At 43.1% G+C, this 71,813-nt stretch overlaps 2 protein-coding genes across 3 annotated transcripts; one reads left to right on the top strand and one right to left on the bottom strand.

Moving 5' to 3' along the window:
• Positions 1–31,905: 31,905 nt before the first annotated feature.
• CRH (corticotropin releasing hormone) lies at positions 31,906–33,772 on the top strand. The gene is made up of 2 exons (XM_038128221.1): positions 31,906–32,215; positions 32,736–33,772. Exon 2 carries the CDS (start codon positions 32,751–32,753, stop codon positions 33,288–33,290), a length of 540 nt encoding a protein of 179 aa, XP_037984149.1. The 5' UTR covers positions 31,906–32,215; positions 32,736–32,750; the 3' UTR covers positions 33,291–33,772.
• TRIM55 (tripartite motif containing 55) lies at positions 33,715–71,493 on the bottom strand. Of its 2 annotated transcripts, XM_038128220.1 has the most exons (11): positions 71,161–71,493; positions 70,584–70,756; positions 62,120–62,285; positions 59,961–60,056; positions 55,858–56,091; positions 54,717–54,739; positions 54,496–54,620; positions 53,451–53,674; positions 51,309–51,596; positions 48,913–49,003; positions 33,715–35,959 (listed from the first exon to the last, which is right to left on the bottom strand). In XM_038128220.1, the coding sequence occupies exons 1-11, from the start codon at positions 71,347–71,349 to the stop codon at positions 35,949–35,951; spliced, it is 1,620 nt and encodes a 539-aa protein (XP_037984148.1). In that variant the 5' UTR covers positions 71,350–71,493; the 3' UTR covers positions 33,715–35,948. The 2 variants fall into 2 exon arrangements, with proteins under 2 accessions (XP_037984148.1, XP_037984147.1); XM_038128219.1 differs by lacking the exon at positions 48,913–49,003 and having other exon boundaries at positions 71,161–71,491.
• Between the last annotated feature and the right edge of the window lie 320 nt (positions 71,494–71,813).

Genomic DNA, 71,813 nt, shown 5'->3' with positions numbered 1-71,813 from the left:
CTCCTTATAGGAGGAGGGAGGGAGTCCTAGAGGATTTGTTAACTTCAGGGTATGCTGAGTCACTGGCTTGATTTCTGTGGATGTAAGTGAGAACAAAGTCTTCCCAGTATCTTAAAAGGCAGATCGGCGCTGAATGTGCCCAAGGAATCTGGGAACCTTTGCGTTTGGGTTGGGAGAAAACCAGCAAAGATTTGCACAGATTGCAACAGATAGGTAAGTTCTTCACCCCTCTAACCCTAGATGGGAAAGCAAAAACCGTTAGACCACTGGAAGATGTTACAGTTATATTTAAAGTAAAGGTCACTGATTTAATTTATTTCTGTTGGGGACCGAGAGCCCACCCTTTCAGAAGTAGGTACTGTAAAAGTCAGCTTGAGCCTTTCAGGTATAGATCTGGTGCATCATTCTGAGAAAGGTCAGAGCAAGCAACAGTTCCTCTTCTTGAAAGGTATCAAGAAAGAAATAGGCTTCTATTAAAACTTGTTCTGCAAAGTTTTGCCTAGAATTTGAGCAGAGTATGTTCAGATGTAAACAGGAAGCTTTCCTCGTGGGAAAATTCTCAGTCTTTCAGGTGTTCTTAGGTATGGTGAGCCAGTCTGTTAGACAGGAGCAGTCTAATGATAAACCAAAGCTAAACCATTTTAAAATGAGAACCTAGTAGTATTACTTACTGAAGTTTCATGTATTTTTCCACCAGTAAAGAATGTGAAATGTTTTCAAAATTTTTAAAATATCAGATGGAGCCATGAAAATTAAGAATTAACGGTGCAAGATATTGTCAATTTGATGCAGCTGGGAGAGCTTTTTACTCCTGCTGTAAACTAAATAAGAATTTATTAGTGCAATTCATTAAGTATGGAGTACTTTATATGTCAGTGGTTACTCTATTTAAAGTAATAATTCCTCTACTGCCATTTTGCAACATTAAAAGCAATGAGTAATATTAAAACGATAATCTGGAAATGTGCTGACAATTTGGTATAAGCACATTAAAAAATTATGAGAATGTGATTCAGAGCTACAAAAATCAGTTCAAGACAAGTGTATCTGTCAACCTATAAGATCTTTTTTATATTCAGATTAAGAAATTTTGTACACAACATGCAGAACCAAGTATTGTGAACTGTTTCTTGTTAATTAGATTTCTATGTAAAATATAAATGATATTCAAGGGCAGATTTAGAATCTTTCAGAGACATAATTTATAGTTGTACACCAGTAGGTTTTGAGTGCATCAGACTTCATTTGCTGGGTAACTGTGGAGTCTATTGCAAATCCAAGAATAATTTCAGGAATAGGGTGAAAGATTCCCAACTAACTTATCTTTTACAGATATTTACATCAGACAGAATATTTATATCTGTATCTATAAATATAAATAGAAAATTCTGGCCCAATAGTCTCCTGTTTTTGTTCACCATTAAGGAGTAAAACCATGTGCTATCACTGGAGTGTCGAGACAGAGAATCCAGCATTTTTTCTGTTTGCTTTTCAAACTAATAGTTTTGGCAATATGGACCATAAAGACTCTATGATTTGCTGATGATCAGATTATGTCAAAATTCACGAAGAACTAGACTGGTTATGACTTTTAACTGGAAGATGAGAAAGAAATCCATCCAAGCATGTTTGTCTGCTAGGTGTCAATCTCTTGTCTCAGCGGAGTTGATTTTAGTAAAGCTGAACTTCCCTTTTGTCATATCCGCCTTTTTGCTTCAGACTAATACACTCTCTGAACGAATGTCCAGAGGTGCTATCAGAGCTTGCCCAAAGGCAGCTGTTCTGGCACAAGATTTATTCTGGTGAGAACTCATCCACCTGAGAAAACTGTAGCTCTTGAGCCATCGTGGTAGAGTTACAGTGACAAGATGATCTCGGCATGGTTGCAGGTGGGCTGATGGAGACTGGTGCAGGTAACTGGACAGGTTGTCCTGAATCTGGAACAGAAGTAGGTGGCACTTGGACCAGATATCTTGAGCAAGGCCAGCTTGAATCTGGTCATTTACATTACTCAATGGGTGTGCCAGGAATTGCTAATGGCCTCTTCTGGCTCCCCAGGTTTTTGGTACCTTGTTTCATCACTTACAGCTTGTCTGCGGGATTATGTTAATCCACTCAATTTACCTGGCAGTTAGTGGGCACAGGTTCTGAAAGAGCTTTGAGATACCCAAATTCTACAGAATTTCTTTGGAGGTTGGGCGTCTGCCTCCCACAGGCTCTTTTGAATATCACTTCCATAACTCATCAGTCAGATATAAGGGTGAAGGGAGCGGAGCCCAGAATTGGCTAAGCATTGCGGTAATAACTTAAGTAACTTCAAGTGAGGTAAATACTAAATATAAATTTCCGTTTGACACAGAATCCACTGACAGCATCATAATCTCAGATCCTTCCATCATGCAGGATCATAAGCACTCATTGGCATGAGGCACCTATCTGTCACATTTATAGTTAGAAGCAGTGGAGGCAGCTGACATCTGACAGGGATGAGGCAGACTTGACAGGCACCCCCATCTTGGCTTGCTGCTCCTCTCCCTTTCATTCCTGTCTTTCAGAGGCTGGTATGGCACCTCCTCCCAAAGGCACAGGCTCTGCTTGCCTGGATCTCACTGCTATGGGAGGGAAACGTGCCTTTATGGGGTTATTTCACAGCCTTGCTGCTATTCCCATAGCAGCCATCAAGGCACGGGTCTTTGAAATGGGCAAGTAAGTTCTGCCCACATTCTGTTTACTCATGGTCAGGGACTTCTCTATTTTCCCTTTAAGAACTCAGCAGAAGGCGATTTTTCTGAGCACAGGCTTGGGAATGGAGATTGCTTCAGTCTTGAGCATTTACCAGCTCAAGAATGCCATAATCCTTCCAGACCAAGCTTGGTGCCAGATCTCTGCTATGAGGACTGTGCAGTCTCTGAGCTTGTTAGCACTAAAAAAATCAGTCCTACATTATTGTAGGAGAAGAATAGCTGAATAATGACTAAAGAAGTGTTTTAGAGTCTGTTTCTTGTTTCCTTCCTTGAAGAGGATAATATTTGCCTGCCCTTTTCCTGGCAAAGCTCACCTCTTTCCTCACACTTGTTTACTGCTCAAAGTATCACCTTGGTGGAGGTCATGGTCCATCCACACCCACTCTCATGATTCACACAATTCTCATCAGCAAACAGAGAAAAGAATCAGTCCAGAAGCTGGTGGTGTCCTGTTCCCTGAACACAATTAATAGCATTATAAGAGTTTCTGACTTTGCTCAACATACATATAAAATTGTCTGTGAAATATCTTCAACAAACCAAGGGAGCACAGTGAATGCAGTCAGTGGTGGGTGGATGAATGAATGTTCAGATCAACATTCATTATTTCTAAGATGTCCTCTAATTTTTTTGCTAAAATTTGCTGTGAAAATAACTAGGAATTTCTAAGAGTTCATCTCACTCTATTAGACTGATGTCTAAAGCTGAGAATTGTCATTAGACTGATGTCTAAAGCTGAGAATTGTCAATAAATTTTGTCTTTGATACCTAACAGGCAACTGTCTTATTTATTCCCTGAGTTATGCCATAACCATGACACTTTTATGGTCTTCCCATTGCTGAAACAAGGAAACAGATTCCTCTTATTTTCTTACAGCAGCATAAATCTAAATTTACACTACCGTTGAAACCAGTGGCAGAATTTGGCCTGTCAACATTTTATGAGTTTTAAAACCAGAAAGGAATAGAAGAGAAGTCTCTTGCCTCCAACTTTAGTAGAGGAACTTTATCTATCAGGCAGCTTCTGTAGCCTACCTGCAGATGATTGATGTTAGCTTAATAATGATGATCGATTAGATCATCAGTGTCATCCTTAGAAAGAATGTACTTTAGCTAATGACATCAGTTGACTAATAGATTCCTGTGTAAATGTCAAGGGGCCAGAGAAAGACACTCTGCTAAGTACTTACATTATACCTATTGAAAAAAATCACTTTGACTCTACCTTACAAAGGACTTTTGTGCCATAGTTATAAGTGCCTTGTATTTCCTCTACTACCCACAGGCAAATGCTGCTCTAAGTTACAACAGTGCAAAGCTGAGGGTTACTCCATTTGTCTTCAAGGTTTGGATCAGTCTTTCTAGACACCATAAATCACTAAGCTGTCACCTGATTGTTTCTTTCCCTGCTGTCGTTACAGAGAGCACATATCCAGCCCTGAAAGCAGAGGTGTGGAAGCTGGCTCCTTTGTCCACTGTTACCTCAGAAAAAAAAAAAAAAAAAAAAAAAAAAAAAAAAAAAAAAAAAAAAAAAAAAAAAGTGGCTTAAGCTTTTCTCTTTCAGTCTGCTTGCCTTTGGATAAATTCAAATTCTGTTCTTCAAATAATGTACACTTCCTGTGAGCATTTAACGACTATCTTCCATCACTGTTGCTGTAAACAAACTGCTTTTCTCCTTCGCCTCAAGCACTAGATTCCAGATGGATTTTACATTAATGCCATGCACAAGTTAATGACTCCAGTCAGCTATATTACGCAATGAAATTTCCAAACATAACTTCCAATTGATTTTAAAATTAGCATTCAAGGAAATACTTGCTTAATGCAGATTTAGAATAGGTAAATATGAACGGTAATGTCATTCAATTACTACCTAATTTATGGATTCCTTAAAGAGAGGTACAATTATGACAAGATATGGCTAACTTTCAGCTAATACCAGGAGGTGGTTGAATGAAGGGCACACTATTCTACATGCAGATGTGTAATTGCATAGTAGAAAAAAAATTTGTACTTTGAGCTTGAAACAAAATCTACAGAACTGCGAGCAAACCACTTTATTTTGATGGTAAGCCTAAAAACTTTCTTATGTTGAAATTTAGTTAGCAGACAGATTTATTCCTTTTCAGAAAATCACTGCCACTGTAAAAGTAAGGTGCAAATCTGATAGAGGCAGCATTACAAATACATATGTAGATTTCATTGTTCCCAAACATGTATGCATTAAATTTAGTTGCCCACCCGGCAACAGTTGTATTTTTATAACTGGAATTTGAATGTGCTTAAGTGAATGTATTATTTTCACAGCTCTGGCTCACTTGAGTCAAAAAAACCTCATCAGAAGTTGACTACAGATGCTTCCTGAGAAAAACAAACAAACCGAAATTACTGAGCCAGGATATTTGCTTACAGATCATCACAAATTTAATTGCTGCTGACATTCAGTTCTCTTGACCATGCTCCTTCTGGAGCAGGCTGATCCAAGAGGAATCTTGCAGGCAGTGGCAAGGAAAAAGTGAATTAGCAGTGCTGATTCCCCAGGGAGTCAGAGAAGAGCCTTTACCCGAAGCATAATCTTTGACTGCCACTGAGCTCCCAAGGAGGAAGAGCAGGGTGAGAGCTTTGTGGAGGAGAGACAATCTTCCTTGTTTATCACTGACCAGGGCAGGAGAGGGAGGAATCCAGGGAAATAAATATGCAGGACAATATTTCATTGTGCCAACAAAAATCAGGAGGATGAAACACAGAAGACTCCGTGAGAATTCACAGCATTTAATTTTACTTAAATAACCTTTTAATAACTTAAGTTAATAAGGTTATTCAATGTGGGATCACCTGAAAGACTTTTATTGGACTGGACCCTGATGGGCAATGCACAATCTGCTACCTTCTGAATTTACTCCAAGGTTTTTCAGCTGGCATCTTCAGCCCTCAGTCATCCTCCATCACAATGTGTGAGCATTACAGATTGATGCTAACTTTTCTTTTCTTGCATCAAACTATCTTGCACTGCTGAGAAGGCAAAGACAAAGGCAATGCAGGGCCTAATGCAGCCATGACCTTCCTGGATGCCAAGGAGGATTTTTTTGTGAAGGTTGTGCTCTGCACGGTGCTATGTAACACGGAGAGACCTGAGAAAGTTTTGAATGAGCTAGAAAAGGTTATTCCCTCTCCCAGAAAAGCTTAGGTACAGCAGTATGACAGAGTAAAAAAGGCAGTGAGAAATTTGTCCTGGGTGTGACTCTGCCAGTAGAAGATGCATTGCCCCAGGTTTTCAGTGCTACCCACTCTTGGAGGCTATGGCTCTGATCTGCTTACCCAACTGCCTTGTGCAAGTGCTCCCACTTCATTGAAAATGAGCAAAATAAATCCAAATCTGATGTTTAAATTTGTTTTTTATTGACTTGGCTAACAGCAGCAGCTCTGTGAGCAGGAATAGAGAAGCCATTCCTGTGACCTTCCAATCTCTGTAAACTCGACAGTCATAGGAAATGGTGAGCTGTACCCACAGGAATGGGCTGCAAGGAGCTTTGTGTCTCTGGCTCCAGCATCCCCACATATACAGACACGCTGTGCTTTCTGTTGGAGAAGGGCTGCAGCTCTCTAAAAGATACTGGAAGAGTTCAGAGTCTTCTTTGTAAGAGAATGACGCATGGTTCATGTGCGTCTGGGTTCAGCAGACATTGAGCTGAACCAAAATCCAGCTAGCTGTGAATCAAAGGTGCTGAGATTCTCCACTACACCAAACTGCTAGAAAAACCAGCTGTGTACTTGATGCTGCTCAGGCTCTGCTGTGACCCAATAGAGTTCAAAGAGGAGATAAAATACTGCCATGAAGGTAACAACTCAACAAGTGACGTGAGTGTGAAATTCAACCAGCTATCATTATGAAAGTGATTGCAATATGGCTTAAAAGACCTGGCAAAGAGCGGCTCTCTTTGCAATTTCAGGATAAGGAGATGGATTCATTGGCTCATTGCATGTTTAACAGTTTGTTCAATTTCACCTTTATCTTGTCTAGGAAATAAAAACATACTGAGAATGTCTTTTTGCATGAAGAAAAATAACTTGAAAAGATAATTTCTATTGCTGTCTATCTAACAATCTGTTAATTTAAGTCTTCAAAAGAAAATCGTCCATTGCAACCACCAATCTAGACCTACAGAACATATAAAGAAGAATTTGGCATTTTTAGAAGGTTTATTTTATTATTATTTTTAATCATTTTATTTCCCAAGAGGAAAAATTAACTCTTAACGGTGGATTTTGCAGAAGCTTTATTTTCTGATTTCCTGTTCAATGCCTCATGCTGTGACTCACAGTGTGCAGTTGCATAGGTCACATCAGACTCCTTTCTTAAAGGAAAACATGATGTCACATGTGCAGCCCAGTGGGATGTGTCAGAGCATATGAGGGGTAGTGCCTGAAATGTGACAAAAATAGTTCTCAAATTCACTTAAAATCTAGGGACAAACACCAAAGTGCTAGACAAAGCTGTCACATGATGTTAATAGTACTAATTCTTATGCTTTTCTATAGCACCTTTAATCCTGAAATGGGACCAACTCTGAATATAATGATTTTCTGGTTTAGGCATGGTATAATAGGATTTTTTTTTTCCTGAGGAAATAATGAGTGAAATTGAATCTCTGCTAATGACCTATGTAGATTTAGTCTAAAACATAAAAACTTGTGAGCTTATGAGACTCTTCAGTTTATGGTTTTCATTTCACTTGATGTGGTACTGTCGTGCCAGGCTTTGCTTCAGCAATAACATGAAAAGGAAGGAACCACCTATGAATCTCTCTCCTTGAAGATGTTCAAAAGTTGCTTGGACACATTACTGGGCAACTGACTCTAAGTGGCCCTCCTAAACAGGGGGGTTGGACCAAATGCCTTCCAGAGGTCCCTTCCAGCCTCGACCATTCTCTGCTTCTGTGAAATCAGCAGCAGTACATTGATCCACAGCTACAAACATATCCTGAATCTACAGCTACAGACACAATTTTTTTTAGGTTTAGGCTCTCTTTGATGACCACCAGCCCTGTACAATTCTCAGGTCAGTTATTAAATAGCTATTGCCATGGCTTCCCAAGCACTTTGAGCAATGTGTTTGTCTCCTTGCAGGCTGATTTTCTACAGAGTTGCACCAGCAACAAAAAAAATATTTGGGTTAAAACAGACTGACAATAATCGTATTTAAATTATTCTCCCTCTGAAACTATGAGCACATGTATATACATGCATTTCATGAATTAATAAAAAATTTGCTTTTATTTTCCTAAGGATAAACACATAGTTCTCCATAATATGCTTTCTGCAAGTTGTCGCTGTCATCATTTCAATGAGAGTTTATGGTTAATATTTAATCTCAAAGTTTCTAACAAAAGAAAGGAATCCATGATGCAGTGGTTTTCAGAGCAGCCATGACTTGGTGAAGAGAAGGAGAAATCTTGACTCCATGTTTCAGAAGGCTGGTTTATTATATTATTATATTTATTATATATAAAAAAAAAACACACTAAAGCTATACTACAAAAACAGAGAGAAAAAAACGCATCAGAAGGCAAGACAGGAATAGAAAGGAATGAATAATAAAGTTCTGTAACTCTCAGAGAGTCCGAGAGCTGCTGCCCCCTTGATTGGTCACCAAGTAAAAACATCCCACATTGACCAATCAAGAAAGCACTTGCTGCATTCCACAGTAGCAGATAACAAATTGTTTACACTTGAAGCTGAGGCCCTCTCAGCTTCTCAGGAGAAGAAAATCCTAGCAAAGGGATTTTCATAAAATATCATAACTACAATCCATTTTACAATATTGCATTCTGATAAATCTTTGACCAGATCTGCTCAAAAGTCTGGACACCATTTGGCTTTGCTTGAGTCCAGGCCTGCCCTGCTGCATGCATGCTAAAGATTAGTTTCTATATGTGGTAATTAACTGTTTCTAATTACTCATCTAGATAAACCACTGCAGGTTTTTTCTCTCTCAGTTGTGTTGCATGGATGCAATATTTTTTCCTCTTTACTTGCACTGTGACAACAAAATTATGTACTGTGCCCGTGTCGTGAGTCTATCCAACAATACAGCATTATTGTCTTTATATTTAAAAATTTCACTCAGGATTTCTAAATATTCCTTAACACAGCAACTCTTAATGGGAGCAGTTGTCAGATCAAAATTATTATCTCTAAGTTCTGTGCTTGTTAGCATTTAGCGGCCTCTTTGGAGTAATTAATTGTTCTTTCCTATTGAAAATCTTCATTGTTTGGTAAAACTGCCAGGTTTTTTGAAGTGTGGGACCAAAATTCATTTGATCTTGTTGACTAAAAAAAAAATCTTTAATTTCCTGACTCTTCTGTGAGAACAAGTGTGGTTAAAAAGGGCTGATTGCTCTTTTCTAGTACTGCCATTGGAGCTATGTTCAGGGAGATGCAAGTCATCATTTCTTCTTCTCCTAAGCTCTTCTAAAATGTCACTCTTGACATGTACTGTATATACACTGCAAAGTGTGCCCAGATCCCAGATCCAGGCTTTTATCCAAACCTCTGGTCTGGCCAAGTTTTTGGGGTTTATTGCACACAATCCACGCACGCTCTTTGCTTCTATTCTGGCGCATTTGTTCAGAGAGAGTTTGGTGCAAAGGAGTTACAGAAACATATCCCAGAGCCCTAAATACCCCTTCAGTTGAGCCACTTGAAGGACCAGCTCATGGGAGAACCTGTCTGCCTGTCAGCCACCTCAGCCTGAGCCTGCCCCTGGCGTGTCCCAGGCTGAACTCGGGCAGGCACGTGTTTCCCACGGGAGGTGAGTGGCTTTACTGGGCTCCCAGCTGTCTCCTGCTTGCTGAGACGAGGAGACGGTGTTCGCATTCTGTTTCACTCTTCAGGTTGGCTGAAACTAAATCAGAAAAGGTGCAGAAAGGGAAAGCCAGGCTCTGCAGGGGCACAGGGCCCAGCAGGCTGTGGCACTGCTGGTGGTGAGGCTGAGAATGAGAGTGGGACTGGTCTCCTCTGATGGCTGGGCAGTGCGCAGCGAGCGTTGCGTGCTGCATTGAAATTATTTATGTGTTAACAAATAGATGTGTTCATACAGCATGGGCTCAGTGGGAAACCACCTGGGTCCATGCCCAGGGAGCAGCAGCCAGTGCTGTACCCCAGTTTACAGGTGAGGAAGGACCAGTGCAGGCACATCTGGCCAGGAGGCAGGGAGTTCTTGGGCTACAGACTGAGTCACCAACAGGTTCCCGTCTGACTAGTCTGCCTACCATGGGCTTAGTCGTTTTATCAAGCCAGGCTACAGAGTCAAGAAAGGTGGAATCCCAAGCAGAATACATTCACTCCTTTCCAGAAGCACATCAGGCTTTGTGAATAACACTCCATCCCAAACCGTTGTTTCTGTTTGTTCCCTACTCCTATCTATATTCAAAAGAAAGGGGAAGCTAACTCCTTAAAACATTTATAAAGCATTTTGTGCAACTAGTCTAAGTTCTAAATTTTACTTTCCCCACAAGACACTTTTGGTAATAAATTCGCTCTTTTTTTCCTATTTGGGAAGGAAAAAAAAAGTTTATTTTTAACAATTCAGTTCAGAGGAAAAATTATAGCATAGTGAATAGCAAGCAAATTAGCAATTCTCTCTATTATCCAAACCAGCAGGTCTTCTATTAACAAGGGCAGTTTGTGGCCCCCAGATTATAAAGTCAATCAGGCAGTTCATTTTTCTTTAATTTCAGGGAATTAAGTAATTATAAATGAGTCAAAAGCTGCATGTAGGGCTTGTATTTACCTGTGCTGCATTGATTTAGCTGATTTAATACTGCTTTCTTACTATTTATGATTTATTTTTTGAAGCTGGGGTTGCTGATTTTGTGTAATTTATCCCAGTTTAAGGACAGTTATTAAAGACTCTCTCCAGCAAATCTGATGCAGACAGCACCTTCATTCTTGCTTTAAGAAATGTGCTTAGACAGCCTGACACTCAGCCAAATTGGGAACACAGGCTGGGAACTACTGCATCTATTCTGTTTTGTCTGCAAATTTAATGGAAGACTTTTGATTTTTTTAATCAGGCGTGTATGTTGGCATATGGAGCAGCTGGTGGGTCAGCTGGACAAGGCAGCTCAATTCAAAACCTAAAGACAGGAGTTAACATGTCCCCTTTCTGAGTCTGAATTTTATTCAATGGTAGTAGAAAGGTTTAAGTAGTACACAGCAGAGGCTACTATTGTGCACCAGGTGGGACTGAAGAGAAGACAGCCATCTCCATATTTTGCCTCTCTAAAAAAAAGAGGCATAATTGAATTTTTCATTACCAGTAGGTTTTGACTATCTGACGGCCATACACAGGAAACAGGAAACCTTGCTTTGATTTCTTCTAGGTCTCTTGACTGCCCATAAATATTTGCTACATGTTAGCCTCCAACTTTGTGATCCCAAGACAGGAGCAGCTACACGTGTACATGCACCTCGAACTCTTATTCTGAGTGGGTGCTATTTAGTGGAGTCAGATTCAAACCTGTCGATGCTGGGAAGACAACAGTCTGAGCCTGGGAAAAGAGGAGATTGATGAAATTATATTACAGCCATTGCCTTTAGCAGCTCCCGCAGCCCTAGAGGCACATGGAGACCTGCAGAATCAAAACTGGCTTGAGTTGCACCATGGTCTAAACCAGTTTCTTGGAGACAGAGGAAAACTGGATAAGTGTGAAGGCATATTGGTAAGCTCTAGGGTAATTGAAGGTCGGCTTTATGACATAGGTGCAGGACTAGAGCTCTTCTTCATAAATTCAAATAGCACTGCTGGATTGTGTCGTTCTTCCTTTGAAGATTAAAAGAATTGGGTGGCTGAGATTGAAGTATACTTTTACTGCGTGAAGGCATACAATCCACCTACTCGAAGAATTAGATGAGTCATTCAAAAATTCTGTGCATCCATACATTACTTCTTGAACACAAACAAATTCTGAATTAACCATGGCAGTGAGTTCAAAAAGACTCTAGGTGGGCACACACTTATGAGCATTTGGTTGAAAACATTTATGGTGAAGCTGACTCGGTACCATCAAGGACAAAAAAATTATGAAGATGGGTGTGAAAATGGAGAATGAAGGTGGGTTAATGAAGATGATAGGAAAATAGGCTTGAAGATTTAAAGCCAGAAAACATCCCTTTAGATCATCTAGCCTGAAACCCTTTGTCATCACATGCAGGTACAGGACATGCAGATTATCATCTAAGGTGAATTCAGCAACATGTCTAATGAAAGTCCTCCCAGAAATACACGGAGTCCTGTTTTGAAAGCTCTTAGAATTGGAGAGCCTTGATCTTGGCTAGTCAGTCTAGGACAGGGGATGTCTGGTTTCATGATAAAAAGAATGTGTCTCTGCTCTGACTGGGACTTGTGTGGCCCATGCTTTCCCCCAGTGCCAGCTCTCAGCAGGGTGAGCAGATGTGGGTGTAGTGTGCGCAGTGCTGCCAGTTCCCGAACACGCTCAGCAAACCCCATCCCAGGGCCTACATACCCTCAACAAAGCACCTAAACCACCATGTTCAAAAACCTGTGCTCGAGCTTTTGGTCTTGAGAATGTCAGCAGTCTCTTGTGCCTGTGATGAGATATGGATGTGTTGATTTGGAGACCTTTACTACCCTGCTCTCTTTAAGACACTGCATACATGGACTGCACTGCCTGGACCTCATCTGGAAAGGAAGAAATTTGGCTGCACACGTTCCAGTGCTCCTTCAGCTCTGCTGCCTCATCCTCAGGATGACACACATTGCAGGTGATATAATGTTTTCTTCCAGACCTCAGGAGCAGACTTGTTAGTCACTCGAGAACTCAGCACAACTCAATTAAATTTCTTCCACTACTTAATTGACATTTAGTCAGCTGGGAAGCAAACAACACCAACAGAAAACAGTCCTTCCCTTCAGTTAAGATCTTATGAAACTTCATAACATTCCAACTGGCCAAATGTGAGGAAGAAATTAGGAAAATCTAATTAGACATTGCATGGCCTCTCCTTGAAGATTAAATGTAATGAATTTGTGGTTACAGCTTCCCTTGAGGATCCTCCTACTCATGTCAGGCACGCAGAAGTGTTAAAACATCTGTGACAGAATGGTGCATAACATAATATGTAATCTGTGTCACAAGATTGGGGTTAACTCTTCCAGCCAAAGAAGGTGATGTGTCTGCTGAAGGCTTGAGGCGCTGAGCATCTGTGATAACCTTAATGTCTGGAAGTGAGATGGGCATGGACAGCCATTGCCACAGGACTGTGATGCACGCATCAGCTTTGGATGTCGTAGGAGATTAGTCTTGAGAGCGATGCAGGGCATTGCGTCTGTCTTTGGGAACACCACCTTCTTACAAACAGTTTCCAGCACTTAGCAAATAGCACCATTCTTTGAGCCATTGTGGTTTATTTCCTAACAATCCCTGAAATCATGCAAACTTAAAAAGCATACAGTTGTCAGGATCCTACTGCCTCTTAGCCAAAGTACTGTGATGTTGAGACACAAAATGTATGAAATCTCCCTTTTCTCCAAAACAAAGAGACTGAGTTAATCAAGAAATAATAGATGAAACTTGACTCCAACAGACTTTCAATACTCTCTCAGGGGATGCTTGTCTTTAGCATTGTAGAGGAACTTTGTCTAGTGCAAGTTTCTTTCTGGTAGTCTGTGGACTGATCTCTGGCCTTTTGTAACCTTCCAGAGGTGAGTTGCAAAATGGGTGCTAACAACAGTTAAAAAGAAATGTGTGCACGCTCTTTGTTGGGAAGGCAAAAGGAGGAAGGAGGACAAAAAAACTTTCACCTAGTTTTCGCCACACCTAAGTCTCATGTGGTGTCATTGCACAAGATGGTCCGTGGATTTTTATTTTATTTTATTTTATTTTTTGGAAGGGATGACTGGTTCTTGTTAAATAAGTTTGAAGAAGATTGCTCTAAATGAAAATGCAACACAGACAGTGTAAACCTGGTTTTAAAAATCTTGTTCAGAGAGAGGTTATGATTACCTTTCCAAGTGAGGAGATGCATTCAAAGACTTATAACTTGGGCTTGATATTATGTATTTCATTAGTGGTTTGGATGATGGAATAGAGAATATACCTGTTAAACCTGCATATGACTCCTAACTGGGAGAGGCAGCATGAACAACAAAGGACTGAAGTGTTCCTAGCAAAATTTTTTAAAAGCCCCACACTGGGCTAAAAAGCTACAGATCAGTAAGCAAAATTTTACTTTTAGGAAGAAAAAGACACAAACCTAAAATGAGAGTCTTCAGTAGACATGTATCTACTGAAAGAAGCCTAGGAATTGCAACAGATCTCTACGGAACTTGTGTGACATTTTTTTTTGGATTAAAAAAAGCGGATAACATGCTGGGATGTGTGACAGGGAGTGTTTTACTCACTCACGATAAGGCATCACTGTAGTCTGGTGACCAGTCTCATGTCCACTGTCCTGCAAAAGAGATGTAGAGTCTAGAGGAGAATAGTGTGGGGGATGCAGTCCTAGGAAACAAAGTGTCTGTGGGTAGATGAAAGTGACCTAGAGGGGTTAATACAAAGAAGACCAAATGAAACACAGTCACACTCTGCAGGTTATGTTTTGATAGGATGAAAATTCGTGGGCTGTGTTGATGTTGTGGTTGGGTCTTAGGAAACCTCGGTGATGGTAAGGAAAGATTAACGTGAGAGGCTGCAGAGTCTCTGATCCTACCTTGATGCAAGACAATGGTGTGGTGTTTCTCAGCCAGGACCATCAGACAGGTGAGGCTGTGTGGATGCACAGCTGCCAGCAGCATAGGTGACCTACCCACCTTCTGCTCCACCACAGTCAGCAAGGAATAATTTGTGGTGCATTTCGTATATCCTACCTTCTGTTTTCTCTTGGATTGAGCTTCCAATATCCAAGGTACTGAGTTTTCCATGTCACACTTCCACTGCTTGCCTCTGTTTTAACTGCTAATAATCTGCTTGAGAACACTTTTCTGTAGAAGTTCTTTATGTTTTCCTACCAAATAGGAGTTTTTAACTTATTTTCTGAGGCTGACTTAGCAGCAGCAGCAAGGAAAAGAATAAAACTATCTTTCACCACATGGTTTAGAAAGCACAGAAGGAGAAGGCCTCTACCATTCCGATATTAAAGAGCAGGGTAAGCATTTCTGACAAAACTGAGGCTCACAGTGCCTGTAAAGCAGGTAGGACTGCTGAGTATGTAAGAATCAATAATGGAACCAAGTTGTTTCTATGCAGAAAGTGGCAGCTAAGAGCAGTCCCTTGAGATAAGTACATTTAGGTGGTGTTAGCCATGTCTGGCTGAGGGGAAAAACAGGCCCAAAGAAACTTGACTCATATTACATTGTCATAACTTCAGCCTCAGCCCCAGTGGTCTTCAGCTTCTCACACTGATATTGATTAAACTCTTGTCACATGAAATATTGATTTCAACTGAATTATTTCTCTTCAGACAATACGAAGGAGGCGATCTGTCCCTGGGAGTGTAGGAGGTCTGTGTGTCCTTCGGAAAATATACGGAGGTAGCCTGCCCTTCCAGCATTGATTATTGCTTCAATACATGCAGGAACAGGAAAGCATTATGCATGTGCATTTCCCAATGGCTAGTTTCAGCACTAAAGGGAGAAGTAACATTTGCATTCCTTAAAGAACTGATTGAGATTCTAAAAACAGATTGGAAACTTAATGGTAAGAAAGGCACAGCTTGAAAGTCTTTACTTTTTGGCATGAAAGTGTGGACCAGATTGACACAATCTGTGACGTAGTTTCTAATGAAGCATTTGTAATGAGACATTTAAAGCAACTCAAGAGGCCTCTCTATCCTGTTAGGGAAAGAACACAAGGAGCACATATTTGAAATTCATTCAGCAATGAATACATAAGCTGATCTTGACATGAATTTAGAGTAGGATTCAGTTGTAGATAGGTGCTTGGGGAAGAAGTTGCTTGTAGAAAAAAAAAGAGAAGAAAAGAGAGAGAGAGAGATATAAATTAAGAGCTAAAACAGTTGGAGGAAACTCTTGGGAAAATTACCAAGAAGAGAGAAAGAGAGAGAGAGAGAGAGAGAGAGAGGGCTTTCTTCTTATTGAACTGTTGAATCATGGAACTGATTTCAGTTGGAAAACTTTGTGATGAAATTTCATGCAGAGAGAAATTTGGTTTTCTTAGTAGGTAGGTGGGAAGGGTGAGACCTTCTGATTTCTGTTTCTCATTCACATCTTGTTTACCCCAGGCAGGGAGGTGTCTTTCACGCTCACTAACACACTGTAACAAGCCCTTTTTAAACTTCTGATGTGGCTGGGGTGAGTATGATCTACAGATTTTTTTTTCTTGGTGTTTAAATGTTTATTAATTAGGCAACTCAAAGCATTTCCCTAGTTCTGACCTTGACCCACTAACATCTGTTAAAATCATAGCTTACCTTATTTCCCTGCTGAAAAACACCTGTTTCCCTACAGAACATCAAAACAAATGAATGGCTGTGCTCTAGTGATATGACCTTGATTCTGTAGCTCTGTTTTCTGATCCTAAAATATTGTTATTCCTTGTTTCCTTTGCTAATTAGTTAGGGATTAATTTTCCACCTAATCTGCTTCTGTAGCTTTTTGAATATAAAGTGTTTATAAGTGCCAAATATTGCTGTTACTGCTGATTAGGTTATTAGGTAATAATCAGTAGCTGAAATAGGACTTCCCAGAATGAGAAGCAAGCATGGCACTCTTCCATCTCCTTTCCCATCTGAGGAATGGCTGACTCGCTCTGAAGCACCCACACAACACTCTTATGAACACCTTGCTCAGGTGTCTATGGCTAAGTGACACAGATTAATTCACAGATGCATTTTAATACCCCTTCACAAAATTAACTTTTGGATGCAGTAGCAGCTATGGCTTTCAGTGACACGAGTTGCTTGTGCCACTCCACAGCTGTCCTTTAGGACCATAATCCAGACATGTGAGAACCTAAAAAGACTAATGCTTTGGTTCACATGGCCTGACTTTTGACCCAGTTTCTGTGCCTAATATTTCCTCTTGGCTGGCTGGAAGCCTTCAGAGGTGCTAATTGAAAACACCAGGCAGGAGGAATTAGGTGGAAGCTGGGCTGAGGGAACCTGGGCACGGGTTAGCTCCTGCAGCATGTGAATGTCAGAGAAACGTCTGATTACAAATGCTGTCATCTTCCTCAGTAGTGATGGGCTGACAACTAGCATGGGCACGAGGGAAATTCTTGTTCTGGATACACTTTTGGATTGATTTTGCTGTCAGGATCTAAGTCAGGAAGGCATTGCCAGCTCTACCCTTCAAGACTGGGTCTGCAGCATCTTTCATGGTTGGGCTGATGTTACTCTGCTGAGCTATGTGAGAGGAGCTGGCTTTATGTTGTCAAGTGTAATAAACCCAAATGTTAGTATGAATTTGCTAACAAATGAAGGTAATTGGGCTCTTTAGGAGGGAATGAGATGACAGCTTTTACTGTACTTCAAATATCAGTCCCAATTACTGTAAATACGATCATGATGCAAAACATTAATTAGGAAAATCTGAACTGTTTGAAAAGTAGAGTCCCATATGAATGATTAACTACATGCAAAATATTGTGCCTGATTAGAGGCATTCTACTGAGACATCCATCTGCGAGCTCAGAAAAACCTGGTAGAAGGCGAGGAGAGATCACAGTGCTGGGGGACTGGAACCACTGAGATGACCTAGGGAGGGGCAGACCATGTGTATCTCACATGGGGTCGTAGGGTTTCTGGGACAGGCACATCTTGGTGCCCTCTATTCTTCACTGTAAGCATCTTCGGAAGGAATACTTCAGGTTTAAATAAGTCAGGCACTGAAACACCACATGGCTTGCTCGCAGTCACTGAGGACAACAGGACCAGAGAGGAAAGGAGCATGGGTCTCTTAAGTCTTAGCCTTAATCTAGCTCTTATTCCTTACACAAGAGGGGACGTGGCTGTCCACAAAAAGGTGGGAAATTAAACTTCTCAAAAAACACAATGGTGAGCAGAAAGCCCAGGAACTACAAAATTTTCCCTAGATCACCCCAAGTGCTCCTTCTGGAGCTGGTGGTTCTTGTGATCCTGCATTAGCAAGCATGCATCAATTGCTAGTTAAGGACTCACCTGAAAATGCTGGCTCAGGTATTTCTGATAGAATAAACACATCCACCAGTTGTCTCCACTCAGCCATGGGCAAACTCTAAATTGTGAAGGACGTTCTACTGTAATAATACCTATTATATATATATATATATATATATATATATATATATATATATATATATATATATAGCCTTTCAGACATAGCTCAGTAACAGAATTAATTTAGGGGAAAAAAGGAAATAATCTCCTCATCTTGTGACTTAGTTTAGTCATATGTTCTTTGGCAGAGGGCGGGACCATGAGAGCTCAAAACTCTTTATCTGTTGTTTTGTGTCTTTTTTGAAATGCATTAGTCTTCTCAGTTTATTAAAAATACTAAAGAACCAGGCTATTGCTGTTTTATTATGAAACTTGGGTATATGTTGCCAAACGGGCTATTTTAAGCAAAATATTCTGTTGTAGTCTAAATGTACTATTGTTCCCCATTTGGACAAGCGTCCATAGAACATGAAAGATAAAAGCTGACAAAATGGTGTTTCTTTGTCAAAACCTTGGTGAAAGAATAAAGCGACAAAAGATAATTGTTCGTACTTTGGACTCCTTTTTCAGGCAGTTCTCAGTCTGAAAGCCCCCTCTCTTTTTTCGGTGGTGATGCCACATTCATTGCTGGTAGAACTGCTCTCCACCAGATCACCCACTGATCCAGCTGGAGCATGAATATACGCTCCCATTTCTGTCAAATTACTCACATCACGTGCCTTGGTATTTATACTGCCTCCATCTTCTGTGCCAGCTTTTGGGGGAACAGATGATACCCAGAGCAGCACAAACCCCGCTGGTACAAAATTAACTTGCTTTTGAAGAATTTTGATCCAGCAGCACTTTGCACCAGGTGGCTGCAGCTCTTTTGATCCAATACTGGCAGGCGCCAGGTCAGATTTGCAGTACTTGGAGCTGTGTGCCCAGAGCTTGCTCTGATCATGGCATGAGCTTTTCTGCTTTTCTTTATGAGCAGCTTTAGTCTTCTCAGCCTCTTTCAGTAGGATAGCCTTCCAAAACCAATGTCCAATAAACTTGCCCTGCTTGTTATACTGGTATATGGCATTATTGGTGAACATTTTGGAGACAGAAAATGGTATTACTTATTGTCTGATTCCCTAGAGTACTACAATTGATGCTTACATTTATCCCAAAATGGAAGGTGGCCATTTGTCCAAAAGAGAATGGGTCTAGTGCATACCAATGCAATATTGTATACATGATATGAGATTATAACAATGACAAACTATGTCATGTCCTAGCATTTGAATTCTTTATCTCAGTATGCTCTTTTTCTGATGAAATGAAACCAGATTTATGCATGAGCAGCTTATGAAAATTTTACTTCAAGTGTTCTATCAGCTAATTGTTTAGGAGCTCTTAAAGAAATTACCTAACCATTGACCATGATATTACATTTTATTAGCTACCTCTTGTTGATTCAGAATTAACAGTCCTTTGTGGTCTATTTTCATAGATTAAAGTTGATGAAGGAGGTGCAATTGCCCAGATTTTAATGGCGTTTAATATAGAAAATGCACTTGAGGCTGCAAGAGGGGGATTCTTTTGGAGGCCTTTTAAAATCAGTTGCTAAATGGTGGTGCAGGTAACAAGTCATAAGTTAGTTGATAATTTTCATTATCAACTGTTAGTTGATAATGAAAATGACTATTCACTGCTCTTGTGGTCTCTTTCTTTGATTTGGAGAGGTCTGTGCTGCAAACCTACCACTGAAACCTCATTCTGGGTTTCTCTCTGCCAAGATGTACCTGCTCTTCCTATTGTTGCTCAAATTTCCACCGCAGCATGGAAGTTTCCTTTTGAGGGTGGTGCACAGAGGGAACAATTCCAAGAGGATTGACTTCTCAGTTCAGCCATTTACCAGCAGGTCAGGAAAAGCCTCAGCTATGGCAGATGCTCCTGTCAGTGATGCTGTAACTCACTCTGGCTTTGTTCTTGCTGTGTTACTCAAGGTCCTTAACCTGAAATACAGTGCAATTCACTGTCACTGAAAGAGCCTCTGGTACTTCATCCCTGAAGCAGGACATTGTCACTGATGAAAGGCCTGGTGTCAGTTTTAAGCATTTTTAAACTCATGCATATTTGGTAGTGTGGGGCTCTGGTGCTCAGCTTAGGGACCAAGAGATGGGATTAACTCATGAGTATTTGCATTTGAGGTAGTTGTTCTCATTATATTGATAATGAGTGCTTCTGGGTGTACAGTTTTCAAGAACTTTAGGAAATGAGCAAGGAGAATTGAAGGTGATTGCTTTCCAGAATAGCTAGCTCCTAAAACTGCAAAACAGGTTATAGTCTTCCTAAAAGCACGGAGAGCTGAGAGAGAGTAAAGCACAAGAAATCCAGCCATCTTTTACCTGAAAACCAGATGGAATAGATGTTTGCTGGGTACAAGACAGCTGAGTTCTAGCACCACCTCTTGGCTCCCACCTGTAGGCATGGGAAGATTCCAGCCAAATAAATGAATAATGGGAAATCACAAAGCTTAGCCCCTTTTTTGATAAAAATCATTCCATTGTTCTCTTTTTGAAGAGATGTAATTTCCTTAGCTAGAGGCACAAAGCAAGTAACCCACCAGCCTTACAAAGCACTGTTGGAATTTCTGGTATTTCCATTGGAAAGCTGAGCTGTGGATGATTGTCTGTATTGTTTATATTGTGAAGAATCAGGGCTTCTGCAGTCAATTATAAAATCAATTCCTTCCTTTTTCAGTGTAAGGGCAGCAGTGTCAGATGCAAAGATATCTTTCCTAGGAGAAAAGGGATCTTGCCAGTTTTACAGATGGGTTGTATAGCTGCAGTTCTCTTTTTCCTATCACAGTCATGCGTTAGGATCTGTTAGGGGGCTTGTTTATTTTTAATGCAGATGTCATTCACAGACAGAGCACTTCTCAATCAATCTTTGCTCAGACAGGTTCACAAAATAAAATCCTATACCATCCTATTAAGATTCTATTGTATCAAACACAAAACCTGTCTCTGGATTGCCAAGTCCCTAAGCCACAGAGCGCTTGCCATCAGAGCCCCTGAGCACAGGGCTGCATGATCAGGCCCTGGAACACAGAGTAGGAGGCAGACAGAGATGTTTGGTGGAAGGCAATGGCAAGTGAATGACAGACCTGTGCTGTATTTGTGAGATATGGTAAGCACTGCAATAGTTGTTACTTCTTCAGCACTCAGAAGCACGGTACAACTGAAGACACATCTGGTTTATGGCTAGTTCCTCAGGGAAAATCCAGCTGGGAGATACAGTCTGAGATTGGTGTCCTCGGTAGTGAGTGGCATGATACGATGCTGTAAATTGGCAAATTGGAGAAGGCCAGGTTATTTACAGTGTAAACTATGTATGTGCCCCATTTGAAACTGTGCCTGTCAAAATATTTCTTTATTTCTCCAAAACCACTAGGAATTATACATGTCATGATATCACAGCATTTATTGTCTGAAGGAAGAAGTCACTGGAAGATTAACTTCAGTTTAGATTCTTAAAAACATCTTAGTCTGTTTCAAGTGACACCCTAGCCATAACTGGAGGCTGAAGGATAAGTAAACAATTTGTTTTCATTATTGAACAGAGAAAGGCTATTGGCAGGTGTCAATGGGCATGAAGAGATTCACCAGACTGTTGTCTGCAACTCCTCTGCAGTTGGCAGCATTGATGTCCAAATCTTGGAGGACTGAAGTCAAACTGAACAGGACCTCTAGGATGCTGTGGTGGAAGTACATGCAGATGGGAAACTTATTTCTTGTGGCTCCAGTCATAATGAGAGATAGTGTGTACAGATATTTAAGCCATGGCATTGGTTCTTTGGAACATGAGGCAGCTCTGCCTCAAGCTCCATGTGTTATCTCAAGCAGAGTCATACAGACAGACAAGGTTGCACTTCAGGATGATGTTCAAGATTTAAAATCTGGCCTTGATCCCAAACTGGGACTTCATTTTCCTTCTCTACAAAAGAAGAGTCAGGTAGTGCCTTGTTTTCCATTAGTAGATTTGACTCTGCTTGGTGCTGACTTGAATGGATTTTTTGAGGGATTATCATGTAACTCATTTTTTGAAATGAAGACCTGTTATGAGGGCACAAAACTGGGATTATACCCCTTAGGTAGGTATGTATGTAGGACATATTTTTTATTAGAAGCTTGTCCTCACATGACACTAAACTGCTGAAGGAGGGAGGATATGTGTCTGCAGCAAGAGATATAGTACCCAGTTACAACACCAAAAAAATCCCATGTTGCACAATTCCTACTGTCTCAGAGTGGATAAATGCCTTCTTTCCTTGCTCCCTGGAGGACCTGCTTGAGTGTTTCCTGGGTCTAAATAGAGCTCTCCTGGAAATCTTGGTAGGTTGTGAATCTGTCAATATTTCTTCTTGTTATTTCTTCAATTTGAGATTTATTCATTAACAGAAATAGCAAAAGGATCCAGAGACAAATCCTGCCTTTTAGGCACAGTCACTCTAGTGGTGGAATTGGAGGGTATCTTGAGTCACAGATATGTGCCTACTGCATTGTTCCTGCTGACATGATAAAGACATGAGGATGCAGTTCAATCACCTGTTGCCATTTAGAAGCCAGTTCATTTACTGATGCCCTTATTTTCCAGTTCATCCATTTCTTCTTATTGGCATCTCCTTCCCATTGCTGTTCTGCAACAGTCAGCCAGCCTCCATCACACAGCTCTGCCAAAAGCTTTGCCAAGACAAATAGGAGGAGAGTGTGTGCTTTTCACTTGGAGGCCAAAAAAAGTTTAATTACAGTCAGTGTCAAAGCCCTAGATTTCAGGATGCAAAATTTCATCCCCTCTGAGTCAAAACCAGTACCTTTTCCCATTCAGGATCACTAATACAGATAGGACAAACAAGGAACTGAGATGTACTCCCTACACTATACCCAGGGATCCTTTTCATTCTCCTAGCAGCAGAGAGAGGATGCTAGGAGATTCCTTCTTATTCTCAAGCCTGGGAGCAATCCTGACTAAACTCCAAGTGCTTTTGTGACAACCTTTTTACTGGATGTGTTTCCTGGTCCCTTGGAATCCAGGTTTCATGGCAGAGGCACTGCTGAGCCCTCGTCCTGGGGTGGCATCCCTTGCAGATTCAGATGAGCTGTCTGGTTGAGCCACAAATTTTTAAAATCTTCCCCGGGGACAAAATACTCATAGAAAACTGAAGAGAGGCAACCTTAGGGAGTTTATTATTATTATTCATGCTGCTGTCTTACAGCAACACTCAAAGGTCAATGGCAGTCACTGTTAACACCTTAATTTTGGCTCCTCTAAAATTATTTTTCACACAGCTTTCACTGAAGGAACTGGAAAAGCCTTATAGGGACATTCCCAACCTTTGTATGCCCATATATGTGGCTGACTCAAAAGATAAACTGTCAACTCAAGTATTGCCTAAAATTAGACTTTATTTACTGATTACTGTTCTGATGTTATTTTTTAAGGTTAAAAAAAGCTTTGGCTCCTCTGCTAGCAGCTATCTTCTCCCATTTGAAAGCATCCTAGGAGGAGCTGTGGACTTGAGGCCAACTGTTGTGAAGAGGCAACTGTGACTCTCCACTTCAGTAACTAACTCAAAGATTTCATCCTTTCTCTGTCCTTCACAATGAGCTAGGTTATGTCAGAGATGGGTGTTGAAGAGCTCTTGGCGTTTACCCAGGTAGTTTTAGCCAAGTTTCTGTTTTACTGGTGATACCAGGGCATGTACAGCAGCACGCAGTGATAGTGCTGAGCCTCTGCTGCTCCAAACCCATGTACCTGCTCTTGCACAGACACTTGAGGAGCCACCAGCCTTCAGCAAGGCTCTTCTTTGTCAGAGCAGTGTGAAACAAACTTGGATAGTCCAAGCATCTCTGCGCCCATTGCCTGGGCTAGGCTTGCCTTGAACACCTCCATCTTGCAGCCTTGCTTGGATGCAGCACTCCAATGTGTCCTGGTGCTAGTTTTAGCCCAGTCTGTGGGCCTTGATTCTGGGTGGTGTTGGGCTATCTCAGAACAGAAGGCATTTCTGTGCTAAACAAAATCAGTTGTATATGGCTGTTCAGTGGTAGTATTTGCAAAACAGTTTGGGATGTTTCTTATCAAGTAGCCTGATATCAGGCCTGATGTCAGGCCACTGGCACCACTGTATCCTGGTGAAGAAGAAGTCAAAAACTTAGTGCTTAGGAATATTAATAATCTGTCCTACTAGATTTTCATATCCATGCGGACAGAACAGAAGGGTTCTTCATGACATCCCCAGGCCAAAGATTCTTCTAAGATTCTTGGAAAGTCCTGGTTGTAAAGAGGCAACTACAATACCTCATTGCTACATGACTTTGGTCTTCCAGTATCAGGAATTAAGAGTAAAGACAGTATTTCCCTTCAGACTAAAATTTTCCTATGATACTGACAAAATAATATATGGTGATGTGTGAGTGGCAGTGCCATCCATGGCCCCTGCCATGACATCTGTAATGAAGAAAAAGCAGAAAAGAGATAAAGGAAACCACCAGTGAATAAATTCATTAATTTAAGTGCATGCTTTGCAATTACAGCAACCTACAGTGATATAGGGAATGGCTGAGAAATGTGGAGATTTTGTCTGGGGGAGACTCATAATTTCTTCACTTATTGGCTGGCAAGATTTGTGGTTTTATTCTGTACTTTGATTCCCTTCACCCAGTCTTTCATCTTGACTGTATCAAAACCTAGTCCAGACACTGCAGCCCTGAATTAGGCAGACCAGACAAAAAATCCTGCCAAAATCCTAAGAGTAAACTGTAGTTTCGTACTAGAATTGTCTTCTCCTAAAAATGAAGTGTTTTCAAATAAAACAGCATTGGCCTCTGGCTTAGAGAAATGTTTGTTGATCCTGTACACCAGAGATGCTGATGAAAACCAACTTCACGTACCCAGCTAATTTAATACTACTATTTACTATATTGTACTGCTTGAATTGCAGTAGCACTTAGGATTCCTAGTCACAGACTAGGGCACTGCTGTGCTAGACACCAGGCAGGCATGGTATAAAAAAGAAAGTCTCTTCCCTAAAGAATTTGCAGTCTCTGGCATGAGTGTGGTCATTACAAAGACAACAATCTTTTTTTCCAAGAAACGCCTCATCTTGTTCATTATCCCTTTCAATTAGTCTCATGGGGCTCCACTTCCAGCAACATGCACCTGTTAAGTGCAGCCTAGTCAGAGCTTAGAGAGACTTTGATTCTTCTATTTTTTAATGAACAACAAATGGTGCATTAGAGATGTTTGCTACTTCAAATACCCAGACATCTGAATTTCTAATTGTTTAGCATTAGTCATAACTTAAGTAGGACAGAGCAGGTTCTATATATAGCTCGTTGCCCAGCCATTCAAGATAGATAGTGTGTTTGTATTTCTTCCCATATTTCCTCACTTGAAAGGAGTGAGAATGCAGTTGCAACGTCTCAAGTACTCCAAATTGTTCTGCCCTCATCTCCTTTTCCCCCAGATATTGAGATTGTTTTCAAAATCATAATGTTTTTAAAGAAGATTAATTCTCAGATCTTCTGGTGTTTATTTGGGGATTGTCAGCCCTGATGACACAGCTGGATGATGTCTTTAGCTTGAAATTTTTTTTTTTTTTTTTAGCAACAGTTGAAGTCATAACATGATTTCAGGTCAGAAGTTGCCCTTGGTATAACAGAAGTCCTTTAATTTCACTGATTGTTTTCCCCCTCTAGTCAGTTTTCATTTTTCAGTCTCATTCCCATGTTGTATATACTTTTACATGTGAATATATCGTGTGTTTTCCATTACTGCATCCAGCTCTGGGGTCCTCAGCACAGGAAAGACATGGACCTGTTGGAGTGAGTCCAGAGGAGGGCCACTAAGATGATCACAGAGCTGGAACAGCCCTCCTATAAAGAAAGGCTGAGAGAGTTGGGGTTGTTCAGCCTGGAGAAGAGAAGCTCTGGGGAAACCTTAGGGTGCTTTCCAGTACCTAAAGGGGGCTGATGAGAAAGATGGGGAAAAACTACTTAGCAGGACCTGTTGCAATAGGACAAGGGGTAATGGTTTTAAATTAAAAGAGAGTTGATTTAATTTAGATACAAGGAGGAATTTTTTTACAATGAGGGTGGTAAAAATGGAACAGGTTGCCCTGAGAGATGATAGATGTCCCTTCCCTGGAAACCTTCACTATCAGGGTGGATAGGGCTCTGATTGAGTGGAAGGTGTCTGGGCTTATTGCAAGGGAGTTGGACTAGATGACTTTAAAAGGTCCCTTCCAAGCCAAACTATTCTGTGATTCTATGATTGTGAAGGAAATCCTGGCTCACAACAAGCACACATGGTGGATGTTTTGCACTTGAATGAGGGTTTCACTTCCTGAAAATTCAAACTCCAGCATTTATTCCATTACCTTCTTCTCCAACAGGAGAACAGGGGGTTGGCCATTGAAAAGAGCATAGATCCAAAAGTTTGCTCAAATCTCTTCTGCCTGGATGCTGGAGAATGCCATAACAGCTCAGTTGTGCTCAAATATTTCTCTTGAATTTTCTAGTAGTGCTCAGATCTGTTACCCCGGCTGCCTGGTTATCCCACGCTCATGACTTGCCTACAACATCAGAGCAAAATGCACTAAACCTTGCTGCTGACACTACTGGCTGATGAGAGCCCTGGTGCTGCGCATGATAAGATCGAGGCAGGGTCCCTGGTGTCAGTGGTGTGTTTGGAGGCTGAAGCCATCTCTGGCCCCGTGGTCTTTCCCATAGCAGCATCCTAGCTGGGCAGACAGACTCTCATCTGCTCCTGGCCTTTTGTGGACAGTTCTTCACAGACTTCCTGGAACAAGCCTGCTAACAGCCATCTATGCTGGCTACAGCATTGTGGGCTCCCCTCTGTGCCCCCCTCCCAGCCCCAAGTTCAGGGTGAGTTCCAGGCTCTAACCTCCTGGGACAGAGATGTTCCTGGGGAGAGGCACTGTGAAATTCCCTCCGTGCCCTTCCCTGAAGGTCCACCCTGGTTTCCTCTACTTCCCCCTGGCCAGTGGTGTGCCCAGTGCCTGCCCTCCCCTGGCTCAGCATCCCCTGTTTTGCTCACTGCAGCCATACCCTGCTGTCCATCGTGGCTGTGTGTGTCTGTATCTCAGCCACTCCGAACTGAAGTGAACTTGGCTGTCTCAGTGGCTTCTTCCAGATGCAGGCCAGATGCAAACCCAAATCCTTGTCCTAGCCTCACTCTGCACCAAGGACAGACAGACAAATTGGATACGCAGCTAGCCAGCAAAATTTCTTTCATGGCCAAATGTACCCAGACACCAAAACAATCAGGAATACCAGTTGCTCGGCACTCCCGGGACATGCCTGTTTGATGGATTTCCTTGTTGCTACCAATAACTGTGAGATTAGTTCCTGCAGCATTGTCATTAACAGCATAGAGGGCTCATGCACGTGCCTGTGCAGCCTTCTCCAGCCCTTATTTGAGAGCAAGAATAGCAGCTGAGAAGTCTTGCGAGGTAAATATAAAGGTCAGCTGTTGCCTCCCTGGATGAGGGCTGTCAGGAGGAGAGAGGCACAGCACTTTCCTGCCTGCATGCTTCTCACAGCCTCTGCAAGTCCCTTCCCTGCTCAGAAGAAGAGAGCAATGCTGTGAGGCCTCCAGAAGTGCTTTTTGGTGCTGTGCAAGAGGGTATGGGAGCAGCTCCTCCCCGTGTGACCCTTGCTGGTGGGAATTACCCCCTGAACAGGCAGGGCTTTGGGTGAAGGGAAGGCTCTGGCTGGGGCAGTAGGTCCATGCTTGGGATTCCTGAGCAGTGCACACTGCCCGTGCTCAACTGGGGGTCAGGCCATCCCTGCAAATCCACCCATGTGTGAGCTGCTGGGAACGGCTGTGCTCCTCCTAGACATGGTGGAACCGAGAGGATATTCCTGAGGAATTTTTCCTTCTGCTGGGACCCCCAAACCCATAAAATTATGTCTTGTGAGCAGATATCTAGGATCAAGAGTATGAATGTGAAATTGTGTATGAAAATAGTCCTCTGGTTGAGCTAATGAACTTAGTCTCAGATAATGCAAGATTCACTCCTGCTTCTTACACAATTCCTGGACAGATACCTGATAAATTTCTTCACCCTCTAATGCTGTTTTCCCCACTGGAAAGTTTGGGAAATTAAGGTGCTTTACTCTCTCTCTCGCTCTCTCTCACAGGATTGTAGGAAAATCTTGTACAAGTAATAGGTGGAGCTCTGCTGTAAGATTGAGGTGCACCACTGAAAATCTCTGTGACAGGAGCATGTGACTTCCTTCCCAGAGCAAGGTAATTGAGAAATGAAAGAGAAATTAAAAGTGAAGGAGAGAATTTTGAAGACTTCTGGGGTCAGAAGCAAGGGCAGATAGCTGAAATCCTTATCAGTTTAATTCTTCATCCTGATCTACAGCATACTCTTTTGTATTTAATTGATTTATTTAGATTGATTTTTATAACTCACTTTAATTGAGGTTCTCTATGATTATTCTAGCAAACTTGGTCTGCTAATAATAACAGGCAAATGTATTGTGTTCTTAAAGTGGCTTATCACGTTCAGGCAGAGTAAGATACCCTGAATTTTTCTTTTCTTTTTCTCTCAGTTGTCCTAGAATCCATCATATTTATAACTATCAGATATAGATCTCTTTGTATGAAGACTATCAAAAGATGAAATGGAAGTGTGATGGACACATGTGTCAGTGCATGATTGCTGGCATCTCAGAGTGGGTGAGATGAGCTGAGTCCACCTGAAACAGTCAGACTGTAAGATGGCGTGTCTGATCACAGGGATCAGGAATGAAGGGGTACTTTGAGATGTGGAAATGCTTGCTGAACTCACCAATGCAAAAAACCCTTACTGCCTTCTGACAAAGTGGTAATGAAATATTGCACTGTGGTAGAAAGTTGATCTACATCCAGTGTGTGTCCTTCCATGTTTGTAGTTGGACATCTTCAGAAATACCTGGGGTAAGAGCCATACCCTCAGTTTAACATCATCCCCTCTGCATTACCATACTTAGAGCTGGGTGATCTCTCTGCTGTGGTCAGTCAGTGAGGAGGGGATTCTTCTCGCCTCACATTGCTGTCTAAGAATTCAGTGACCAGGCAAAGGTGGTTGTCTGCACTCCCTTTATAGACAAGGGAACAAGGTGAACGTCTCCAGAAGCCTGAAGGTGCTCTGTTGTGGCGGGTGCATCATGCTCTGGGCATGCTTTTGCTTTCCCTGAGCTACCTCAGAGCAGCTGGAATTGCTTTTCAGTAGGTGCCTGAGTTTGAGATCACCAAGGCTAAAGGGCACTCAACCCAAGTCAGAGGAGAGGAAATGGGCCTCAATAGTGCTTTTTATTTCTAGACAATGTTATTTTGTGATTCACTGAAATTTCTGTTTGCTCCTGATGTTTGCAGAGTGAGTCAAATGTGAACACTTTTCTTATTGAAGGTATGCTAATCTCAAGCTATAACACTAAACAAAAATCTCTAATCCAGATGTACCTGATATCCTCCTTGTCTTCTTTTTTCACCCATCTGGTGAGAAGCCAAGATTTCTTCTGTTTCAGTCTCCTTCAGGAGTGACAGCTGACATTTCACTCAGAAGCTAGTGACTCTGGAGAAAGGACTTTTATATTCCTAGGCAGTCAGTTCTGCATTTGAAGTGCTGAGGGAAGTGCTTTTTGGTTTATGTATCTGTGATATTTTATATTCCTCATTATCAAGACATCCAACTGTCTCACAGTGTTCCCTGCATTGCTGCAAGCCCTCTCACACATCACTCAGGATCTATGAGGAAAGTGGGGTAATAAGACCATGTTGGCTTAGAAACAAGCTTGTGTGAGACATTGCAGACCATGCTCAGAGCCAGGAGGAAGAAAAAAAAAATGGAGGAGAAGAAACTAGCAGGTTGTACAGCTCTTGTGAAAACTTGAGGACCTCAGCCTGCTTCTATATTGCATTTGCTATATCTGGATTTTTCCAAGGGACAAAACTGTCTGCCTAAAGAGACCTAAATAATGCTGTAAATTATAGAAACATAACATAACCTGGGCCATTTCTCACTGGCATCAATCTTTTGGAGAAATGCAGCTCTGTCTTATCCAGATCTCACCTGTAACACACACACACAAAAATATTTTGGTCAAAATTCTTCTTTCTTTGCATTTATGGTCACATTATTTTAAGAGGCTTTTGTGTTTTTAAAGAGTTTGTTAAACATAAAAATGGAGACACTGTGATAAAACCCACCCCAGAGCACATTTTAAAGGGTTTGAGTTTATAAGTACCTCTTACATTTTCCTTCAATTGATTGAACTGAGCTCCTGTTTCTTTGAACCTCTTGTTCTCACTGAAAGCCATGCTGACACGCTTTAAAAGCATACAAATAACTGCTGCTGTGACTTGCTACACAATATATTCTGTTCTGTAATACACATTTCAGTCCATGAATGCCTGAGCAAAAAGTGGTAATGAAGAGCTAAATGTCTGGTACTACTACTTGTTTTTCCATTTGTTTCTTCATGATGCACAAGATCTGATTCTTTGGCACTTTGCAAAAAGTGCATCTGAGGCTGGAGCTAGGTACAACTAAAATTGAAGTTTAGAGCATCTCTAAGGAGATGCTCAGAATTGGGCTGTGGCCAACCTCATACATTAAGTGGTTTTAATTTTGTTATTTTATTAAGGAAATGGAGTTCAGATTTATCACTTTGCATCAATATCATGTGGCCACCTGTTCTGTCCCAACTCCTCACTGCAATGGGAGACACTCAAGTGTGTGACCCCAGGAGTTTATTGTCTAGACAAGATAAAACCAATAGGTTTTCTGTAAAGTTCTCCAATTTAAAGGGAAGAACGTGATTGATGTTTCAACTGAGGCAGTGGAGAAGGAGGACTGAGAGACATTGGCAAAGATAATGGGATGCAAAAATGGAAGAACACACATTACACATGGAATGGATGTTGGGCAGAAGTTATTTCCATAGGCAGCACTTCCTCTTGAAGAGATCAGAGGGCAAGAAACCCAGGTGGAGATATTGATGTAATATGGTCTGGAGCCTGAAGACATACTGGTCATGGGAGAACACTTCGAAAAAAGCTCCACGTGGGATTAGGACAGACTGGAGGGGAAGGCCTTAGCTGAGGAGGGCACACAGGGAAAGCGCACGGCCATGGCGTTGAAGAGGTGGGGAAGATCAGCGAGTGGAGTCGAGAAGGGGGAAAAAGGGCAGGTGTTGCCCTCACGCATCCGCAGTGGGAAAGTAGTGGAGAGCAGCACGGGCCAGACCGCGGGAGCGGGCGCCGGCAGCGCGGAGCCGGGGCCAGGACGAGCAGGCGGCGCTGCCAGCGGTGGCGGGGCAGAAGGAGCGCAGCGCCCCCCGGGCGACGCTCCCTGCCCGGCAGATGCTCCGCGGCGGCCCTGGCGGCTGTCTCGGCCTTCCCCGCCGCCCCGGGGCCTTTCCGCCCCTCTCCCGCCGGCGGGGTCCCTGACAGCTCCGGTGCCAGCGCTGCCGCGGGTCCCTGCCGGCGCTGGCACCTGCTCTGCCTCTTCCCCGCGGGCCCGGCTGCGCCCCTGCCCGCTTCGCAGCCCCGGCCCGGGCCCACCCCGGCAGCGGGGCAAAGACGGGACCCACGCAAGACCCGCGCCCCGCGGAGCCTCCCGCGCCGGCCCGCCACAGTCGCCCCGCGCGGGCGGGCTCGGAGGCGGCGGAGGCCGAGGGGACGGGAAAGACCCGGGATGGAGAAGGAGCTTGCCCGGGATAGCAGCCCCGGCCCCGCTCGGGTCGGGTCCCTCGCCGCGGGCCGGCCCGTGAGTGGAAAGTTTCCCCGGAGTGACCTCTCATAGTACGCGCCCGCTAGGAAATCTCATTCAAGTATTTTTGTCAATGGGGTGGGGGGGGCATCCTGCTCCCCGGCCCCCGGCCCGGCTGACGTCACTGCAGAGGCGATAAATATCTGTTGATATAATTGGACGTGAGATTTGGGGTTGCGATAGCGAAACTCGGCCCATCGCCGCTCCGACGGGCCCCCATGATTTATTCAGCAGTAGATCGGGGCACGCAATCGGGCTGTCAGGGAGAGCGTCAGCTTATTAGGCAAGTTCTGCGTGATTCCTGGAGAGGGTCTAAGCTATAAAAATCCCGCGCCCCGGCTCTGATTAGTACCAAATCTGATCCCAAGTTCGCCGGGAGCCGGCTCCGAGGGAGAGCGAGAGGAAGGGACGCCGGGCACCGCCGAGTCCCGCCGCCGCCCGCCCTGCCCCGCCGCTGCCGCCGCCTCCGCCGCCCCAGGTAGGTGCGCGGCCGCGCCCGGGCGCGCAGCGGATGCGCTGCCCTGCGCTGAGCGGGGCTGAGCGCCGCGTCCCGCGGGATACGGGGAACTCTCCTGGCCGGACAGGGAGAGAGGAGGTGGGGAACGGGCGCACGAACCCCACAGCTCATGGGGAGAGCCGCCCCGCCACAGGCACCCCACGTTCCCCCTCGCCCGGGCGAGTGGAGAGGCGCGGGTCGCGAACACGCGTGGACGCCCCGCAGGGGCTCAGCCCAGCCTGGTCCCCGGGAGCCGCTGCCGGCGCAGCCCGGAGCCGCCCCGCCGGGCCGTTCGCAGGGCTGCTCTGCAGGGAGCGGCCGCCTCGACGGCGCGGGTGGACGGGCCGGGGGTGGTGTGCGGGGAACCGAGGGGCGCGGAGCGGCGCGTTTCAGCACCGGGACAGCGGCGGCGGGGACGCCCCCTCCCCGGCCGCCCGCTGCCCTCCCCGCCGCTGCGGCTCGGCTTTGTAACCCGACCCCCGTCCCCCGTTTGCCCCCGCAGGTTTGGGCCCCGATCATGAAGATCCCGCTGCTGGTCTCCACGGGAATCCTGCTGGTCGCCCTCCTGCCCTGCCAGGAGTGCAGAGCTCTCAGCAAGAGCCCGGCAGCCGCCCCTGGGGCTCTGCACCAGCCAGATTTCTTCCAGCAGCAGCAGCAGCAGCGACAGCAGCAGCAGCAGCAGCAAACTCTGCCCGTCCTGCTCCGCATGGGAGAAGAGTATTTCCTGCGCCTGGGCAACCTCCACAAGAGACCCGTTGGTTCTTTCTCCGCCTCCTCCAGCAGCACCAGCCACCTACAGCCCGAAGCCTCCGCCAGCAACTTTTTCCGGGCGGCGGTTCAACAGCTGCAGCAGCTGCCCGAGCGCTCGCCGGGGAACCGAGAGGAAGGCGAAGCCGAGGGTGAGGCGGTGGAAAGGGAGAAGCGATCCGAGGAGCCTCCTATTTCTCTGGATCTGACTTTCCACCTCCTGCGAGAAGTCTTGGAGATGGCCCGAGCCGAGCAGTTAGCGCAGCAAGCTCACAGCAACAGGAAACTGATGGAGATAATCGGGAAGTGAAACGGCCCCTCCCCGCCTTGCCAAAGAGATTCCGCAGTTAGCACAAGAATAATTACACCGTCCGATGTACCATAGTGCTGCTCTGATGTCATCTCTTTATTTTTATATAGCTTTAAACCTAGAAGGGCGTACTCCGAACAGCCTCTGTCCCTTGACTAGCATGCACAACCGTGTACCAAGTGCAGAAACACGAGTGTCGTTTGTAACCTCCCTCACCTTTATTTATTTCTCCATTTCCCAGTTATTCTAGTGCCATCGCTACGTAGGGATGTGTGAGCATTGGAAGAAATGGTGCCGAGAAGACAGAAAACTCTTCTGTTGGGGGCAGGGAGGTGGGAGGGGGAATCTCTGTGAGCTACTTTCAATCCACTTTTTTTTCCTGTAAACATTTTCACAATAAAACATCTTTTCAGCGCTCGGTCGATTTGGTTGTGTAAGAGAATGTTTAATATTTATATTTTTAATAAAAGCTGCAAAGTAAAGATGCCTCGATAGACTTTCTTGCCTAGACGCCTGAGGGCTGCTCCGCCTCCCTCAGCGCTTACCGGGGCGGGGGAGACACCCGCGACCGTGGACACCCAGAGCCGTGGGGAGCCCTGGATGTCCCCCGGGGATGTTCCCCCCCGCCCCGGGCAGCCCCGTCTCCGCGGGCTCTCCCGCAGGCGCGCCCCGACGCCGCCGGGGAGAGGGACTGCCCTCGCTGCCGCCCTCGGCGCAGGCTGCTCCCGGGAACGGGGTGTCGAGGGCAGATCGGTGCCTCCCAGAGCTGCCGAATCCCACGTCTGCAGCCCCCCGAGGGGGCTCCCTGGCTCCTGCCGCTGTGGCCGGGATCGGGCAGCCTCCTTCCGCCGGGGAGCAGCGATGGGAAAGCGGTGAGGCGCTCCCGCATCTCTTTTGCGTTTTCGCATCCTCCCCGCACCACAAAAGGGCAGGTTCCTCCCTGCTTCGGCTTCCCCCGTCCCGACGGCCGTGCCCAAGCGGCGTCCCTCCCAGGGACTTCTAGGGAGGCTGCAGTGGGTGTGGAGAAACTTCCCGGGAGGAGCTGGGGGAAATCTCCAGGACGACTGGGAGAAAATAGTAAATCCCTCACCCCGAACCAAATCCCAGGGAGAAGCTGCTCCAGCAGCCGGAGGCGATGCGGTGGCGGTGCTGGGCGGCGCTCGTTCTGGGCTGTGCGAGTTCCAAAGCTTTGCGCGGAGCTCGCCTGTGCAGCCTCCAAAACTCTCGCAGGAGAGTCTTCCAGGGAACGTTCTCCAGGGAAAACACATACCAACGAGGGCCGGTAGCAACGGGTGTCCGGGACAGGGGCTGACCCCACACAGCCTGCTAACCAGTCTGCACTGCCAGCTCTCCAGTCCTGCTGGGGCACAGCGCAGCCTTATGGCCCCAAAACAGTGCACTGAGGGCCTGGCTCGGGGATTTGGGAAAGATCCACACGTAACCCTAGTGCAGAGCTTGACACCTGGTCCCCTATGGCACCAAGCGCTCCCGGCAGCCTGCCAATCTCTTAAACACTGCTGAGTGTTGACACCCTACTCCCAGTGACAAAAACCACGGAGTGTTGCCTTCAGTACAACTTGTAGAGCCTCTTTTAAGACACAAATTTGATTTCATTCGATGGCTCAACATCTGCAATGCACATGGAACAGGACAGTCAGCATCTGCCTTTTCTACAGCACAGCACAGGGGCTTCAAATTAGACCTTGAGTGAGTACCTGTGACCACCTTATCGCACCCTGGTTTCGTGGAAGAACATGTCCCCTTTTGTAGACACACCGATGGCGGAGAAGACACAGACACAGGTTACGACTGGACAGACTGGGCAGCACTTCAGCAACTGCCCCACATACTCAGAGCTGTGTGGAGGTCCTGGCCAGTGCTTTTGATAAGTGTCTCTTCCTCACTCCTGCCGCTGGGAATCTTCCTTACAAATAATGTGTTTCTGCAAGCGTCATCTGTTGTGGTTTAGTAGGAAGAGCAAGTGCAAAGGAAGAAATGGCAGCTTCCTTCTTCCCTCCCGTGTACAGCCTCCGCAGCCTGGGAGGCACCAGTACTGTTAGACACAACCCTGACTTGGGGCTGCCAAGGACATGATAGTGTCACTGAAGTCACCAGCACTGACAAGCAGGGACCCAGGAGGATACTGAGGAGAAACACTGTTTTGGCAAAGGATGCTACTAGAGAAGATCATACCAGCATTTTAGCTAAGAACATTGGTGAAGTGTTTACACCTATATGGGGACGTGCCAGCAAGTGAGTTACAAAACACTAGCAGTGCTCAGCCTAAAGCTGTAGTGATGCTTCTTCCCTCTTGGAAGCAAGAAAATATTGGAAAACACTCTGACTACAATACATACAGTAATCTGTCCCCATGCTCCCCTCCCTCTCAGGTCTGTCAGTTCAACGGTATGATGTGGAGGTCAGCTGAGTTCCTAGGAATGAAACCTGCTCGGATGCCCCTTCCTAGGCCAGTTTCTTCTGCAGCCAGGCTGCCTGCACTCACGGTCCTTCTGAGGAGAAGCACACGAGAAGCCAGCTAGAGTGAGTCATCACTCATTCAGTGAGTTCAACCACGAGAAGGAGAAGACATGACGAGCCGGCTCGTCACCCCTCTCACTGCTCACGGGAGCTTCCTCCACTTGTCCTTGAGGGTACGGTTCAGAACCAGTCTGCAAAGAAAGGAAAGGTTGATAAATGGGAGAGGAAAATATGAATTGCATTAAAATCCGTAAGATTTCACAACATGCAGGGAAGCAGAATGAAGTGGGAAAGAAGGGGAAAGGCAGGGAGCCTGTAAATTTGGGAAGCTAAGACAAGACTTCTAACACCAAAGAAGTCAGAGGGACGTTTGCCATGACCAGTGTCTGAGGAAGGATTATGCTGGGTGAGCATGTCGCATCTGTGCAAAGGGCTTAGTCCTGATTTGGACCTCTGGAATATTATTGCACTGAAGGTGATAAATGCCTGTTCAGAAGTGATCCTGAGCCAGCTTGGCTTGTGTAGCTGGGCCTCCAGATTGATATGAACCAGAGCCAAATGTTATTGCCAGTGCATTGCCACTCAAAGTGATACTTGTTCTGCTGTTATGAAATCTGCCTTGGAAGTGTTTTCTTTTTTTTTTTTTTCCTTTAAAGTCTTCTAATATTTATTTCACTTCAATTTAAATCAGATGAAGAACAGGAAATAAATAATACAGAGATGTAAACTTCTGTTTATATCCCTCTTTTTTTCTTTTTTTTTTGCATAGGTATCTTACATTTACAGTAGAAAAAGGAATGTGGACATGTATACTGTAGCTGCCAATAAAAGGAATTTCTAAAATTAATTGAATATTTAACAGACCAGTGTAATAGGCAGAAATATTTTACTAGTTCCAGATCCCTTTGGCAAAGAATGAAGACTGCTTTGTGATAGGATCAGAAATCCTATTAAAGATAAAACAAATAAAAATAGGTGATTTGCTAGCTAAGGAAAGCCTTGTGTCTTCATCATTAAAACCACAATTCACCTTGCAATACACAGGATTTTTTTCCCATTGTATTCCTAGATGCACACATACGTTATTGTACATTCCTAAAATTTATTCAGCCATGCTGCCAGTCTTCTTTGTGCAGGGTTTTAGCTTACTTTGGAAAGCTCAGCATGATCTCGGGTGAACTATTTGATGCCAACATACAACTCAATAGAGGGCAAATGACAAAATAGTGTCCTCTGAATCCCAACATCTCAGGCATTTATAGAATTGTCCTAAAACAGAGAGTTACTTAAGCAATATTGCTAATAGATACATCCAACAACAATTGAAGTGGGGATACTTTTGAGGAACTGAAGCATGTGATGGATGATTTTATGAAGCATTTTTGTAAGTACTTACTGTTAAAGTGTACTACAAGAATAAGTAAGAACTAGTGTGTGTTAAGCATAAATTAACTTTTGGGCTTCATTCCAGTTACCACCTATTTCAGTGTCATCAACAAACAACACAGCATGAAGGTATGAAAAGAAATAGATCCCTGTTTCTTTATTTAAATCTAATTAGAGTTCATAGTGCTATTTTTATCAATATCCTTGATTGCTGTAAATTGAAACAGCCCTAATAATTTCTATGAAGTATTATCTGAGAAACTGCTTTACTATTTGAAATGTGGACCAATCTTTGACTTAGATTCATATTTTCAAAGCAAGGCACTCATTGCTACTTACTGCAAAACCCAAATAGGGATCTCACAGATGAAAAGAGCTTTTGCTTGCTAACTTTATAATGTATTTTATGGAGACCACAAGCATGGTGAAAACATGGGAGAAACAGCTTTCTACTTGAATGCAAAAGCCCATTTCCAGCAATGCTGGGGAGTAAGGCCTCCCTGCCAGGCTCATGCAAAAGTATGGTAAAGAATTGGGCCCAGGAGGCCAGATCTTCAGCTGAAAGGCAGATAACTAATTGAGGCCTGATTATAGAAGATCTACCTCTCAGCCCTGGAAAGTGCTGATTGCATATCTTTCAACTTGATTACAGTAAATACATGGCTAGACTCTCTCAATTATAAGGCATTTGGCACTCTCTTGATCTTGGTAGATGCAGGAGTGTAGGCAGTTTATTAGCCTTTTGTGATGCTGAAAATTTTGCCTTTGCTTTTGGAAGAGCAGTCAGAGTGCCTGGACTAGCTAAGAGTATTTTTGAAACTGGTTGTACAATTTTGTGCACCAAGCCCTCAGCAGTGTGTGTAAGCAGGCATGGTCCTCACTTCTCACCCTGTAAAAGAATAGGACTAGCAAGAGTTTTAAAACACAATTCCTGCTTTTTTTGCCTTTTTTTTTTTTTTTTTAATCCACACTGGTACCTTGCCATTTCTCTTCCTGTGCAAGGAAGGATTCCTTTAGCACTTTCACTTGCTATTCTGACCAGCCACTATCCAAAAATTTACAGTAAATCAAGACTAACTTTGAAGCAAAGAACTATCTACGAGTTTAATGTTATACTGAGTGTTTCATAGGATTTGAACCCAATATATAAGAAGAAAGAAAGCACAATGCAATGACTTAGACTGGCAAGCTGACTGCATTACCCTGTTAACCAGCGCTGCTGGTACTGCATTTCAAGCAGAACAATCTTTGCATCACTGCCAAAACTGTATTTCATAATGTGTTAACTCCTTCATATTTTGCTGCGATGACATCTTCCTGTGTCAGCAAAACAATGTTGGAACTCCAACACATTCCCACTGGGTTTGGCTGGGTGAAGCATTTGCTCCCTGCACCTTGCTGCGCTCAGCAGGCTGCTAGTCTGCAATACCTCGATGCCCCTTTCCAAAACCAATCATTTTCCATCACGCCCAGCCAGGAGTGAAGCAAGCACAAAACTTGACAGTAGGGCCATTACCTGGCTTTTAGGCTTGTGTTTTCACACCTGTGACACTTCAGTGTTTGTCTCTGAATCACACAGTGACTGAGGTATGCTCTCTTTGTGTAAGACAAGAAACCATCAAAACGTGCCAGCAGCAACTTTGTCTGTGTTATTAAGTCCATTCTTCCCTTCCAACAGCAGCCCACACAACTTATAGTTATACAGTGTGCTGGAATTGTCCAAGACAAAGATTCCAGCTGTAGATTTTACAGAAAAAGATTTGTTTTGAATCAGGCTGTGATTGTGAAAGACAATGCAGAAACAGGTCATTGGGATTGAAGCATCTGACCGCTCTGTAGGTCTCTGTAATCTCATGCTGGATTATCTTGCTCTCCCTGTTACTGCAACCCTACTTTGCTCCCAGAGGAAAGCTCAGTGCTGAGCCTGGCACAACCCTTGCTGCATGCCTTTAAGACAGTCCAGATTCAACACTTCATTGTGTCTGTCCATTGCTATTAGGTAACTTGTCAAGCTTCTACCTGAGCTTTATCTTTGCCTTGGCGAGCTCCTGGGTAGGACTTGTTTTTCACATTACCTAGAATAACAAATCCCAACCCTTTGGGTCCCTAAAAGTAATAAGGAATAACTAAAGTGTTTACCTCAGATTACATTCATCACATTAGGCCAATGCTGAGAGAGTGCTGAATACTTACACTTTGATTTATGTTTTCCCTTGTGGTGTCGAGTAACATCAGATGGTGCTTTCAATAAGCACCAGGAATTTTCACTAGGCCAGCTCATGAAGTGGGGAGAGAAGTACACCATGCATGACTGATGGTTGGTTTTGTTTTTCCCATAAGCAAAGTCCAGGCTGGAGTTTACATGCCAATTCTGTGGAGGTGCTGAGCAACCACAACTCCCACTGAGCAGCCATTCAGCACTCCTCAGCAGCTGGCACGCTAGAATTTGCATGAATAAGCAGTATAAGGATCTCAGAGTTGAGCCTGATGAGTCGTTTCAAAGTCACAAATATTCAGCATTTTCCATTATTTGCTTCCTTAAGCAGGACTCTACCTAAATCTGTATTAGGTTCTTGTAAAAGGGTGTGGAGATGAGGAAAGAGGTCAGTGGTATGATTTGTCATAACATTTTCATTTATTAGGTCCCAGCAGTTATCCTATTTATGCTGGGGGAAAATATGTAGTCTAGGCCTTTTATATATCAGAAATACAATGAAGTCTACACACTGATTTCTGCTTTACCAGCACTAACCTCAGGTAGCCTTTAGGTACAAAGGCTGGGATCTGTATTGGCAAACTTTAGTTATCTAGAAAGAAGATACCTACCCAAGCAAACTCTGTTCCTCCCCTCTGATTGGAGCGATCAGAGAAAGGAACAAGCAGAGGGAGATTTGTCCCATCTTCAGATGTGGATTGCTCTCTGGAGGTACCTGTTTCACTCTACTGACTCTACAGACACTCTGGGTGACTGGGTTAGACTACATCTGGCTTTTAAGCAATTATACAGGAAAGATTCCAGCCAAGTATTTCAGGATATCAAAACACTCCTTGATAGGAATTCAGAACTTTGTCTGGAGTATTATTTTACAAGATCACAAACTCTTAAATTTAGGAAGTGGGAAGGGAAGGAAAGGTGAAGGGCTGAATGGCTTCATAATCTACTTTAATGTAGATGGATGAGGTAGGTGGTTACAACCTATGTGAATGTTTTCTGGAGCAACAATGCTACCCAAAGCAGGTTCTACCCCTTGGGTCCCCATTCACCTCTTCCTGCTTTGGTTCCATGGTTCACTGCCCATTTGCATTGCTGCAGCTCTTTGAAGGGCTGTGCTAAGAATGGGAATGTCACTGGAACAACATCAATTTTTATCTGTTTTTTTGAGGTGAAGGAAGATATTTTTAAACCTGGATCATTTGAATGATTTGATTTCAGCACAGCTCAACAAAGAGCTGCCTCAGCACAAATGCCCTATAAGTGGTGGCATCTGGGAAGCAATAAGAGGCAGGGCTGTTTGGCAAAAAATCTCTTGAATCACCTTTGCTGCCAGAGGATAAAATGGATCCACACCCTTATAGGCACATGCATTACCCAGTGCCTTTGCGGCCTCTTTATCCAGCAGGAGAGCAAGGGTGTGAATTTATTAGAAAGTGTGGGTCTTGGAGAGAGAAGCAGTGAAAATACAGGTTTCTTGCTTCCAGTGTTTCTGTAGCTTCAGAAAATGAGCTAGAAATTAAATTTAATTCCCATTTTTAGCTGGCTTGTTTAGAAACAACCCCCAGTGTTGACAAGAACAGGCACGATTAAAAAATGCTAGCTGGTTGCAGAGCAATCAGAGAATCTGTAGGCTATGTTTGTCTGCCTCAAATGTCAAGTGTTACACTTCTGGCACTCAACACTTCCAGGCAGCGGAAACAAAGGGAGCACAACAGGTTATTTTTAAATAGTTTAAACTTTAGTTCAAGCATGTTGTTTTCATATTTTTATGCAGTCTAGCTCCTTCAGCATAACACCTGGCAGCTGTCACGTATATCACAACAATATTGTTTCAAAGCTAAGAGGCTGCTTATTTTGCATGGATCTTTTTTATCAGTGGGAATCAACAGAGCATTCTCCAAAATATTTGCTACAATTACCTGCCACAGAAATACACAAGGTAGCAGACAAAATTATATGCACAGACAAGCTCCATCAGACACAAAATTAGACATACCACTCTCTTAATAGTGGTCAGTAATGAATTTTAACTCCATTGGGAGAAAATGCCTTTCTTCAATAGATCATCACTGTATGACAATTAACATTATATGGATAATGTCTAATGCAGAGTCTCTTACATAATGATCTCAAAGTGATAAAATATATTTCAGAGGAAAACAGCCCAACTGGCTTATTTTGGTATAGGTTTCATGCATCTCCCACAGGACATGGAGGTCCAGACACTTGAACCTGTGGTGGAAACTGTATTAGAGCATGGTGTGGGAGAGCAGCTTTCTTCTCAGCATCACTTGGAACAAATGACATACAGTTCAGTTCCCCTGTAAAAGTCACCTATTTTTTCATAACTCAAAGAAGAAAAGGCAGAAATAACATACTTGCGTAATATTTGACCCACTGCTGCACCTCATTGATCCAACTTTTTATTGAGAGTAATTAACTACATATTTGCATGAAACCTAGTCCTCCTACTGGCTAGGAAAATGAAGGAAACCCAAGAAAAGAGTCTTAAAAACACGTGAATGTTAAGGCTGCATGATGAGAACAGTCTGTCCTGCATCTATCCACTCCATTCTTCATTCCTCTCAGAGTGAAGGTTTTTTGGGACCTCCTGATCAATCAGCCTTTTACCATTTCTGCTCACTTCCAGCCCTGCTGAAGAGCTGTCTAGCAAAGGAAGGATCCTATTGAGAGGCTGCAAGAGTAAGTGCTGGTCACGTACTACACGCTGGTCACCAGTGCCTGGAAGCTACTCATGAATACCAGTTCTTCCCTCTTCCTCCTACTGCTGCTTTGTCACACAAACAGATATGAATTCAGATTACCAAGTTAAATGTGAAGTAAAGACCTTCCAAGAACTTCTCCACGGCAGTAATCAATCTAATCTGTGTGGTGGAAACTTTCAGGGAGAAGTAGCAAAAATAGGAGTGGTTTAAAGTCCTGTCTGTCTCTGTCAGGCAGTCTTTCCTTTGACTAATGTGGACTTTTGTATTTCAAAGCTTTTTCTTCCTCTGCAAATTGCACTTTTGGAAATCCAGTGAATGACACAGTGATAGTTCAGGCTGTGATTCACCCTGGAGCTCCATTTGTGGGATCAGATAACAGAGCCAGCATAGCTTTGAGGTGTGTAGACATACATATCCCATGCTTGGAGGCTCATCCCGTGCTGCTCACATTGTGAGTGTCTCACTGACCTGGGCTCTCGTAAGCCTGCAGGGGGTGAGGGCGGTGTATTCGAGCTGTGGGCACAGCACAGCTTCTCTGAGAGCCAAAACCAGTCGAGGTTCAGGACAAAAAGCCAGATTGTCAGCTAAAGCAACCTGTTGCCCTTCCTTAAAGCCACCACATAACAAAAGAAAAAAGTCTTGGCCACAGTTACAACATTTTTTTCCCTCATCAGCTGCTGCTGCTACCATTTTTTTTTCTTTGTGTGCTCATTTTCCCATGTCTCCAGTTGCCTGAATCTGCTCCTTACTGCAACCACAGCAACTGAAGCTGTTATCCAAGCTATGACTCCGCTCCAAAACTCCAAATTGCTCAGTGAGTAGCACTGTGATTGCCCAGATGGGTGTCTGTCATGTCAAATCTCACATTGTAATCTCTGCTTGCCCGTTAGCAATGCTGGCTTGCTTGCACAGCACTTGGCCAAGTGATGAGCAAGATATTAAATCAAGTTTCCTTCTGTCCATCTCACACTGTTCCCAGGTGAAGTCCAAGGAAGCTGTGATAAATCCTGCTCTTAGAGCTTTGGATTCAGTCACAGTTATTGACCAGGTATTGACAGGGTATAGAGTACAAATCACAGTCACTGTCACCAGAGGCAAGTTTGGAGCTGACCTGCATCTGGACAGGCACCAGATCAATCCTTTAAAAAAAAAAAGAAATGTATTTATTTTATAAAATTAAATTTTGATTTTTTTTAAAATTTTGCATAAATATGAAAATGAATGTATTTTATAAACAAATCTCTTGCCAGATGTTGAAGAGGCTCATCAGCACTAATGGGGGAAGTGACAGCTATATTTTCTTGGTAAGGCATTTTGTAATAGAATAAGTCATACAGCATTTCATCATGAACAAAAACCACTTCTGTGTACAGAAATGCTGAGCCAGGAGTGCTCTGAGTGATTGATCTGTATTTCGATCACCACCTTCAGTGGCTCAGATAGACTCAGGCAGATTTTACAGGGTGCTCTCTAAATTGAAAAGAGCAATGAGAAATTCAGATCACTTATCCCCCAGGACTGTGAGATCCTCATTCTCTGCTCAGTCGAAGGCATGATGTCTCTGTTTGACATCCGTAGCATGGTTTGAACATCGCAGCACCTCTTGGCTGGCAGCCAGGGATAACAGGTTTTTTTTAATTAGTCACTGGTCTCTTACTTAATGACCTGAGCATTATTGCAAAGATGCCAGGAATATATATCACCTGAAAGGAGGTACAAGACTGAATCATCACTGTTTGACATGTCTGTCTCCGATTTTCCATTTAATTCTGGCTGCACATGCAGCCCCCCTGGCCTTGATCTCCATTTTAAAAGCACAGCAGGTGGGCACTGCGGGGTGCTGCAGTCCAGCCCCTCGCCTGCTCACAAGCCTGGAAACCCTGCAAGTGGAAGTATACCCTTCCCAAATATAGGGGCTCAGGCCCAGTTAACTAATTACCACCACTGGGATTTTCAATCAGATAGGCTGATCAATGTTTAAATGTTGATCCATCTCCAATGCTTACGGGACAACCAGTGCTGCTTTCCAGAGGGGAGTGAATGGCTGCACTGAAAGCCTGGCTTGTCTCAAGGCAGTAAGATAACTAACCAAATAGTCCAAAAGCAGATGGTTTGTGTAGTTGTGACACACATCTACCACAATGCGATGTAAACCAGCAACAGTTCATCCGTGATTAAGAAATATTTTTTGTTTACATTCTATTTTCCTTTCCAAACTCCTTAGCAATGAGCAGAATGAGTGATGCTTGGAGGAGGCTGAATGGAGGTAGAATTCAGTATTTAAATGAGCTAGTCACAGACAGACAACGTCTAGGTGAGCCTGGCTTTGTATTAATTTCAATAGGAAAAAATAATTTTGTCCAAACTGTCATTGTGGAGATCCTTTTACTAGTAATAGAGTGAAAAAAATGAAATATCCATAAATCAGATGGTATCTATGACTCACCAGACAAACAGCAGAGCAGACTATTTGAGGGAAAACTTCAGGTGAAGTATTTGCCACTCATATTAATTATGAGAAACTGTTGTCTGAAATCTGGTCCTAATGCATTGCCCTCACGACTCATCACTGCTGTCTCTGAATCACCCAGGTAATTCTCAAAATTAAGGGAGAGGGAGGTGTTAAAAGAGGAACAATCAAGACTTTGCTGATCTCCTCCGCATGTATTGCCAAACTGAGGGGAAAAAAATTCACCTGAAGCACAAAGTCAAGAAACAAAATGGAAATTTACAGGCAGAATTTACCACCAAACTGAACATCAGCCTGAATGGCCACAGATGTAGCTGCTATCACTGAGTCCCAACTCACTGAGTCAAACTACCAAGAAGCAAAGGCAGAATTTCTTGATTGTTAACCAAGTTTCTTGCATCTAGTGTTTGTTCAGGTACAGGCTGAATGCTCCCCTCCACCCCCCCCACCCAGTGAAATTTAAGAGATGTTTAGGAAGAAGATTGAAATAGAGTTTGATTTGGGCTTCTACACCAGCTGATTCAAGGGTCTCCTACAAAAAGCTCAGCTTCGTGGAGGACAGATGACTCATTTTCATTCAGTCAAACCTTGCAGATTTTTTAATGGTACAGGAATAAACCCATCACCTAAGGAAAGGTAAAATACAGGTATATAGAGACCTAGATTGCAAATATCAAGTTGATTTTTGCTGTCTGCATTCCTGGATCTTTCATTAGCACTGAACACACTTTTTGCAGGGAGCAGAGAGCCTTTGGAGCAGCAGCTGGTGTCTTGGAAGAGAGCTACCTGGGCCATGCCCGTGGCTGATGCTAACAAACTTATTGTTCTGCTCTGGGAGAAACTGTGGGATGGCTGTGTCGGGAATGGAGACCCTTTCTTAGCATCATTCCTGCAAGATCCAGCCTCACAAGGCTGCCTTCTCTTGAGCAAGAAATCCCTCTTGGAACAGCTGGCTTGAAGTGGGTGCTTGTCTTCCTCACCTGAGCAGATTGGCAAGACTGAGTTTCCAATTTGGTGAAGAGAACATTTCTTATTTGTGTTCTGCTGCCATGCTTGTGCAAATGCTCCAGAGCAGCCCTGTGCTAAAATGTGGGACCATGCCTTTGATGGAAAAGTGGAGGTGTGTGAGCAAAGAGCAAAGTGCAATCTCTTGGCCCTATTTTGGTTTTCAGTGATCTTATTTTGTCCATGTTGTCTGAACATTGACACGACAACCAATCAGCTAAAACTTAGCTAAATACTGACCTCACTGATGTGATTTAAAGCTGTCTCACAGAAAAAAAAAAAAAAAAAAAAGAAGGATCACCAGCTGAAATTGAAGTATTCAGCAGCAGGGCAAAGAGAACTACAGTACATGAATACAGAGAAGACTGTCCTTATGGTAATTCTGGCAGATGGCATAAGGTTGCAAGAAAGTAATAGAAAATTTTAAAACTAATGAAACAAGATTAGCATAGGGCATTCCATTAGTATTTCTCCTCCCAAACAGTTCAGTCCTGATTATATTTTATATCCTCATGGAATTAAAGCACTGTACTTGCTGGCTGCGAAGGGAAATTAGATCAGGCTACTGTTTGTGGATGCTTAACTTGCATTTCATTTCAGACTAAATGTATACACTGGAGTCCTTTGGAGCCACAGACAGACTCTTAAGAGGAATTTAAGCAACAGGATGCAGGGTCCAGTACTTCATCTTAGGTGAAATAAACTGGGTAACCACAAACTCAGACAAAGACTTTCATGAACGCTCACAAATTTATATGGTTTCACTGCATGAGAGATGCTGACTAGAAAATATGATTAAGGAAAGTTGTGGGACTCCAAGATCTCTTTCTCCCATGCACTGGAAAGGGCTGCTTGCTAATATCTGTGTCACCCACCACTAACACACCCCTCCCCATGGTGGCAAGGCAGGTCATTGCTGCTATTCCTGCTCCCCGTGCTGTAATCATTTGCTGCTGGTTGCCATCTCCCAAGGCTCAGATCTCCCCAGCTTTAGACACCAAACAGAGGCAGCTGGGCTGGGAGCAATGTCACCTCACACTCAGCAGGCAGATGGGAGAGGTGCCAAGTGAGAAGCAGCAGCTGCTGCTGAACTTGCTCTTACTGGAGATGCCTCTCATTCTCCATCAGAGGCAGAAGCAGCCTGTGGTGACCACGCTGCTGACTTAGGCACTCCCTGAAGGAGGATGAAGCTGTCTGATGCAGAGTTACCTATTTTGTTCATGCTGAATAATCTTCTTTTGGCCCTTCTTACACCAAGCAATCTGCACACCTGTGGGCTGCGGCTCCTGTTGCCTTATCCCTGCTCCCACACTCTTGAGGAAATTTATAGATGCATCAATAAAATTTCTTAGAGTGAAATGACCCTTAAATAAAGTAAATATTGGGAATTAATAGGGGAACTGATCTCTTTTTGCTGCTGAAAAACAATGAAAACCCTATTGGTGCATTCTATTAAAAGAGCCTGAAAATAAATGATATGCTGCTCTTATGATGACAGTCATGCAGATTTATATTATTATTATAAATAATTATACAGTTATTCAAAGTAATTTTGTTATCTGACTTTCGGGTCTCATCACACAAAGGAACAAGGGCAGTGACCTGATCTTTCATGTGAAAAATAAAGACACATAAACTGTCTATCCAGCCACCTCACTATGCATGGAGAATAAAACCATTTTAATGCAAATAGAATCTGAGACCAAAATATCTTTTTCCTTCACCTCCTTTCCACTTCATTATTAAATAAATCATAAAGATGTCACTGGAGACCACATAGAAGGAGGTCTCAAATGGTAGAAATAAGAGCTTTCTGCCTTTGTCTAATTTTAATTTTAAAAGGTATTCTGAATTTAAAAAAGGAAGAGAGAGGAAAGAAAGGATAGTGCTCTTCACATGCCTGATTTTCCAGGAATAAAAACAACCTCTATGTTCTTTAGTAATAATACAAGTTTTCAAAAACAAACACAAGTAAATGTAGATTAAACTATGATCCATGAGCTTAATTGAAATTCACATTGTCCAATGCTTTTCAAATTCAAATTATTACCAGACGGTGAATCTTTTTGCTAATTAATGCAGCTAAAGTGTAGATGATAACTTCTATCCTCTCCCTTTTTTATTTTTTATTGGAGAGATATTTTTCAGTCATAGTGCTGGAAGTTCTGCACATAAAAGCTGAATAAGAATTTGTCATTTTCCATAGATACTCCATATCATGTACAGTGCTGAGACTACAGTGCAGAAAGTGAGCAGGGAAAACCAATCATCTTTGTGTTGAAGAATAGATCAACATTGAATTTGTCTGTCATTTGAGCAAATACCCAAAGGTAACTACAGTTGTTTTTAGTCAGAAGTTTTTGGTTTTCAGTAAATAACATTAACTATCCCAGTTGCAATACAGAATTCTCTGTAGATCAGTCAAATCACACTGAAGATTGAACACACGTGTATGTCGTACCTGAGAGGGGCACAAACTTGGAGCTGGAAGAACTAAGTCACGGATATTGTCTACCAAAAAAGGGGTTACTCCAGAAGAGATGATATAGAATAGTTAAGGTTTAGATTACAGAGTTTGTATTTGGGACAACTTCACTTGGTAGTGAAGTTCTTAGTCCTTGATCTTGTGGATATTTCAGCTCTTAATGTGACCTAAGGGAAAAAAGCCTTTGTCTAGATTGGGTGGGATTCCTGCAAATGCTGCATTTCAGGGCCATGATTGGTACTCCGTGCTCACTGGGAGTGTGGGAGAGACAGCTTTAAAGGGTGGTGGGACCTGAAGGCAATGTGGGGTGTCCTGTGTGAGCTGGGGTGTGAGGGGACCCTTTCCACTATGTCCATGGGGACCTCTGGAGAGTGGGACTCGAGCCATCCACCCAAGGGAGCACAGGGGATTTGCTTTCTGTGGTAATCCTGGCAGCAGGATTATTCAGTGGATTTGTTTTCCTGACCTTAACCCCTCTGATGCCAATTATTACTCTCCAGCTCTTCCTCCCCTACTTGTTGGACAGAACAAGCTTAGTGTTCTTCACATCTGTCAAACAACAGATTCTCCATCCTGCTGGTCACCTGAACAGCAACTGAAATACAAGCCCATATATCTGCAAGAGTAAATGTCTCTTTTAATTTTGATCCAGGGAGATGCAATATTTAACCATGCAGGAGTAAGCTGAAGGGTGGCATTTGTGAGGAGGAAGAAATGATTTAGGCAGCTTGTGCTGTGAACTAGCATGATGATTTTGGATAGGAAGAAAGGGAAAAAAGTCCTTTAAATCTATATAGGAACAGCGTCAGATACACTATTTGAACTGTTAGTTAATGGTAAAATGAAATATTTCCTACCCATGAAAGTACAAATCATGTATTGAATCAGATTCCAAAGACGATGTAGTATGATAAGAAATGCCAAAAGTGTTATGCAGAATGCTAACTCCTGTGAGAAAATAAGAAGAGTGCTTCACCAGTGTTGTCATCACATGAAGTACTCATTATCACTATGTTCCGTGAAAAAGCTCTGTTTCCACAGCACTTTTCCATGATATACTTTAATTAGAGGAAGGGAGTAAATACAGTGTTGTGAAGAACATCAGCTGGGTTTTGTTTTTTTTTTAAAGGGAATATAGCACTTCAGAGTGGGTTGAGTAAAATCACATGCAGGAAAAATACAAAGTTGAAGTTCACAGACTTGAAAATGATCACTGCCCCACGACAGCAGTCATTTCCTTTGTGACATAGACACAGCTCAGCTCAGATCCTTAAATCTGACCACAGCATCATCTCACGGCATCACCCTCACTCAGTCACTCTGCTCCTTCTATTTTTCTGCATGTTTCTGCTTCTTGTGCTTTCCTATCTCTTGCTGTCTCCAGCCCATTGGCAATCCCCTCCTCAGCTGTTTCCCCTGCTCCTTTCTCCCACATCACCAGCACCATGAGCTACTCTGCTCGACATCCTCCTCCTCCTTCCAAAATGCTAGGGTCACCTGTGATCTGGGAAAATATTGAGATGCAGCACTCCCAAACTCACACGCCAGCAGGAACTGACATCTTTCCTATGTGCCTGTTTTTGCTCCTGGTACACAATGAAGAAAGCTGGGTACCAGGCTGCTGTTGTTTTTCAGACAGCTGCCCACATCAAACACAAGTTTTGTTCCTTGTTGCTGGGGCTGAGGGACACAGACCACGCTTAGGCAAGCTCCCCAGAAATTAACCTAGTATAGAATTTACCTACCTATTGTGAGGTTAAGCTGCCTGGTCATCAGTGTAACTGATAAGAGGAAACAGCACCAATAAATTTCACTCTTATTTTACTTTTTGCCAGCTCATTTCGAGTATACTTAAGAAGACAATGTCATAGTAGATTTGATAATCTTAAAGTACTTTGCATTTTAATTCCACTCAAATATTCCCAAATAAAACCCTGACTTGAAAAATAGCCACTGAAATTTAGTGGTCAAATGTTGCTTTTGTTAAGAAAGTCAACAAAGTCAGCCACCAAATTCAAGCATCACTGACTGAAACCTCTAGCAGAAGTGCCCCTTTTATAATATCTCTGCTAACTCCTTCTCCTAAGTTTTTGCCTGGCACATGATTGCTTATCAATTGTCATACAATTGTTGACTTGTATAGCTTATAGCTGCTATAGCTTACAGCTGCTTATGTCTGCTCTATAGTCATCTCCAGACATAAAGGAAACAGCATGAAATCCTTAATAACCACTTCTTCTTTCTCTGTCTCACACACACACACACACACACACACACACACACACACACAACCTCCTCTCATTGCACACATACAGATAATTCCTTTGTTAAAATATTCAGCTAGAACCTGTAAATTACAGGTGGTTTGATTTACAGAGTGCTGCTTATGGGTTGGTCACCAGACACTGGAGCAGGACCTGATGTAGTGTGCAAATCCTTGCACAGTTCCCTCAACTCTGTTCATTGTATCTTTGGGCCATGTGGAGTTTGTATACATGTGCTGAAGGAGGATTATTGAAATTCAGGTTATACCAACTCTAATATTGTCATTTTAAGGAAAACATCCTCCTGTACTCAACACATCAGTATCTGTTATCCCATCATGCTGCTGAGTGTCTAACACTGAACTGAAATGTGTCATCTTCACACTCTCTTTTAATCAAATCTCAAGAAACCTTGGAGCAAACCCTCTGCCACAGATCTGAACCCAGGAAATCACACTCCTTACTGAGAGACAACCAGACACACAGGAAGGCTCTGGGTGTTTGCACAGCTTCATGTTCTCATGGGGAAGCACTCCAGGTGCAGCCACAGAGCTGCAGAAGGCAAAGCCAAGCCATAGCTGCTCAACCAGTCACAGTAGGACAGCACATACACAGACTGTCAGCAGGTGATGAGAGTAATCTCATGCACAGGATTTCTCTGCCACTAACACATGCAAATATCTGATGTGCAGAGATATCACCAGCCTCTCCAATAGCTCCTGTGCGTGAGTAATTTGGATAACAGCTGGCACAAGCAAGGTGCACTGGCAGGTAAGCACAAGCAACCTCCAGCATGCTGCTTCGAAGCTATAGTCATCCTGTCACACATTGAAACCATCTATAAATCCAGTTTGTGCTGCTTTCACATTTTTGAAATTGCTCTTATTCTTTAGCATGCAGAGGAAAATGAAGTCACATTTTCCTTAACAATTGCTGTTCCCGCCTTGCTGCACATCACAGCCCTCTGGGGTGACTTCGGGAGCACTGACCTTGGACGTCGCTGCAGTGGCATTACTTTCCTTACCACTCCCTGGTGCACTCTCCTCGATTGTTGCTGCTGTCGGGGCTTCTGCCTTCTTTGCACTCGTTTCCAGAGAAACAGGAGTCCCTACTTTCCCCAGCCCACTCACCGGGGTTGAGCTTGGACTGCTTGGTTGCCGTGACTGGGACTTATACCAGCTAGGGTAAAACAAGGGATCCACGGTTTCTGCTGTGGCCGGCACTTGAGTGTCAGACTCGGGAGTCTGTTGAGAACCACTTGGTGTCACAACAACATCCTTAATCAGGACAGATAAAGAGAAGAACAAGCAGAGTGCACCACGTTACCTTCCTGCTGTAGTCACATTGTTCTGCATGTTGTGTTTGTTAGATATCACTGCAAGGCATAGGTTTGTCCCACTAATATGATCTGAAGGGATTGCAATCAAAATGCGAAGCAAAAGCAACTATCATTTGAATAACACAGACAGGAGAAAGAAAATAAACGAACCCAAAAATAGAACAGGAGGGTAGAACTATCTGGGAGGGGGGTGCTAACTGAGAAAGGAGTAAGCAAGGGGTTACTCAATTCAGATAAACACTCAATTCAATCCTAAAAACTTAAGTTGTGCATGAGAGTCTCGTGAACCCATACCAGCCATGAGTGACAGGTGTAGGTACCTTCAAATGGCTTGTTGGGTTTTAGGTTAAGAATAACACTTTTGCCAAGGAGTCTGTTGATACAAGCAGTCAGAATAAAGGGAATACTGGAGAGAAGCATTTCCCCACGAGCCTTGCCATCAATGCTGTAAGCCAAGCACTGTTGCTCCGCCAGGAAGAGGAGCAGCCAGATGAACTGCACCTCTCTACCTGCATCAAGCTCTTGGGGTTTCTGCACACACAGGCTGCTATCACCACTGCATTTCTGCTTTGCCTTTTTACACCAGAAGGCAAAAACTCAGATACAGGTATCCCCCACACCACAACACCCACATACCATGTCTGACTCCATGCCTGACTATCTCCTAATGGCATTTTACAATTTCTAGAGCAGCATGCTGTACCTTTCTCACTTTAGCCTTAGAAATTAGAGAATTCATGTTGATGGGCAGAATTGCTTATGCCTAGTTCTTGTTTGCAGAAAACCCTGCATCAGTCAAGGAGCACAAGCTTAGTTGAGTCAGTGCAAATCTTCAAATTTTGATTTAATCAGTAAAGCCTGATTTAAGAGCATCTTCACATGACTGGTGAAAACTCACACATGTTTTTAGATCAAAGAAAGAATGAATCTGTAGCTTTTATTTTCACTTGTTTTAAGTAGGGAGCTTCCTACAACCAAAGATTCTTTGTGTGCTTTCTTGTTTTCACATAGGCTTCCCCAAATATATTCACAACAGCCTTTACCCCTCAGCAACTTCACTGAGTAAATTGTCTAAGAAGAGAGTTTGCTAAGTTATTGGTATGCAAGGCAAACTAAAGTAGTACAAAAAGTATATTTTTAATGTACATCTTTTAGAATATGCAGCAATTATAGTCTCATTCTAATCAAATTCCCTAAGAAAAGTGTCGGCCTAAAATATTCACACCCTGAACCTGTTTGCTGTTAGGTTGTAAGAGGCAGTTTCGTCTCCTGTTTGGTCTATGATATTCCTGCATCTAGCTAGACATAGCCCAAGGATGATCAGAGCAGAAGACAGCAAGCGCCATTCACAGAAAACAGACTAGAAGTATAATCTAAAAACTGGTAGTGGGAAGCTTCCTAAATCCAGAGGAAATGCCACATTCTCTTAGTATAACTATTTTAACAATCATCTTATTTATAACAGTTAGTCTGAGTTAAATCACAGCAAGCAGAACACTCGTTGTAATGCACTTAACTCCCAAACGGAGTCTTTTCTATTTATAACTTATGTATCCCATATATATTTTAATTTATCTAGTAGCTAATTTTTTGCTTATCAAGTGACACATGCACATGTTGAGGTAAAGTTGCATATATACAAGGGCAATAAATAATTTTGCCCTCCAGTGCATCGACTCCCTTAGTCCTGCTCCTGAGTAATGATGCCCACAGGACACAGGGGAGCATTTTCTGGCTCTGCCAGGTGCACTCAGCAAAGCTGGCAGGGCAGTTCGGCAGCGGGGACATTTACCTGACCAGCTGGGGCAGCCAGCACTGGCGCTGGAGTGGGTTCAGCCAAGGGCTCTCCCCCTGCACTCTGTGCTTCAGGGTCCTGCTGAGGTGGCTGTGGTGCTCCCTCTGACCCTTCCTCTTCCTCCTCTTCCTCCTCTTCCTCCTCTCCTGATGACTCTGTGTGGACTTCACCCAAGCCTTCGCCATCCTCTGTCTCCTCCTCTTCTTCTTCTCCCTCCTCCTCTGATAGGACGCGTGAAAGGACAGGATGAGCGCCATGTGAAGACGGCTTCAGTCTTTAGGTAATTAAAAAGCCATTTGCTACTGCATGGCAAAGTCACTGACAATCTTCTGCCTGGCAGAGAGGGTGTTGGTGAGGAGCCTGCTCCCACCAGCCTGGACTGGGCACTGCCACGGAGCTGCCAGCAGGAGCTTTGGGGCAGGGAATACACTGAACACACGTGCTGGTTAAAATCTTAAGCTGGCCCTTTCCATGGGAAGAAGGACTGACATTCCTGTCAATGCAGTTATCCTCATGAGGGATGTGCAGCACAGCCCTGTATGCTTTGGGGAGAGGCTACCAGCAATCTGGCACAATCTGTCATGAAAAAAGTCCTTCTTCCAGTTCTAGGTATATGTTTGTTTTATTGCCATTGAAGCTGTCCTCCTAATTCTCTACTGGGTCAGTGCTTTGCAATGCATGACGGGAAGTTTGAGATGCCAACACGCCTAAACCAGACTGTCAAACCTGGTCAAGCCATTGCTTTTGTGCCATCTGACAAATCCTGTGGTCTGCAGTCGTGGCTCAGGCTGTTTCCAGAGGAAGGCCTCTAGCACTGCATTTTCTTTAGTATAGTCACATTAGTTATCCTAAAAAATGTGCAGGGCCATCCTAGCACTTCAGAGAAATAAACCTAGATTTGATTATAATTGATACATAATGCTCTGGTTACATTTTGGCATGGAGAGAAATATCTGATTTGAGTTTTCCTACTCAGTATCATCATGTGAATCACACACAGCTGCTATATAAGAAAGAAATTTTGGTGAAAGAAACTACATACCTCTGTCAAAATCAATTTCTCGTATTATTTTTTCTTCTCTACTGAGGTTCACTGTGAATTGGTTCATATTCTCATACCCATCCTCTATTTTTTCCATTTGAAATCCTTTAGAAGCTTCAGTAATTCTAAAATAGAGATTGGTTATTGGCATTGGATTTTAAGATAAATTTATAAATTGTAAGTGATTATAAAAAACAAGAGTCTCAAGTTTACATACTTACTTTTGTAGCAATGTTTTGGCATTCTGTGGAAACAAAAAAGAAATAACTGACTTCTTAAATAATTCAATTTTTTTCAGAGATTTTATGCATTGAGAAATAATTCTTAGAATGGCAGTTTTTAAAAGCACTAATAAGAATTGAATAAGTGACAGCCGTGACATCCAGGAATGAGATGAAATTTGGATGGTAATTAGCATACAGCTGAGTAAACCTTTTAGTTCTTCAAAGATGTTTAAATTAAAACAGGAATATGATGGGAAATATGGACAGTTGGTAGGAGAAAAACTAAAATGGAAATATTTTTCCTCTTTTTTTTGGTTGTGTTTGTGGTGAAAAGCATTTGGTCTGTTACCCTCTCTAGTCACAGAAATTACGTATGTGATTATCCATATATATATCTCCAAGGGCTTCCTTTTGGAGAGACAAAATTCTATTTGTCTCAAAAGAATATTGTACTCTTCAAAGGCAATTCTTTGATGAAAGTAAGTGTTGGCTGTTTTATTTTGGTTTTGTTTGTGGTTTGTTGTTTTTTGTTTGTTTGTTTTGTTTTGTTTTGTTTGGTAGAAAATGCTCTTCCAGCCTTTAATACAGAGGAATTCTAAAACAGCAAGACAGAAATTCTACACCAATGAATTCATTGGATAGACTGTTCATGGCTCCCTACTCATCTCTCTTAAATTTACAGTAAGAAAACAAAAGAAAAAAAAATAAGTAAAGGTATCAAAATGTAGCTTAGGACACAAATTATTGAAAAGTTAATAATTTTGTCAATTTACAAGTGAAACCTATAATTCTCAGAAGATCATGTACACACGAACATACTGTCCCACCATGGTATTGGTGGGAAAAAAAAGATTACCCGGAAAATGTTTGAATTCCTATTTCTTCTAAGGGGACCAAAAATTCATACACAGGATAGTATATTTTGTGGCAAATAGCAAATACTTGTGTTCTTGATTTGTATACTATTCACAAGAAGAGTAGTTATTTGTCTGAGCTGATTCAGGTGTTTAAAAAATGAGTTTGTATACATGTTCACCTGAAGACAAACGAACTCTGAATGGGCCTGCAATTGAGAAATGCTTAGATAATATACCAATAAACCCATCATTTTTTCTATCTCTATTTATAGACTTTATACCTGCAAAAACACGGCCATTTCTGGTTCTTCCATGAACTGGATTCCTGATTCAACCAGTTTTGACACAGCTTCCAAGTGATCCGCATACTTCTTCATCAGGGAGCGGACGTGTTCCAGTTTCTCCTCTTGGGTTCTAGTGATTATTTGTGTCATCTCATTTTTTCTTTCTTCCAGTACAGAATAGAGATAATCAAATTTTTCACACAACTGTTCTTTCTGTCGTTTGCAGCATTCCTGTGAATCATTTGGTTTATGTTAAACATGTTATGTTCTTAAAAGGGTTTCTATTTTTACAGTTACTTGGAAGCATTTTCATCAAAGAAATTCCTCTTTCTGAGCAGTGCAAAGGATTCTGAATGACCCCAGAGACTTTTATAATTTTCAAAGTCCAAGCTGTTGGAACAGAAGTTTAAAAACTCTTCTCAAACTCTGAGTTTCAAGCCACTGAAAGCCCCCAAACAGGTTATTGTATAACTTGTGAGTCTGCTAAAAAAAGTAAAAGGGTATTTATGATGTCTGTAGTGATACATCAAAGTCTGCAGAAAAAGTAAAAGCTCCCACCGTATTAGCAGCTGGGTCCATTTGCGTGAGCAGAATGGTTTTAAAAGGAGCAAGCATCTCAAACAGCTCTGGAGAATTTTCTTTTTCTGCCAGAGTACCTGGAACAATCCTGGCTGGGCTTGATTTTCACATACACCCTCTTAGACTCTATTTGGACAAGAGGTGTCCATTATATTCCATTTACTGGGCACTGAATGAGGTGGAGGTTCTGCAAAGAAAATGGTGTGTGACAGAAGCACAAAGACAAGAAGGAGGAATCAGATTCCAACTGTATGTTCAGGCACTGATTTTCACATAGTTTCTTGAGACACTTCTCTTGTCCCTCCAACCAGACAGCAGCATCTTTCACTGGGTTAGGAGGATGGGTTTGATGACTGCTGCATTGAGCGCTCTCTCAACAGAACAGAGTGCACTTGTAAAGGAGGATTTATGGGGAGGAAATGGGGGACAGATTATATATAATGTCTGAGGTCTACCAAATAGAAGTACTTGAGTCATCTGTGTGCCCCAGGGTATGACTTCATTGTGGTTAGACCTGGTTGTGGATGGTGGTGATTATTTAAATCTCTTTCCCAGGTACTGAGGCTGAATCGATTCCTCATCTTTGTCCCTTGAGGCATAATGCTGAGATTCTGGCAGCACAGGATTATTAACAGCCCCACAGAACTTAGGGCAGTGATAAGACATATTATTCACAGCACTTGGCCAGAGAGAATCCCACTTCTTTCCTGACTTCCAGCCAGAGCTCATTCCTTTGAGTGGTATCATGAGCTCTGTATCACTCAAAGGAGAGAGCCTTTCAAACATCTACATTTGGCTAAAAATCACTGTCTACAAGAGGGTGGAGAGGGGATTGAAGGCACATCTTGATGCATTGACCCAAGTATCCACCTCTGCTTCCCAATGAGTAGGATTAGACTAAATAGGCACTCCTTGCAGGGAGTGCAATCTTGTCCTGCCCTTCTAGGAGTCCTTGTCACTTCCCAGAAATTCCTGATTAGTGCAATTACAGGGTGGGGTTAAGGAAGTTTTCAAACCAAGTGGGTCATGGTTTCTGAGTGTCCTTCTATGTTCAGATCTCAAATAACCTTCTCCCACTCCTCTCCTAGCTTTCTCCCCGTGAAATTTCGTTCAGATCACTTGTAAAACAACCTTAATTTCGAGACAGGTGTGTGCTATCTTTGTCATTTGACACAGGACAAACGTTAGGGGAAGAAGAGCAAGCAAGTGATAGCAGGGTGCTCTGAGAGATCCTTCCCTGTCTTTAGGCACTAATAGATAGTATTTCCTGCCAGCAAATATTACAGAGTTGTGAATCTCATGAGTGAGAGTGCAAAACAGGTTTCTAACTGCAAATGCTGAAATATTTCTGAAATATTCTCTTTCTGCATAAAAAGTTCCCATATGAAGCCTCTGCCTGATAGAATTACTCTAATCAGATTCTGTGTAATGAAAGAGGTCAACAAATACATGACTTTGCATTCTAAAAAGTTCTCAGCCTTTTTGTTTTTTAAAGCACAGCTACATCAAAAAGAAAGGAGTCTTTGCTACTGAGCATGAATCTCACTGCTTGATCCAAAGGACCTGTATTGACTGGCCTATGCTCTTAGCACTTGAAAAAACACTGTCATTTTTCCTTTGTTATTAGACTCATTTGCAGAGCTAAACAGAACCTAATTATTGGTTATAGTTTTCCAGTATTTAGCATTTTATATCCCTTTCTCAATTTTCAGTATAATATGTGAATTAGGTCGGCTTTTCAATCAGTTATAAGCTGTACAAGTATTTTTTTGCTTTTCTGGTTTTTAAGGTTGGACAGGAACAATAGCTAAATGTAGAACTGTAGGCTAGGCTATTACTTATTCCAGTTAAAAGTAAAATGATCATGTATTTTCTGCTAAAGCAGATATTTATTGTTCTCTGCAAAGTATTAAGCAGAAAGAAGAGACAATCATGGATTGTGTTATTTCCATATATAAACATTTCTGAGTTTCAGCTGTAGTCTCTTGTCTTCAAGGACAAACTGATGTCAATTCAGACAAAGCTCTTGCATAGTAGAAAATGTGATTTGCTTGAAATGCAACGTGCAAGTGCCAAGGTAAACTCTAAGATCTGTTTTCTGCAATCTTTGACTTTAAAGGTGAAAAGCCTGATAAAACATCAGAAGGTAAAATGGCTGCATTTTCTGTGGGCTTTGACTTTAAAGGTTAGATTTTAAAGTGAGTGGATGACTCTGAGGAAGCTAGTTTCAGAAACTGTTGTATTTTTAAGGTATTTTTAGTACGCTGTTTTCTCCATACTTCAGACTAGGTGTTTGAAGATTTGTTTCAGGTTCAGCTAGTTCAGCTTAAATGAGTGTAAGCTTTTGCTTTTGTATAATTCAAATTTCTGCAGTTAACCTACTTGAAAGGCTTGTTTCTGTCTGCAAAGTCCTGATAGCAGCCAATTTCATCCTTGCGGTGTGAAAGTTTCCCAGGTACAAAGTTCTGACTGCCATTAATGTGCTCTCTCTTTTACTTGGGCCAATGGGTTTGTGTTATTTGAAACAAACTCAGACATTTTCTGTTCCTTCTTGCTTGGAATTGTGTACATAGATTGTGTAATTGTTTTTTCTTACTAACTAGAATCTGTACATCTTGGATTAAATTACTTTTCCTCACCATTTCTCCTTTCTTCTCCCGCTCTGAAGGGTCAATACAATTCTAATTGGGCTGAGAGGGATGCGACTCCTTCACTAGATGCTTCATCAAATTCTGATCACAAAATCAATTCATATGAACTCCTTTCAGCCGGTTGTTCTGTGATGCTCAGATTGGTCAGAGTTAATGTTTATATTTGCTTTGCTGATGTAAAGCTCTCAGAGGAAGTGAAAGCCACTTCTGCTATTGAATAACACGAAACTTATTCCAACTCTTCCACAGTGAGCCCTTCACCAGAAAGTCCAGTAAGAACCCAAACTCTTCTCTCCCATGAGCAACAAAACAAGACTCCTTAAAGGACACCATGTTAAAACGCTACTTCTGTGCAGAAGGCAAAGCAACCAAATACAGAACAAACACTGACATACCTGTGAACCATGCTGTGCCTACCCTGTGGCTGAGACTAAGGCTCTGTTCACGGCACCTGTCAGACTTCAGACTAACTGGTCTTTTCTATATAGGTCTTAGGTGGTCTTAGATGTAAATCTAAGAATCTGATCTTAGATGTTAAATGAGCTAGGAGTTGACAGCATTTCTGTGGATCTGCTTTTAACTTCAGTGAGATCCTATTCCACTAAGAATATTGAGCAAGACATGCTGATATGGATTATCCTTACTCTTTACCCCCCACCATATAGCAGAGGTCAGAGGTGCTGAGCAGGATGTACCCTTTGGTCGAGGCAGTACATCTTGGTAATGTACAAAGCCACAAGGAATGGTTTAGTGAAACAATGTGGGAATGCATTTGGGTAAAGTGAGGTCTGTTGAAGAATGATCATTACCAGAACTTTAAAAGATGCAACGTCACACTGAAATAACTGCATTTAAAGAGGTGCCACCTACCTCAACCATCTTGCAGGTCTCCTCCAGCTGTGTGACAATCCCCTGCATTCTGTCATTGCTCCCCACCAGGACTGCAATGCCATCACTCAGCTCAGACTAGGAAGTAAGGGGAGAGCAAGCAGAAGGGTGTTAGGTGCTGTCTCACTTCAGGGTGACACATCTAACAGTGGGGAGCAGGGGACAAATAAGCCATACCCAGGATATTTTTCTTTCCACCAGAACTGAGAAAAATTGGAGCTTTATGTGCCCACTTCAGACAAAAGCATCTAGAAGAACTCCCTAGAACAAAGTTCTTCCCTCTTTCCAAACCAGTTTTTTCTCCATTAAAAATTCCAAAATGTCAATGTTTTCATGTGTTGAGGGAGGAAACAAATGTCAAAATACAAGCAGGTATCTTTTACTTTAAAGGTGAAAAGCCTGATAAAACATCAGAAGGTAAAATGGCTGCATTTTCTGTGGGCTTTGACTTAAAGGTTAGATTTTAAAGTGAGTGGATGACTTTGAGGAAGCTAGTTTCAGAAACTGTTGTAATTTTAAGGTATTTTTAGCACACTGTTTTCTCCATACTTTAATTTTTAAAGTCAAAGATACCTGCTTGTATTTTGACATTTGTTTCCTCCCTCAACACCCTATGAAAACACGGACATTTTGGAATTTTTAATGGAGGAGAAACTAGTTGGGAAAGAGGGAAGAACTTTGTTCTAGGGAGTTCTTCTAGATGCTTTTGTGTGAAGTGCCGTTTTCAACAAGCCCCAAGTATTTCCCTTGGGTTTGTTGAGGGAAAAGACTCTTGAGGGGTTGTTTTTTCAGTGTCTGGGTCTAGCCACACTGCTGTGGTGTTTCCCTGATGACTGTAGTTCTTGGCCTTGGAATACAGAAGAGGTGGCCCATGGACCTGGAGTGACCAATGTGTTACAGAGTCCCTGCCATACAGGCAGTGGGGTTGGAGTTGTGGTGAGGAGAAAAGGAGGAGAAGAAGGTAGAGGCTGAGCCACTGGCATCAGGGAAATGAGTGGAGGAAGAAAATAATCCCTGAGTGTAGGGATGGAGATGATTGTGAGGTATCCCTAAGAGAGACAAAGAAGCCAGTCCTAGGGAACTTGGGGAGGGTGATGGGGAGTGCAAGGGGCTCTTGGCACACCGCTGTAGTAACAGAGACAACTGTGTTCATGGCCTCCACAGCTCTGTAGAGGATCCTTTGAGGCCTTTACAGCTCTGTACAGGCTCCTTTGAGGTCTTCACAGCTCTGTAAAAGCTCCTTTGAAGCATGCATCCTGCAGCCTCTGGGTTACGCCTCTCATCTTGGGCATGACAGCCCCTTTCCATGGGCACTCTGGAAAGGAATACACAGCTTGCAAATCTCCATGCAAAAGGAGTGATTGTGGGCATGGATTCAGTCCAAAAAACTTCACTTTCTTCTCCCACCTCTTTTTGATTGAAAAGGATGTTTTTAACTCCTTTCCTAAATTAACTCCTCATTTGTAGTTTACATGCACACATGCATCTGTGTGACGAAGTTGGAGACTGGGATTGCAAACTTGGCCTGTCTGATTGCTTGCCCCACTGGGGCTCTCCAGAAAAATGAGCTGTTTATCTCAGGAGGATAACCCAGTGAGTCAGGTTTTAAATTAACACTGTATTAAAAATAAACAAGTCTTTTATTGGTGACAGCAAGGGCAGAAGATGTTAGGTACATCCTGTGCTGCCAACTACTGAATATTCCTTCATTCACTTGCAGGAGGAGGTTTTTCACTTAACTTTTCTTAAAAATGGCATGCTTAAATGTAAAAGTGTCTGACAGATAACTATTTGATTTGAAATGGTCTGTTTTCTTTCCAGTTCTTAGTGTTGAAAATACCACTTGTTTGTCTCATCTAAAAGAACTGCAAAAAAGGGATTAGGAACTCAAAAGATAAATCCTCAGTACCACATCAAAATTGGGACAAATTGTAGTATCTTTTTGTGTGATCTCTCATAAATTTATTTTCCTGTGTTTCCAGACAGTTTCTACAGATTTATAGGAGCCTTTCAGTCACACACATGAGTGGCAAAGGCAACCCTGACCCTTTTGGAAACACACAGGAAGGTCATGGGAATACTTTCCTGTTGATGGTCCTGTCAGTTTTTTCAAGTACTTTGAGAAACAAAAGGATATTTACCTTCTGTTGCTGGTAAACATTTGTGAGAGGAGCAACCTGACAGTCTTTGTGGGCACCAAAGATTTTGCACAAGGAGCAGGTGGGCATTTCACAGTTCAAACAATAAATATTAATTCTCTCATCTTCATGCTCTTCGCACATTGGTTGGTCACACTTCCTTTCAGGTCTGCAAAAGAATACATTTGTTTAAAACAAAGATGGTGCTCACGAGTTTCAGATATCACCACTTAGAGTGTTAGCATGAAATATGGTACATTTGTATAGCAGCATCCAAGGTTGACTGAATATGCAGAGTAGACTTAAACCTGCCCCATGGGATGACTAAGGAGACAATGGTACAACTTAATGGTACAGCTTAATACAGCTCAAATGACACAATATGATGTGATGACAAGAGAACAACATGACTTCATATGGGGATTCCCACATGAATGAGGAATGTGACTGGGAGTGTGACAGAATGCTTGCTCATATTTAAAAATTCAAATAACCTCACTAAGCCTGGACTCAGACTACTCATGTATTTTAATTAGCATGTTATCTAACATCTGCCTGAAATATGAAACATATGTAATTTCTTTCTGGTTCATCATGCAAATTGTTGTGCACTTGGCTTAATGCAGCAAAGCTGTTATGGGGAAGACTGACTTTAAGCAAGAGTTGAAGATACTGATGAACCTTTAGGCTGTAACTCTAAATCTCCACTGCTGAGCTTTGTGAGGCCCTGGTCAGGACTGTCAATATCAAACAGCACTGGGTCCTTACAGCCTTTACATTAGGCCAGCAACCAAAACAAGGTGTCACACAAATTGATTTCAGCCAGGTGACACATGTCTAACTTTACAGTGTCAAATGTTTTAGCAGTAGTTTATTCATCTGTACCCAGCAGAGAGGGCATGGGCTACACAAGTGTTCTTCTCCTGTGCTAAGCCAGGAGCTGTCGCCACATTATAGCTCAGTCTGATCTTCTCTTCACCAAAACCATTGACTATATACACACAAGTCTGCACAACCAGCTATCTTAGGATAATTTAGTTGTAGCTTCCTTCAGATGAGCCCTTAACCAACATTCCCAGTGCAAGTGACAGCTCTGATCTAGTGTGTGTTAGCAGGGTGGCACTTTCCTGAGCCCTCACTTCAGGCTGAGCACCCTGAGCACATCTGTGGCAAACACATGAGTGTGTAAGCATGTGGTACAGAAGACAAAGGCCAGTAGACTGATGGAAAGAGTGTGTCTGGGATTCAAGCCTTCAAAAGCCACCACTGTTACTGTGGCAATGCTAAATATTTTCAGCACAAACCAGTATTCCCTTCTGCTACTGTTTGGAAAGAGAACTATGACTTACCTGTAGCAAGTGGAACAATGGCATCATATAAATATCCTCTTTATCATTAGAAACTATGGAATGTAATGGAATTACATGGGAACCATTTTTAAAGCATTTCTATGGAGCTCTGTAGCAAGGAAGCAACCAGCCATTCTATTAAAACTTAAAATGTATGGGAAAAAAATCATTATTTTATATTATATTACAGTAGAGTTTTTCCATACTGTTTGGTAGAGTGGATACGGCATTTATTTTTTAATGACAAAGTACAGCTCTTCTCTTCTGAAGGGAATGGAATATGATCACTTAGATGCATTAGAAAAAAAAATCTAGCAAGAAACAAATGTCTCACACATTTGTGGTCTTTTTTTTTTAAATTCAAGAGTGCCCTGGGATTTAAAGGGTTCATAAGGAAAATCCATAATCTGCCATATAATGTGATATACCAGAATAAAACAGGACAAACACTTCTGAAGAAAGCTTGTATTATTTGGGTCAGATTTCCAGCACTCATTAACATAAGGCACTTTGTCAAATCAAGCATTGTTTCAATGCTAGTCAAAAGAGGTGTGTCTCCTCCATAAAAGATGCTTTACATTGTTTGCAGATTACTGCAAACAGCCTCTAATATATTCATGTCATGGTGCACCAGTGGGAGGGCCCATGTGTGAGTGCAATACAATGAATTTCAAAGTGATTAATTAAGCATGAGATAGCAGCTCTTCCTGCAAATATTTACAAGACCAGAGCCAGAGACTATTAGAATTTTATTGGACACTGGAACGGTGCCTCTTGCATGAAAGACACACTACACAGAGCAAAAAGGTGACGGTGTCAAGCAAGTTCAGCCAGCAGCAGCCAACCTTCAAAGGTGCCGCAGAGAGATGGAAGCAACCTGGCAGAACTCCCTGAACTAGTGGGGCCCTGAAGACAGTGTCAGGAGACTAGAAATAAACAGATTTACAGTCTCCTCCGCAGGCAGTGCAAAAGGAGAGATTTTTAGCACACCACTCCTTGACTTCAGACAGGAGCCTTTAGATCTGTGTTGGGTAGGAAAGGCTGAAACACAAACTCTAAATTTAAAATGGAGATTGCTTCTGAAACAGGAGATTAAAGAGTAGCTGATAGGAAAATAACTGCATGGGTTTAGTTACAGAAAAAATTCACCACAGCTGTGCTGGTGACCAGAGAAATGTCAGGTTGCTGAAATGTCCTGATAACTTCATAGTCTCATTCTTGGACTCTACTCTTTAAGATGCTAAGCCTGTGTTTGACTGACAGAGGCTTATTCTTTCCCTCTGAAATTGTGTTTGGACCACACCTGAAGAACCGACTGGGTCCTGTTCTGGACTGCCCAGTACATGAAGACACTGACATACTGAAAGGAGTCCAGAAAAGGGCCCTGAAGATGATGAAGGGTCTACAGCAGCTCTCCTGTGAGGAAAGACTGAGAGAGCTGGAACTTTTAGCCTGAATCAAAGAAGGTTAAGGGGAATCTTAACAATGACCTTGATCTTATAAATATTTTTGGTTATCTAAATATCTGAATGGAAGGTGTAATGAGGATGGAGTCAGGCACTGTTCAATGCCAGGCCCAGAGGCAATGGGCACAAACTGAAACATGGGAGGTCCCCTCTGAAGATCAGAAAATACTTTTTTTACTGCGAGAATGACTGAGCACTGGCAGCGGTTGCACAGGAGGGCTGTGGAGTTTCCATCCTTGAAGATACTCATAATCCATCTGGACATGGTCCTGGGCAACTGGCTCCAGGTGGTCCTGCTTGAGCAGCGGGTGGTTGGACCAGATGACCTCCAGAGGTCCCTTCCAATCTCAACTGCTCTGTGACTGTGACTTTGTGAGGCAGTGCAAAGTTGCTGGACACATAAAGAAGCACACTTTAATTAAGAGCGTAGTAAGATGTTAGGAAAACTGCTGTTAGAAAGCATGTTTCCTGTAAGATTTTTTTCAAATCCAAAAAGGCCTCTACTGAAGTCCTGAATCCAATTATGATAGTGTTTTTAATGAGGATCCTAGGACAGCTGTAGCCCTTTCTGTGGCAACACATCACCTGGTGTCTGCACCTGGGCAGGGATGGAGAGGATCTGCATGGTTCTATGAGGCACAGTCAGGTCATTAGTAAAGATATGAAACTGCATTTGCCACAGTGCCAATCTTGGACATACAGTGCTACTGACTGGCCTCCGCCTGACTTCATGCTGCTTACCACAACCCTTTGAGTCTGGTAGTACAGCCAATTTTTGGTCCAGTTCACTTTCCACTGTCCACTCTGTCACAGGAGACAGCGTCTAAAGTCTAGATAAACAGTATCTACTGCTCTTCTCTCATGCACTAAGTCATCTCACTATAAAAGGCTTTCACATTGGTCATGCTGATTTCCTCTAATAAATCCATGCTGACTATTTCTAATCACCTTCATGTCATTTATATATTTGGAAATGGTTTCCAGGAGGGTTTGCATGAAATACTTTCTAGGGATCAGTGTGCATGACTAGCCTGTAGTTCCCTTGATTCTCCTCCTTGCATTCCTTGAAGATTGAAGGAACATTTGCTTTCCTCCAGTCCAGTCCACAGGAAACTGTACCAATTACCACAGCCTTTCAAAGATTATTGAGAGTGACCTTGCAATAATATGTTAGCTCCCTCACCACTTACAAATGCCCAGATGCCTCCCATCAGGATGTCAAATTTCTTTTTTTTTTTTTTTTTTGTTTTGTTTTTTTTGTTTTGTTTTTTGTTTTTTGTTTTCTAACCTGATCCCCCTCCACCAAAGGTGAGTCTTTCTCATTCAAGAATTTCCCACTGGTCTCAGGGTACTATGATTCCATAAAACTCAACTTAATAGTAAAGTATGAAGGTAAGTACATTGGCCTTTTCTACATCCTGTGTTACATGAGGCCTTGCTCTGTCTAGTAGTGAGCTCACAGTTTTCCTAATCTTCCTTTTGCTGCTGCTGCAGCTTTTACAGCTCATTAGCCTCCATGTCCCTCATGATAATCAGTTTCAGGAGGACCATGGCTTTTCTAACTTCATCTGCATGTGCTTGGGGAGTGTCTCATAATCCTGCTGAATCACCTGTCCATCTTCTTTTTGCTTCTTTTTTTTTATGTGTTTTTGGTTTTGTCTGTTTGTTGGTTTTTTTTAAATCAGGAGTGCCCTCTTAATCAACACAGGTGTTTTGTCACCATTGCTTGAGTTCCTGTATATGGGCATAGACCACTTTGACCTTGCAGCAAGGTGGTCCTTGAAAATCAGCCACAATTATGGACTCTCTCAAAAGCAAAGAAAAGCCCACCAAGACCCAGGGTAGAAACGGGGCTTGAAAAATCAGAAGGCTATAGAAGTTCATGTGGACATAAGGATTCCTGGAGCTCTGTTACACTACTATCATGGATGCCCAGCCCAAGACAACTATTGGTGCAGGTGAGCTTGGGGCTTTGTCTCATGGGGAGTTGGAGAAGATCCAGATGATCCCATTCCTCATCTCTTTCACTGCACAGCTTGTGGGGCTCCTCCTCTCTTGGTGACCTGTGGTCAGGGAGCAAATTTCCCTGGCCCAGCCTGTCTGAGATCCCCAGATGCCCCTGCAACCTGGCCTAGAGAGACACATCCTGCCTGGGGAGTTTGGGCTAAGACCTCGGAGGTGTCAGGGACAGACACTTCTGGTGGTGCTGGCTATGGGGCCCTGCAGGACGTCAGCACCATGCAGAGCCCATGTAGGCTGCTCTCAGCACAGCCTGGTCTCTGCTGCACACTCTGCTCCACCTGTGCTGGGGGCTGCAGGGACAGCCTGTTCCTCAGGCTCTCCCTGGTAAGTGCAAGGCAGAAAGAGGGCTCGACCCTCCCTGATCAGGATTCAGCTGGTAACAAAGCCTAAAGCACCTTTTGATCTGGAATAGCCAGCTGAGATCATTAGAACCTGCCAGATTTCACAAAAAATCACAGCCTCCTGTTGCTACCCTTTCCTGGTGACAGCAGGGATCCTGATGCTCCTCAGATAGTTTAGGTGATCAGCAGCCTACAGATTTTCAAAGACTGGTTTAATATTTAGCCAACTCAGTTTCCACTGTTTTCAGTCCTTTGCTGTCTTTTAAAGCTTTTTACAAGCCACCTCCTGCTTGAAGAATTCTTCCGTTGTGTTGCTAATGCATTCTAAATTGGGCAACAGGCTATGCTGCCATCAGCTGGAATTTGATGAGCAATGGGATAAAAGACCGTATGATGTGATACTTAGTAATAGGAGGGGCTGCATATGAGGGCTTAGGCAGACGCTCCCAACCTCAGTCCAGCTCCTGCCCCAGTTTTTATTTTAAAAAACCCCAATTCTTTAATTCAAATAGAAAGTCCAATTACAAAATAATAAAGTAAAATAAAACAACCAAACCTTTTGAAATAAGCTAGTCAAATCTTGCTTCCTTGCTTCTTTTACTCTACCCTAAGTTCATGTGAAATGCAGATGGGAGCTGGCCTCATTCTGGCGCATGCAGTTATAGTGAATTATACCTACAGGAGAACTCGATGGGAAGAGGCTCCGGCCTGGAAATCACATGTGCTGCCAGTTTGAAGGGCTGTCTTGGGAAGAACAAGGAGGCAAATATCACATCTCACCCTTCTTCCTATGTATCTCTGCCAGATCCCAGCTGTCACGATGGAAGAGACTGGTATAAAAGGAAGAAGTGGGGAAGACTTGATTTCCCTTGACTTTTTGCTTTCAGTGGGACAGCACTAGGAAAAGCCATGAAAGATCTGCTCACACTCTCAGGGGAGCCCAAGGAATGTTAGGAAGAGGGAGATAAGCAGCTGAGGCCCATAAAGGGCTGAATAGTTTAGATAATGCTGCTGCTGCTGTGCATTGCTGCTGCTATGTAACCCTGACAATGACTTTCATTCTAAGGACATACATGAAGGTTAAATAAGCACCTTAACAGATTAAATAAACAAATCTTTTGGACAAATATATAAGCAAATCTATGGTTTTGTGTTTTTTTCCTATTCTCCCATTTTATTCATCATGCGTTTTACTTTTGTGGAATTTAAAAAAAAAAATCTACTAAATCTATTCTTACATTTCTACTGGACTGTGTTTTGTTCCAATTCCCCGTGAACTACACTGGAAAGAGGACTTGCCTTTTCTTTTCTCTTTTTTTATTTTTTTTTTTTTTGGTTAAATACAACTGTGAGCTGAAAAAAAAGAGCAAAACCAAGGAAGACATGAGGCCACACATGTCCAGCTTATTTGATCAAAAGCAAAGTCCACCCTTGCAGCTTTGTTGATTCATTTCCTCCTAGATTTTCCTGACTAAAATAATATTTGAGTATCAATGACACACACGGGGGTAGCTGACCTTTACTTGGCATGGAGCACAAAGGGCAGCAGAAAGGACAATTTTAAGCCAGCTTCATGCTCTCCAGAGCTTTGGAGCTCCAACCTATGCCCAGCTGCCACAGTCCTCAGAGAGATTCAAGCAGTTAAGAATAGCCAAAGCCACTGTCAAGCTCTAAAGCAATCTCTCTGCTGGTGACTGTCCTTCTCTGCTGGAGGAAGCATCCTCAGCCATCCCAGGGACTGGGTTCTGTTCATTGTGTCCACCTGCACCAGTGATGCCATCTCTCTGTCCCTGGGAAGTCCAGCTGCTTGTTGCGGTGGGATCAGAAGACTGTCAGGGAGCATGGCCAGGATTTCACCTTCCAGGTGAATGAAACACCTTGCCATACAGAACAGATCCATGCTGGTGACAAAAAACAGCTTCCCTGGGCGAGAGCTCCTTGCTTGGTGGCCTGGGGCCAGGTTAACTCCATCACAGAATTGCAGAATTATATAATGGTTGGGGTTGGAAAGGACCTGAGAGATCATGTAGTTCAAACGCCTCTACCTTGGGTGAGGACACCTTTCATGAGCCCGGATTGTGTGAAGCCCCATCCCTCCTGGCCTTGAACGCTGCCAGGGATGGAGCATCCACAACCTCTCTGGGCAACCTGAGCCAGTGCCTCACCACCCTCATAGTGAAGAATTTATTTCTATATCTAATCTAAACCTACTGGTTTTCAGTTCAAAGCCTCGTCCTATCACTTCAAGCCCTTGTCAAAAGTCCCTCTCCAGCTCTCTTGTAGGCCCCCTTTAGGTACTGGAAGATGCTTGAAGGCCTCCCCAGAGCCTTCTCTTCTCCAGGTTGAACAACTCCAACTCTTTCAGAGGAGAGACGCCCAAGTCCTCTGAGCACCTTTGTACCCCCTCTGGACTCACTCCAGCAGGCCCATGTCTTTCTTGTGCTAAAGACTCCAGAGCTGTATCCCAAATGAGGTCTCATAAGAGCAAAGTAGAGGGAGAGGATTATCTTCTTCATTTTCCCCAGTACTAAGTTCTCCACAGTGGTACCATGAATCCTACCCATCCCAAGGGAATAAGGTGAGAACACATTTTTTTCTGTTTCTGTATCCATTATACATCAAATGCAAGAAATTACCATTCAGGAGCAATCTTACTTTTTAGAATTGACCTATTTCTCTGCTCTGAGGTCTTGATTCTTGTGCACAGCCACACAGCTCTGAAACATATTGTTTATCGCTCTTCCTTCTCTTTTATGGACTCATAAATAAGACTTGATTTCATAAGTTAACATCCCAAACCGACAGGAATGGAGGTATCTTTAACAGAATTTTCATTTGGCATTATGATGCAGGGTACCTTCTGTGTGAAATTCAGTTTTCTTTCTGTTTGCACTGTCTGTACATCAGGATTTTCTAATAAGATTTTAATAATTTCCCTTCTTTAGCACGAGAATGGACAAATAATTGCCTGAAGTGTTTTTGCAATAAATGATGTTAACCAAGATACTTTTCCCTTAATCATGTTAGTAGCTGCGCTGACCTCAAGGGCCTTACTTGCACAGGTAAGTGTTGCTCATGTGAATAAATATGGCCCAATCCTCTGCTGTAAGTGGAAACAGGGAAGCTTAGCATCCATTTGCATACAGTTTTCTGTCCTCAGTGAGAGCTGACTTCATAGTGCAGCAGACACTGAGGCGTGGCAGCATTATCCCTTTCTGCTTTTCCAGGAGACAAAATTACTAAATCAACCTCATGCGTGTCCTCTGAAGGACACACATTCCCTTGTTACCTTGTGGACTCCTGCTTGTAGATGTCGATGATGTTCTCCACCAGCAGGTTCCTCTGCAGCCCGTAGACCCCGTGTCGGTCCAGGACGACCTCGTGCCTGCAGGAGGGACAGCGGAAGCGGCCCCCCGACGCCACAGTCGTACCTCCCCTGGTCGGCAGGTAGGGGTTGGAGGCCTGTTCTTGCCAAGCAGCAAAAGGAGAGGAAGGTATGGCCGTGAAAAACCATGAAAGCCTCTTCCAATAGCACTAAATTGTAGGAAACCATTTGTCACTATGCCCAATGAGAGGGCAATTCTGACATGTCACCCCTGGGAAAGCACCTGGTGACTGCTGGGCGAGGGGCCAGTCCCTCAGCTCACACTCGGCCATGTCACCACGGCCAACAGGTGGCACTTTCACCTGCTGGGAGCTCAGCCCTGGCACCCGGATACATCAACTTTGGCCTTAAATCACTCCCCCCAACCCTGTCTCACCAACTGTTAAAACTGATCTACCAAAGCATGTTAAAAATTCTTCTTTTCCATTCATTCCAGCCAGTCCTGCTTGGGAAGCAGAGCTGTCTGTGGGAAGAAACCTACCTGGAAGATGTCACTGGCACACTTCCGACACAGGTTGTGCTGGCAGGGCAGGATGACCACTGGCTTGGTGAACATCTCCAAACAGATGGGGCAGATCAGCTGTTTCTCCAGGTTATCCATAGTTTGCTGCTCTTTGGAGAACGACTTGTAGCTCAGGGAGGTGCTCATCCCTAGCTTTTCCTGGGGCATGCGCTCAGGGCCACAGCCTTGTGGAGAGGTTTTTGGGGTTAATTTCCCCTGAAATAAATCCAAGGCTGTCTGGGATCAGAGGCTCTCTGTGCTGCTTGGGCCGGAGGACATTGTTTGAGCGAGGGGCCGAGCAGAGCCGGGGCTGTTTTTAGCAGCGCTGCGTCACGAGCTGCCGTCCTGCCGTGCCCATATATGCGCGTGAGAGCAGGACAGGCTGGGACAGGTGACAGCTGCCACGGAGGGGGGAGGCCGGAGAGGCCCTGGCTCTCCTCACTCACACGTGGCAGCCTTCACCCCTTGAGGAGTTGTAGGAGTGATAAGCAAAGGCCATCTGCTCCCTTCCCTTATCTTTGCAGGTCAATGGAGACTGAAGGGCTTGCCCCAGCCTGTGCAGCCACATCCTGCAGCCTAATAGACATTCCGTTGTCATTGGGCAGCCGTGGCCATGAGAGGAAAGATGTGAT

The sequence above is a fragment of the Motacilla alba genome, chromosome 2 (genome assembly GCF_015832195.1).
Source record: "Motacilla alba alba isolate MOTALB_02 chromosome 2, Motacilla_alba_V1.0_pri, whole genome shotgun sequence".
Lineage (NCBI taxonomy): Eukaryota > Metazoa > Chordata > Aves > Passeriformes > Motacillidae > Motacilla > Motacilla alba.
This window is presented reverse-complemented; position numbering and strand designations above follow the sequence as displayed.

Bases quoted from the DNA above. Each gene is read 5' to 3' on its own strand.
- TRIM55 (XM_038128219.1), bottom strand. From the start codon at position 71,349: ATGCCCCAGGAAAAGCTAGGGATGAGCACCTCCCTGAGCTACAAGTCG. The intron at 70,757-71,160 runs GTAGGTTTCTTC...TGGCAAGAACAG, and splicing joins GTGCCAGTGACATCTTCCAG to GCCTCCAACCCCTACCTGCC. The intron at 53,675-54,495 runs GTATGTAGTTTC...GCGTCCTATCAG, and splicing joins AGAAATTGATTTTGACAGAG to AGGAGGAGGGAGAAGAAGAA.
- CRH (XM_038128221.1), top strand. From the start codon at position 32,751: ATGAAGATCCCGCTGCTGGTCTCCACGGGAATCCTGCTGGTCGCCCTC.